General features: G+C 46.7%; 1 protein-coding gene across 8 annotated transcripts; it reads right to left on the bottom strand.

The window, feature by feature from the left end:
* Positions 1-14,744: 14,744 nt before the first annotated feature.
* Positions 14,745-63,568, bottom strand: WT1 (WT1 transcription factor). Of its 8 annotated transcripts, none has more exons than XM_054441619.2 (10): positions 62,508-63,568; positions 56,351-56,473; positions 55,810-55,912; positions 45,400-45,477; positions 44,312-44,362; positions 27,465-27,561; positions 23,780-23,930; positions 20,172-20,261; positions 19,485-19,568; positions 14,745-16,688 (listed from the first exon to the last, which is right to left on the bottom strand). In XM_054441619.2, the coding sequence occupies exons 1-10, from the start codon at positions 62,947-62,949 to the stop codon at positions 16,567-16,569; spliced, it is 1,341 nt and encodes a 446-aa protein (XP_054297594.1). In that variant the 5' UTR covers positions 62,950-63,568; the 3' UTR covers positions 14,745-16,566. The 8 variants fall into 8 exon arrangements, with proteins under 8 accessions (XP_054297594.1, XP_054297593.1, XP_054297598.1 ...); XM_054441618.2 differs by having other exon boundaries at positions 19,476-19,568; positions 62,508-63,448; XM_054441623.2 differs by lacking the exon at positions 62,508-63,568 and adding an exon at positions 58,329-59,247.
* Positions 63,569-71,518: the final 7,950 nt, after the last annotated feature.

Raw genomic sequence — 71,518 nt, 5'->3', positions numbered from 1 at the left:
CCGGATTCAGCAAAAATCCTACGAAGTCCAGTGTGTGTGTGTGTGTGTGTGTGTGTGTGTGTGTGTGTGTGTGTGGGTTAATTTTTTGAGACAGAGTCTCACTATGTTGCCTAGGCTGGTCTTGAACTCCTGGACTCAAGCAATCCTCCCACCTCGGCCTCCTGAGTAGCTGGGATTACAGGTGCACAAAATAAACCTTATATACCCATAGTGGCCAATATTTTTTTTGAGACAGGGTCTCGCTCTGTTGCCCAGGCTGGAGTGCAGTGGCGCGATCTCAGCTCACTGCAACCTCCACCTCCCAGGTTCAAGCCATTCTCCCACCTCAGCCTCCCCAGTAGCTGGGACTGCAGGTGCACGCCACCACACACAGCTAATTTGTGTATTTTTTGGTAGAGGCAGGGGTTTCACCATGTTGGCCAGGCTGGTCTCAAACTCCTGACCTCAGATGATCCGCCCACCTCAGCTTCCCAAAGTGCTGGGATTACAGGCGTGAGCCACCATGCCTGGCCAATTCTTTTCATATGTGTTGTTTTATTCTAAGTCATACAATTTGATATACCATTTTTTAATCTTTTCCCACGTGTGCTTAGTTTAAATTATTTGGTGGTGGGAAGGGCAGGGTAGAGGTAGTACTGTATCCTTGTCAGATTTAAGGATCAAAAACAAATTCAATTTATACAATCATCTCGGTTAACAGGCCATTCCTTTTCCCAATATTTTGAGAGAATTCATGTAATAAAGGGATTATTTATAGTGCCGTGGGAAGAGCATTGACTTGGGAGGAAAACAGAACTGCTCTTGATGTGAGTTGGCCACTCACCAGCCTTATGACCTAGCAAATTATTTCATCTCTCCTTCAGTATCTTCCACATCACTGAGCAAGTGGTTGGAGAGAGGAAAGACACCTGGTGAATCCGGGTGATAAGACTGACAATTGGAAATAAAATTTGCCATGAGATGGGACAAGCATACTCCAGTATGACCGCATCACAATTAATTGCATCTGCAATGACCTTATTCCCAAATAAAGTCACATTCTGAGGTGACGTGAATTTTGGAATGACACTATCCAAACCACACACCTATATTCATTCATATTTGGAAACTCCATTTCCGGTTATGAAACACGTGCCTCACTTGTTGCATGCCCTTTGCAGACAGGGTGATGCAAAATGTGACACAGTGTGACCTGGGTTCCAGTCATTGTCCTGCCTTGTGCTGGATGACCCTGGGCAATCTAATTCTTCTTTCTAGGCCTCATCCGAATAATGAAGTCGGGAGAGGTGGTCTCTAAGAACCCTTGGAATTTAATTATTCACAAGCTTTTGGGACCCAATTAAACTTTTTTTTTTCAGGGGAAATGTAGGAATGAGCCATCAAGAAACGATGCCAGAGGCTGGAGAGCCTGGATACATTGACACAATTGGGGGATGAACGATTTGTTACAATTCAATTACAGGGCAGCCCAGGCTACAGCTCCCCAGGAAGCATCTCCAAAGGTGCTACTTGCTAATCATCACCATACAAAAGGCGGGGGGATTGCTTTCATCTGTGGCTTTTATGGGACCATCCAGCTATTCTTCAGAGCCAGTTTCTCATCAAAAATGGGGTTTATTACTACAGAAGTTAAAGACCTTAGTACACATTTTGGTAAACATAGATTGATATCCCCTAGCAGGAATCAAGAGAACAGATTTCATTTACTGAAAGGTTACCAGGCATTCTGCTAAGGGCTCTACATGGCTTCTTCCATTTAATCCCCCAAACAACTCTATGAAGTCGTGTGCCAGGTAATCAATGTATCCTTCTCAGGTCCAAATTCACCCTTCAGTACCTGCTCTGCCATAATGACGTGTAAAGCTTTTGTCCTTTACATTGAGGGCCATGATAAGCTTTGTCAGTAGAGGGCGCTGGAGAGACATCACGGGAGTTCGCCGTTTCTCTTCCTGGTTCTGGCCTGCTGTTTTGCTCGGTTTGCTCCAGTTGCTTTGTAAAAGCGTCCTCCTGTGCATATGTGAGGACATCCAGTGGCATTCTGCTCCACCCAGCCTCCCAGAGTGCCCAGTCCCTCAGCCACTTTGCAGCCCTGTCGGGGGCCCAGTGACCACCTTGCTGTGGCCTTTCTGATGCAAATGCCAGTGCACCCCAGGGCTCCCCAACACACTCCCTGGCCTACCCTCCAGGTCGGTTTGCCTGCCCCCCGGGGAGGGCTGTTTTCCACCGCCCTACTAACATCAACACCACAAATCCTAGGCCAAGTGTCGCCCTGCCAGGAAGCAGATTCTCAGCATCCTGACTCCATCTGCCCACTCACCTTGGCTCACCTGGACCTGGGAGGGCTGTTTCCTGCTACCAGGAAGCCCACAGACTTCACCATCCAGTGGGTGGCACCATGCCTTCTCCAACCTAGTCCAAACCCCAGCCTCGGGGAAGGCCTCCCCCTTCCAAGTTTGTCCTTTCTTGGGCAATTTCCCTCTGCCCTGGAGGACCCTTAGAGTTCCCTTCACACCTTCATGGATACTCACCTATCATCATTTCATCCTTCTTTAGATTAAAACAACCCCTGTTCAAATTGCTGTGTGGTTTCTGTCTCCTGATTGGATGCAGACAGATACAAGTAGGTACTATTATTTCCATTTTAAAGATGAGGAAATGAGATTTAAAGAGGCCAAATGGCTTAGTGAGAATCAGATGCAAAATGTGGCAGAGCTGGACACAAACCCCAGGATGGTCTGGCTCTGAAACCTTTGATTTGCACCTCTCTATACATAAACCAGGAGTTAGTGGACAGATACTACATAAGAAAGAGGGGTGATTCAGCCTTCTCCCTCCCCTCTTTTCCTATGCTTATGTGTCCTGGGTGTTTCGGATGAAAACAAGGGCAAAAAATGCAAAAATGAGCCGGCGCAGTGGCTCATGCCTGTAATCCCAACACTTTGGGAGGCTGAGGTAGGTGGATCACTTGAGGTCAGGAGTTCAAGACCAGCCTAGCCAACATGGCGAAACCCCATCTCTACTAAAAAATACAAAAATTATCTGGGCGTGGTAGAGGGTACTGGTAACCCCAACTACTCGGGAGGCTGAGGCAGCAGAATCACTTGAACCTGGGAGGCAGAGGTTGCAGTGAGCTGAGATCGCACCACTGCACTCCAGCCTGGGCGACAGAGTGAGACTTTGTCTCCAAAAAAAAAAAAAGAAAAAAAAGAAAAGAAAAAAATGCAAAAATGAGGCCAGCTCCTAGAGGAAGATTTTCAACGATCAAGAATGTCAATAGTCATCTCAAGATAATTGCCAAAATAAACACAGAAAAGAAGGGGAGAAAAAAATGCCCCATATATTTAAAAAACCACTTTTATACACTTTACATATGGTCAATACTCTGCTCCAAATACATTTGTTTTGAGGCTATTCAATTTTTGCCAATTTCCCCAGCTTTGTCTTATCTGCTAAAATGCCTTATCCTGCTATGGAGAGAGGTGAAATCCCAACTTTGGGTCTTGCCTGTATTTGCATCTGGCTCAAAGCAGCCAGATTTCTAGATGATGTATGTCCCAGCTCTAAGGGGCTCAGGTCCCCACTGGGGGTGTGCTCAGAGGCAGCATGTAACAGCTTCCATATTCCTGGAAATGAAGCCCCAACTTCCTTGTAGTTTATCCTTTAGGGAAATCAGCAATGTGAATCCTAATTAGCCTCAAAATAACAAACCCTAGTAATTAATGATCTTCTTTGGGGGTTGTTCTGGACTTTCAGCTTCAGTAGGGAGGGAAAAAAAAGGTCCAATAGGAGAATTCACCATTTCCTGCTGATTAGAGCTGGTGAGCTCTGGACTAAGAGTTAAGATACCTGGATTTGAGTCCTGGTTTTGCCACTAATTACACGGTCCTTTGTCTCTCTGTAAACAAAAAAGATTGGCATCTAAGCTCCTTTCTAGTTCTGTGGTCCTTCAGCCTCACAATCCTTTCAACTCTATTTAGCCATGCCCAGTTAAATAACAGCACCTTCACTGAGTGCTCACAATGTGCCAGGCAAATTGCTAAACACCTTAAATACATTATCTAATTTAAGCCTCACTGCAAACTTATGAGGTGAGCACTATTATTATTATTATTATTTTATATTATTTTTTGAGTTGGAGTCTCACTCTGTCACCAGGCTGGAGTGCAGTGGCGTGATCTCAGCTTACTGCAACCTCTGCCTCCCAGGTTCAAGCGATTCTCCTGCCTCAGCCTCCCGAGTAGCTGAGACTACAGGCACGATCCACCATGCCCAGCTAATTTTTGTATTTTTAGTAGGGACGGGGTTTCACCATGTTGGCCAGGGTGGTCTCGATCTCTTGACCTCATGATCCGCCCGCCTTGGCTTCCCAAAGTGCTGGGATTACAGGTGAGAGCCACCGTGCCCAGCCTATTATTATCCCCATTTTACAGGTTCAGAGAGATTAGAGCATGATGATAAGAAAGCCACACCATGTGTCCTCTCCCCACATGGGTTACTGTCCTTACAAATATGCTCCAAATGGGGTCCAGTAGGAGAAATGCAGGTAGATCCCTGATTGACATTGTTCAAGTCAGCATCACCCTCATTAGCGGTAAATGAGGATAAGCAGTAATAAGTAGTCAGGCAGGTGCTTGGAGCCGAAGGCAGGAGGGAAAAGGACATTAATTAGCAAAGCCAGGAACTTTATGCAGGTGGTCTCATTTAATCCTTAGAGCGAAGCTATACATTGGGATTATTCCCATTATACAGATAAAGAAAATGAGGTTCAGAGAGGTTAAGTGACTTGTCCACTTACACTTCCCACCACCGGTCAGCAGCCAACCTGAGACTGCAGTGCATTTTGTTTGACCCCTTTCATCACACTGCATTGGGACAGTCCATTGTTTGCGGCCAGGGATTTCAGGGCCTGAGCAACCATACATACATTTATTGAGGCCAAGACCATGTCAACTGACAGTGAAATAACTGTTCAATTCAGACAAAGGGAAGGTGGGGAAAGGTCTTTAAAAAGTTAGTCCTTTTCTTTGATATTGGCTGAGCTGAGATCTCCTGGGTCTATGCCCAGCCTCTGCCCCAGCCCCTCCAGGACAAGTGCTGTCCTGCCTCTGAGAGAAGAAACCAAGGACCTGCTAATCATCTCCATGGGAACTGACTCAGGGGTTGGACCCCAAGGAGGCTTCAGAATAGGCCTGTTGGAGGAAGAACAGGAACAGGCTGTGAGGCAGAAACAAGGAACAAACCTAGCCATCCTCAAAGAACAAAAAAAAAGTTACATTTTTTTTCTATTTCTCTTTTGACCCTATCTTTGAAGACTACATGCTTAAGAAGAACCACTCCACTGGACCTTCCAGACACAAGGAATAATTGAGTACAAAGAGACACGTTGCTCAGGTGCTCTTGGGATATAACTTCTCAGCCACCATCCAAAGAGTAGCCTACCATGGTATACAGGTAAACTGGTTCTCTGGAAAACAAAGCAACAAAGGCAGTCCTGCTTTGTAGCACTTGCCAATTCCCATGGTGTAAAGACTTTCAGTTCAAGCTACTAACACTTTAACATTTGGCTTGCAAAATACCTAAATATTTAACAACTGCCTTCAGCTAAACAAGAAGTGACATCTTGGTTAGAAAACATGTCTTATGGGCCAGGCACGGTGGCTCATGCCTGTAATCCCAGCACTTTGGAGGCCGAGGTGGGTGGGAGCCAGTTGTTAAAGAGTTAGCAGCTCAGTTACTACTAGCAAACCAGTGGAAACCAGTTCCATGTACCCTGGGTAGCCAGCTTTGAGGGTACACCATTCTGAGCAAGCAAGAGTCTCTTGTGGACAATGGCCCAGTGTTCTCCTTCCCCACTGTGACTCCGGGTATGCCAAGATATTCCCTGTCCTTTTAATTTCTTCACTTCCTTTTACCTGGAAGCTTCTTCCCTTTCTCTTCCTTCTGAAAAACTCCTATACATCCTTCAACAACCAGGCTGAAAATAACTCTGTTAAACCTTCCTCCTGTTAAAGCTCATTCATTCTTGATCCTTTGCCCATGCCTGTATTACCTGTTTAAGTGTCTGATTCTTCTACTAGACTGTGAGACTCTTGATCATATAGTTTGGATCTGTGTCCCTAACCAAATCTCATGTTGAAATGTAACCCCCAATGCTGGAGGTTGCCTGGATCATGGAGGTGGGAAGTGATTGGATCATGGAGGCAGATTCTCATGAATTAACACCATCCCCTCTTGGTGTTCTTGTCACGATGGTGAGTTCTCATGAGGTCTGGATGTTTAAAAGTGTATGGCATCGCCCCACCACTTCTCCCCATGTGTGAGATGCACTTGCTCCTGCTTTCCCTTCAGCCATGAGTAAAACCTCCGTGAGTCCTCCCCAGAAGCAGAAGCCACTATGCTTCCTGTACAGCCTGTGGAACCGTGAGCCAATTAAACCTCTTTCTTATAAATTACCCAGTCTCAGGTATTTCTTTATAAGAGTGCAAGAAGGGACTAATATACTTGGGGAGAAGGCAGTGCCTGATTTATCTCTGAATGAGGGACCAGACACACAGGAGGCTCACAATCAATGTCTGCTAAATGAATGACGTTATAAACTTATCTCTGATTTTAAGAAATTAAGGACATCATTCCTTCACCTAGTTTAAATGTCCATGTTTCCAGAAAGTCTATAGAAGCATTTCCAATGGTGGTAGTTGGGCAACAGCAGCTAATAGAGTACGTCTCTTCTCCAATTATGGGCAAGAACTGACTACAGCAGTGGACAGGGCTCCTTCTGGCCTATCTCAGCCCTGAAGGGATGCCCTAGGAAGACTCAGACCACTATGGCTGGCGTTAACCTTTTTGGCAATCAAAGTAAGGAATGGGAGATTTCAAGGCCAGAACTTGGTTGTTCTCCTAAGTTCCCCGCAAATCTATAAGCCCTCCAAAGGGATGCACTGCAGCCAGGGAGGGCACCCCCAGATATACCCTCTGGACCTGCCATGAGAATCCAAGCATAAGAGGGAAGGGCCAGACCAACTGCCTCAAACTGAGAATTTCCAACCTGTGAGAGAGACGTGGAGGGAAGGGATGAAAACTGGGAGAAATGATGGAGAACAAGAATGACCAGAGACAGTAGTAATGTTCTTTATGTAAACAGGTGATAATAGCAATGACAAAATTAAGAAAATAAAAACACTGCCATGAAGATTTATAGACTAGCTAACACAGAGCTAAATCGGCAATAACTTGGGCTGATAAAAGGCAACGGGGCATCAGCCACATAAACAGCTCGTCACTTCAATGCTTCCGTGTATATTATGATGACACTGGTTTGTTGATACCACACCGCCCCCATGACCCCAGGCACCAGGAATGGGGCCTGACTCACTGTGGGGAGGTTGTGCAGGGTTGACACTGACGAGTAGCTTTTTCGGAAAGACAAGTTATCCTTGACTGGATGCAGATGGCTCGGTGAAAAATGAAATCTGCCAGCAGACACTGCCTTTATCAGCTGTAGAAGTTCAGCAGGGACGAGACTTCCCCATCCCTGGCCCGCCCGGACAAGCCTCTGGTTTCAGCACCATATCACAGGCTGTCCTAATGAATTCTTCTGCGGGGTTGGAGGCTTCACATATCTGCTTCTAGGAGTGCATCCTGGCGTCTAGAGCATGGTACGGAACTCGCCTGGTGTTTGCATTCCGCCTCATGGAGTTGTCAAGGAATGCTTGCAGCAGGAAAGGGAGTGCCAGCCTTACCAGGGCTAAATGCCCTGCCTCAACTGGGCCATCTTGCCAGTATCCTGGGCCACCCTCATTGACTTCCAGGTGAGGGGTGCCCAGGAAAAACCAAGAGGCTCCCCAGGACATGTCAAGCCAGGCAACCATTGGTGTCTACAGTGTGGAAGACAGTAATAACAAGCACCTCTGTTAATTAGCTTTCTCTTATGTGCTGACCCCCATGCCAGGCACTGTGCCTCATGTAACACACGTCTGTCCCATGAGGTTACGGTTATAGCCTCGCCTCATAGATGGGCAAACTGAGGGCTACATGGACCTGTCCAGAGTCAGGGGGCTGGAAAGTGGCAGATCCAGGGAATAAAATGGAGTTTCGTATATCTACAGAGCCTGTAACCTTCAAAGGACAAATAAGAATGAAAATGGGCAAAATAAGACTAAATATCTGGAGATTTGGCACCCTACAGTCAGATAAATGAGCAGATGCTTCGGTTTCACTCGTGATGCAGTTGCATCATTGAGAAGGCCGCAGTCTGACAGATGAATCTACCATGTGGATGTTTTTTAAACACGCTATAAATTCATTTCGGAACACAGCACCTGAAGGTTTGAATTAGTGCTGCTTGTGGTTATTTGTGTCACTGTTCTGCTCCTTTGAAACCAGAACTTAGGAGGCAAGGTGTCTCCAAGGCCCCAAATCGCCCTGTGAACTGAGCCCGATTCCTTGATACTGTCCCTCCTGCCGACACACTCAGGTGAGAAAGGTGTACTTGTCCCAAGTGCTTTCCATACCTTCTTCTTCTCCTCTTATCTGGGAAATTGAAACTGGCAGGAGGCATTCTGATGGGTTCAGAGAAGACTTTTATACAAACGATGCACGGAACAATTGAGGTGTGGGCCTGACCTCCAATGAGGGTGGGTCCCAGCCAGTCCCCTAACAGCACCTTCCTCTCTGGGGTGAGACAGATGGGCACGTGTCCCTTCCACTTCCTGACTTGAGCAGGTCAAAGGAGGAGAACAGAGACAACTGTGTGATGGGGGAGTTTGGCAGTGACTGACCCCGGTTCCTGCCTGCTCCGCCCAGCGGTGCCCAGCTCTCCTCTCTGCAGTGAGGCAGGGCCAAGGTTCCCTGGCAGGAGTGGTGCAGGGCCAGTGCAGGCCGGGGCCCAGCATCAGGCTCTGCCTCAGTCCTTTCTGAATGGCTGCACTTGCTCCACGCACAGCCAGAGGCCTGACTGCTCTGAGCAGTGCCTGCCAGCAAGACTGAGGGTAGGCGGGCTAAGCACCTGTGGCCTCTCCTTTCAGCTTTAGGACAACCTGGGAGGTGAAGAGTGGTGCTGTCTGAGTTGAAGCTCCAAGGCGCAGAAGGCGTTGCTGGGCTCATGGCGGTGAGTGGCAGAGGGCGTGCTGGTAGCCGCTGCACTTTAGCACTGGGATGTTCCTGTCTCTTTGGGGGTGGGGGCCATGCCACCCCACTGCCTCTTCCCACGATCCTTACCCTTTGCTCTGGTCCCTTTCTAGGCTGTCCTTGGTGAGCAGAGGTGAGCAGAGACTGGCCAGGGGCTGGATCAATAGGCAGAAGTGTTGTGGCATCTTGCCACTAGCGGTTGAATGCTACTAACACTGGTGGGGTTGCGGGGAGGGGTGTCCTTCAAAGTTCTTCTCAGTGGTGTTCCCTGGGGCCTGGGAACCCTTGCCTAGGAACAGTGGTGGTTTGTCTCCATGAGGCAGCATCGGGAACATCTCTCTCATCAGGCAACATCGGGAACATTCACTGGGTGGGCACTTTGTGTTGCCCACCCAGTGAATTCAAAGGCAGCTCTCTCAGGAGGGAGAGGTAAATGCTGTCTCCCCCAGCCTGATTATGGGTGAAGGCAGAAGCTGTCCCACCCAGCTCCTCTCACCTTCTTCCTCCACAACAAGCTCTCCATGAGCTGGAGCAGGGAGCACTCCTTCCCAGGACGCTGCTAGGGGAGAGGTTTGCCGGGGCAGGGCTGGAAGGCGGGCAAAGATAGAGGCCACCGACAGGGATCGTTATACTTTTAGAAGTCAGAAAAATTGGGACAGGCGGTGTCTCTAGGACAGGCTTCCTGGCCTTTTTCATTTGGATGGTAAGGACTCATCTTTTAAAAGCGGAGTCTGCCTGCTGAGAAGTGGGAGAATCCCATCCATGGGGTCACATCCACAAGAGTTCCCCCGCACCCCTCCATCCCTGGAAACAAACAGCTTCCTCCTCAGCCCACTCCCTCTGACGTAGAACTCCTTGGGAAAGCAGGATACTGCTTTTAAAGAGTAATCATTGACCTTGAACTCTTAAGATGTGTTTCTCAATTTTCCCCTTTTATCACTATCCGGCTAACATTATGCCGTGTCATTCCTTGAGTTCCAGTATTTAATACAAAATGTTGAATGAAAACATATTTTGTAAACAGGCTCTACAACTGGGTATGGGGGAAGGGAATATTGTGTCAATCCTGCCCATCCTTTCTCTAGGCACCTGAAAAACATCCCTGGTATCCCAGCAAGCGCGCAAGATATCGCTGTTGCATTCTCTCAACATTCCTGCTTCTCTGGTGCATGAGGCCAACGTGCCTGGGACAAATGTGGTACAGTGTAGGAGTGAAGAATATGGGCTGTGACTCAGTCAGATTAAAATCTCAACTCTGCCACATGCGTGAACTGCATGACCCTGTGGGGGGGTACTTTTGGAGTCTCGGTTTCTTCATCTGTAAAATGGGAATCACTGTCAAAAGGAGGCGAGTGGAGAGACTGCATGTAAATGGAGAATGCATGTAAAATGGCACTGAGCTGCACACAAAGGATCAATACATGGTGTGCATTGATCTGATTCACCGTTCATCACTTGAGCATCTCCTAATTGTGAAAGTCCTGGGGTGTGCGTTCACAGGCTGGTGCAGGTTCATGCTAGGGGCAGGCCCTGTGAGACAGAAGCCCCCTCTTCCTGCAGACCTCCCTGACATCCGCACTCCATTCCTCATCTGTCTCATCTTTCTTCCCAGACTGGTCTTCCTCACTCCACCCCTCCTTCTTTCTTCTGGAGCCCAACTGCCTCCTCCACGGCCCTCCGAGTCCCCACTGCATCAGGCAATCCTTCATGGCCAAGTGTCAGCATCACCAATGCTCCTGGGATGACAGGAGAGGGGAAAGCCACTGGTCTCAACCAACCTCTCCCCTCTGCATTTATCTCAGCCCATCCCCCAGACCATCCTTCAATCCTTCCCTGCTCCATAAAAATATTGCACCAACTCCACAGCTCACATTTGCTCATTTGGTCTGCTTGACTTGCTTACCGCTGCGGTCTCCCTGTCTGAGGCCTCTACTCGAATTGGGATGATTTTGTCTGTGCTTAAAAGCACTGACCTTCCAGATCCCCGGACTTCAGGAATTTGTCCTCATCCCCTCATCAGCCTCTGAAGCACAACCTTATTCAGGGGTCTGGTCTTGATCGTCCTAACTGTGCAGGGCTGGCCGGTGGGTTTCCAGACCTCTGAGATACTATACCCTTCCTATGCTGTCTGGCTCTCTCTTTCCTTCTCAAGGCCAGCCTGAGAGCTAACAGAATCAGGATTTTGCTTGAAAAATGGAGGAAAGCCCAGAGCCCTCCATGGAATCAGCTACTTTCTCAGCATAACATCAACCGACAATAGAAATCAGACCAGGTGTGATCATCATCATGAATATTTATATTTATTTATCGGTTTTGCAAGATCCTATCAAATAAATAATTTCACATATTTCAACCACTTGATAATTAAAATAGTCACTAGAAGCAAAGACCTGAATGAAGAGCCCAGACCTTTATATTTTCATAGGGATTTGTTTCCCTTTTTGTGGTTCTCATGCATTTACCTATGAGAAATTCCTACAAGCCACTCTGCTTAAGACTTTGAAGAACAATGCCTCCTGCGAGTCAGTTAATTCAGAATGATGGGTTCAAGACAGCCCAGACAGCAATTCTTAGGCCAACCAAGATGCACCCCATCACCCCTCTCATCTGGTAACAGTCCATCTACGGCAAGTGACTTCCCTCTTCTATGCCAGGGTCTCTCAACCGGGAGACTATTGACATTTGGGGCCAGATCATTCTTTGGGAAGGGGGAGGAAAGGGCTGTCCTGTGCACTGTAGGTTGTTTAGCAGCATCTCTGGCCTGTATCCCGCAGATACCAGGAGCACCCCACCCCTGCCCTGGTCATGATGATCCAAAATGTCTCCAGAATTGCCAAATATCCCCTGGGGGAGCAAAATCAACCCCCCCACCACCCACACACACACACACCCAAACTTCTTCCTGGCACATCCGTTAGTCCAAGATCAGTGTCGCAAACACCCTTCAGGGAGGACAGGGCTCCAAGGATCGTCACCTTTGCTCTTTGTTACCCAATAGAGCCAAGAAAGTAGTTCCTAGTAGCAGCAAGACATGGGAAAACCCTGCCTGGCAGTGAGGCTTGGGGCTCACAAGGAATACATCCTCACCAAGGCCATAAGACTTCAATTTGTGGATGCTGGAAAACAGGGCATCAGGGAGGCAGGGGTCCACTGCTGAGACGAGTGACTGAGTGAGGTGCAAGGACTGGAGAGGCAGGTATGGCCCCTCACCACACTTGATCTTACCTGTGGAAGTCTCCCCAACTTGTGGAAGTCACCAACATAGGATCTGCCAACTATATTTGAAAACAACCCACTCATGGATGGATTCCCCTGGGCTAGTGCACGCAGTTCCTCTGACTGCATTCAGCATGCGTGTCTTGACCCACAGTGGACCTTCACAGCAGGGCCCTGGGCCCTCTTCACTGGCTCCTCTCAAGGACTAGAAGGGCCCAGCACCATCCCAGGATAGTCAAGTGCAAATCTCATCAGTCACCCTTAAAGTATTTAACAAGCCCACCCTGTAGATCCTTGCTACACACAGTGTCATCCACAGGCCGGCACAGTGGGAATCCCCTGGGAACTTGTTAGAAAAGTAGACTCTCAAGGCCCCGCCCCAGAAGTTCTGAATCTAAGCCTGAACTTTAGCAAATTCCCCTGCTGCTGTCCATGGACATGAAAGTTGAGAAGCCCTAATGGAAGTAATGCAGGAAAGGGAGAAGAGGATCTCCTTCCCTCTAGAAGCTCACACTCTGGCAGAGAAGATAGGATATATAAAAATGAAGATCAGTACGGTGGCTCATGCCTGTAATCCCAGCACTTTGGGAGGCCAAGGTGGGCGGATCACAAGGTCAGGAGTTCGAGACCAGCCTGACCAACATGGTGAAACCCCCATCTCTACTAAAAATACAAAAATTAGCCGGGCATAGTGGTGCACGCCAGTAATCCCAGCTACTCGGGAGGCTGAGGCAGGAAAATCGCTTGAACCCAGGAGTTGGAGTTTGCAGTGATCCAAGATCGTGCCACTGCACTCCAGCCTGGGCAACAGAGCGAGACTCCATCTCAAAAAAAAAAAAAATACACACACACACACACACACACACAAATTAGCTGGGCATGATGCCATGAGCCTGTAATCCCAGCTACTCGGGAGGCTGAGGCAGGAGAATCGCTTGAACCCAGCAGGCAGAGGTTGCAGTGAGCCAAGGTCACACCACTACACTCCAGCCAAAAAGAAAAAAAGGATATATAAAAATGAGGCAAGGGAGCAGAGCACAAGTCTACACCACCAAGCATGTTTTGGGAAGACACCTAGATGCTGAAGACCAAGACTAAGTGCTGCCTTAGCCACTTACTTCTACTGAGCCTCAATTTCGTCATCTGTAAAGTGGGACTAACACTTGCCCTGTCTACCTTACAGGATTGTCCTAAAGATCAAAAAGGATGGGAAAACACTATTCTGATCTAAAGTACTATTTAATGTTAAATGTACTCTAAATGCTACAGAGGTTCAGAGAGGAGAGGGCTCCTGGTGACTGGAAGAGTCTGGGAAGATCCAGCAGAGGGAGCTGGGGAGCTGGGAGTACTGAGTCATATGCTAAACCAGGTGCGGCAGTAAATAAAGCAAGATGGAAAAGTGCACATGCTGACCACTGCACCCAACACCGCCTCAAGCCTGGGCCACAGGGAGCTCCCACTGACCTACTTTCAACCACTAACTCCTCACAGTCTATGGAAGAGTAACACAGTGGGTCTCAGAAACACATACAGTGTTCACAAGTGCTTTATAGAAGACACAGAGCAAGCAGAGATGGTCTCTGTGGCAAGGCTGGCAAGAAGCTCAATTGCTGCAAAAGTTATTAACTCTGGGTTGGGGTAGAGGGCAATGGACTTTTTACCATTTTTTAGAGCTGACCTGTGAGGATGGCTAGACACTGCAAGAGGATGCCTGGAGGAGGGAGAGGTAAAAGAAATGAGCCAGTAAGTTCTTGGGTAATAGTTTTCCTAGATAATGTTTATAAGCCTTTGCTGTGTACTTGATGTTTTCATACTTAAAAAAAATTAAACCTCACTACGATCCTATCAGGCAGGGACTTTTGTCCCCACTTCACAGATAAGGAAACTGGAGATTTAGAATTTGAAGCCAGGTTGGTCTGCTTTCCATAGCCCATGATCTTAACTGCAAGCTAAACTTACAGGGTCGTCTGAGAATCTCTGTTCTTCCCTGTGCAGTTGAAACAATCAATGTGGCTGTACTTTTGTTGTAAGACCTGGCTCTTTCCGACTCAGTGACGTTTGCCATGCTTGTCCTGAGCTTCTCCAGAGAAATGCTGTCTTCTGGCAGGAAAAGATAAAAACGGCTGATATAAATGAGTCACCACACTCGCTATAATTAACAGTGATGCAAGAGCCAGATGCAAAATAAGAGGGGCCTCCGGACCTGACTTTTAGGCTGCCCAAACTTTGAGCTGCACTTCAATGTAAAACAGTCTCCATAGCTAGGCTTCCATCTGTTTGAGAAGCATTCTAAATGAAGAAATAAAACCCGGAATGCATGCAAGCCCCAAGATAAGGGAGCTGAGAGGGGCTGCACCAAATTAATCTCCTTACTTACAATTCAAAAACCACACACCAGAACAGAAAGAGAGTTTATAGTTTATAGATAATATAGATCTTTGCTTTCACACTCAGTTGCCCTGGAAAGGCTAAGCAGTTTTCAATCTGCTGAGCTGATTTATAGCAAGTACAGTTGTAAATTCAATTGTACTAGGTGTTTAGCCTATGCCCTCCCAGTGATGTATCTGTGAACTTTTCAAAAGGGCTAGTTATCATTAACATCTCTCTATTTTCTTTTGCTGATCTGGAATGATGGGATGCAATGATAATCTGCTTAAAATAAACCTTAAAACCTTAAAACATAGTCACCACATCATCCACAAACCCCATCCAACCATAGCACGAGCACAATCACTCTGTAACGCAAGGTGAAGATACTCTCTGTTGCTTCTAGGACATATAAGTCCCTCCTGAAGTTTGACAGCGAGAAATAAATTGTGGTCAGGACCTGGATAGGCTCACTAGTAGCCATTGATGTCGGTGGCGTCTTCTCTTACCTGTTTAAAAGAGGCTCAGTGGCCTTGAGATTTGAACACAATACAGCTGATGGAATCTTGCCACTTTCCTTTTGAATAGACTTTAATTGAGAGCAAAGTGAAAAATGCAGGTTACAATTTTAAGTGTTATCATCAATATCTTGTAAGATCAACACCCAGTGATGCATCTAGTACTTATACAGTCCTAATTTTAGTTGTCAAAGAGCAAATCATTATCAGACATATATTTACACAGTAATTTCAAGCAACAGTAAATAATAAATTCCCTCCCTTAAAAAACAAAACACAACACAGCACACACACACACATGCACACACACACACACACAACCACCTTTAAACAATGGATTTCGTCACCCAGTAAGTCTTATTTTTTTCACATATACTTGTAGACCCAAAGTTACTTAAGTAACTTAAAAACAGTCTTATCAGTGGAGATCCTGGACCATCCCCTATTTTCTTTTAAAGTCACTTTCATTTTTACAACTTGAAGCCACATAACCAGCATGGTTTTTATACACTAAGGACACCCCCAATGATGAAAATGAATTCCCCTCCATTTGTGCGAGGAGGTATGTACATCTATAAAGACACATATGATTACCACTCAAAAGAGTCAAAAACATACACAAAAAAATCTCAGATCTTCATAGTTTCTTAAGAGCAGTGAGCCAATGTTCACATTGAATTAACTGAAAGGTAAAATTCTTTTAGATTTCTATACAGAGGTACTGGTTAGTTCTGATTCTTTCTTCAGCTGCTTGAAATGCATGCGCTTTAAAAGTTGCCTGGCAGAACTACATCCTGCTTTCCAGGTTAGCAGCCTGGCTGACCTCAGGAATGTTAGACAAGACTCACCCCCGATGCCTTGCTCTCTGATTTATTTCTTGCTGTTGCTGTTAGTAAATGGAAACCATGACAAAGTTTACATTAGCAGACACATACACATGCCCTGGCCTATAAATATTCCATGATAGAAAATGGTACAATAATTCCATCCCCAGCGAAAACGAGCATAAAAAAAGAAGGGAAGGGTCAGGGGGACATGATCAGCTATGGCTCTTCTTACAGTAGAAAATCCAGACCAAATGGCAAGGGGCTTTTAACTAACCAGACATTGTTAGCCGCTTCTCCAGGGCCTGTGAGTCAACTAAAAGTAGGCAGGGCAGAGACCAACTCTTCCAGGCACACCTGGTGGTTTCCAGAAGCACCGGTATCTTGTCTTGGAAGTTGGATGAAGAAGATCAACTGAAGTTTCCTTCTTAGTGAGGAGGAGTGGAGAGTCAGACTTGAAAGCAGTTCACACACTGTGCTGCCTGGGACACTGAACGGTCCCCGAGGGAGACCCCTCAAAGCGCCAGCTGGAGTTTGGTCATGTTTCTCTGATGCATGTTGTGATGGCGGACTAATTCATCTGACCGGGCAAACTTTTTCTGACAACTTGGCCACCGACAGCTGAAGGGCTTTTCACCTGTTGACACAATTGCCAGTCAGAGATACTTGCAATGAAGAGACGGGCGCAAGTTCAACTATCAAGGCCCAAGTGAAGTCATCACAAGGCACCCATTCTGAATTTCCCATCATTCCATCCCTGAGCTAACCAACTGAGCTCATTTCCCAGGCAGCCTTGAAACAGCAGCATCTCTGGGGGCTTTAAGGATCGAAATATTGTAAAAAGTTCTATTCTTCGGTCAGAAAACTTGGAAAGTGGGAGATGAAGAATGAGTCAAGTTGGGGGAAATGTCTGAGCAATTCATAATTAAGGGGAAAAACATTTGTTTCAGTCTCTGCTGATAGAATGTTTTGTGAACTGTGTAAATTTCTCCCCCTTGTTGAGTAAGTTGGGAACTGAGATGAACTGGGCTGCAGAAGCCTCTGGGTCATCTACCCTGGGTATTACTGAGTGATCACTGTCCAGAGATCTCAGCTGTGACTGAAGCTTTTAATACTTCTATCTGTGTAGATACCCTGGATGGGCTGGATACTTTAAAATAAATCACTGATACCAGTTTACATGTTATGTGTGTGTGTGTTTTTTTTTTCTCTTAAAGTGTTACTGAGAGCATAATCCTGTTATATGGAAGATTCTAGTTGGGGCGTGGTTCTTAGATTTTTAATAAGCTTGCCAAAAGATTGAGGCTTCTCCAGCCAAAGAGCCCTCAGACATTCTTTCCAAGCCTCATTCTCATTAGGGAGAATAACTACCATTTATTTGATGCTTAACACATGCCAAGCCTTGTGCTGGGCTTCACACACACACACCCTCATGTATTCCTTACAACAGCCCGTAGGGGAAGCGTTATTATCCCCACTCTAAAGATGAGGTAGGACATCTATTGAGGGCGGATCCAGGCAGAACTCATATCTCCAGGTCTGTCGAATTCCAGAACCTGTGCTTTTTCCTGTATCACACCTCCCAGGCCTAGCCATGATGGAAAAGCAGCTGCGGCTCCATCTTAAGGAAGAATGCACAGAAGCCAAACCCTGTACCACCTGACGGATCTTCTCAGATACTGCTGGTCCCACTTGGCCTTCTCTGAGAACTAGTGGTTTGGACAAGCACTGAGAAATGTCCCAGGAGGGCTGGTGTCCCAGGGTCAGACTGGAGGCCAATCAAATGTGGTATTAAACAGTCTGCTGGCAAAACAGGTCATGTCACACTTACTTGGGGAGTGTGACAGCAGTGTACAAGGGACTATAACACTTTGCCACCAAATTATGAGCTCAGGACTAAGTTAAAGAAGCATCAAAGGCACCTGAGGAAGGGAAGCAAGATCCCATCCCGCCAACGATGGGCCACAGGTGCCTTGGCTCTGTTTTTAAATGCAGCCAGTTTGGGCGAAGAATCTGGGGCTGCTCAGGGGTTTGTGATGTCGTGTTTTCCTTCACTCGCTGTTCCTCTGCTCTTCCTGGCCTGGCTTCCACTCTCCAACCCCACCTCCAGCAGTGCTGTTAGGGGCTGGCTCCTAATGGACTAATCCCAACCCTGTCTCTCGTCATCTTCATTCCTCTCAGTCTCTCAGTGATGTTCAGCTTTGCTGACTTTGACTCTCTACTTGACTCTCCATGCTCCCTGGACTGCAGAGTAAATACCTGCCCCTTCTCCAATAAAGAAGCAAGTGGGACAAGGTGGGCTGGAAGCAGACAGAACTGGATTTGCTACTTACTAGCTTTGTGACTTTAGATAAGCCATTGAATTACTATTGCCTCAGTCTCCTCATCTGTAAGATGGGAATAACACATGCCTACCTCACTTTTTTTGTTTGTTTTGTTTTGTTTTGAGACAGGGTCTTGCTCTGTTGCTTGGGCTAGAGTACAGTGGTGGGATCACAGCTCACTGCAGCCTCAGCCTCCCAAGCAAGGTCTAGTGAGCATCCTACCTCAGCCTCCCCCAAATAGCTGGGACTACAGGTCCACACCACCATGCCCAGCTAGTTTTTGTATTTTTTGTAGAGACAGGGTTTTGCCATGTTGCCCAGCCTGGTCTTGAAATCCTGGGCTCAAGCGATCCACCCACCTCAACCTCCCAAAGAGCTGGGATTACAGGCATGAGCCACCACAGCCGGTCCTACCTTACTCTACTTACAAGCATGTTGTGAAGATAGACTTAGATAAGCTAAATATTAACCCTCTTTCCAAAGGTAGAAAACATGCAACAAAGGTGGTGCTATTTTTATTATGAATCACACCAGCCTTGCAGAAAGCAAAAACCTTCAGCAGCCAGTAAATAAATGCCCTATTCTCTTCTCTGTACTAGTACGAAGGAAATAATATCCACACACTGATACTGGTCCAGCAGAAACCAAGACCGCTCCTGGGGCATTAACTTTCAGCAGAGCAAGGACTCAGTTCTCTGAAAATAGTGCCATGAAACATGTGCTCTCAGAAGAATAAATGTTTGGCTTGCTAAAATTTCTGCTGCTTTTCTGTAAAGTTGATTATCGTATCAAAGAGAGTGACAAAATGTGTGACGCAACAAACTGGAAACAGTAGGGACCTGGCTTATCTCTTCATTTTCATTCTGCACACTCCAGCCATTCTTTTCCCATCTTTCTCCTTCTCTGTATTTCCACCCTCCCCTTCTTTAAAAAATGTTATTATTTATTATTTAAAGATAGCCACGCACTATTCCTTCTCTCAACTGAGTCTAAACCTTAGAACTTTTACACTAGTCTTTTCCAATCCCTCTCATCATAATTTCATTCCACAATAGTTTAAAAAAATAATGAAAAATAAATGTGAAGAAAAGTTTACGCACTTGTTTTACCTGTATGAGTCCTGGTGTGGGTCTTCAGGTGGTCGGACCGGGAGAACTTTCGCTGACAAGTTTTACACTGGAATGGTTTCACACCTAAATGGACAGAGAAGGTCTAGCCTCGGCCCTAACAATGTGGGGCACTGTGAGGCCCACAAGGCTGACTTCCGGCAGCTGGAGGAGCCCAGCATTTCCTGCCATGCCTGCAATGTCTGCATCTGCCTCACCCTTAGATTTCCCCAGTCCCCCAGGCCCAACGAGAATCACTGATTCTGCACAGTAATCTTCAAGGACCTGCTTCTGTCTTGGGAACAACCATTCCTTAACCACAGAGGTCCAGCTTCTCACCAGCTGGAAGATCTCAGCTGTGTCAGAGACAGGAAAAGTGAATCACATGCTACAAATTGGATTCCGCTCTCCATCACCCTCATTCTTTGCTGATGCTCAGTGTATCATCGGCCCACTGCTATTGGGATCTCACTGTTCTGTGGTTTGCAGGGGAAATGTGGGGTGTTTCCTTTTCTTTCTTTTTCTTTATTTAAGAGGAGGAACATCTCCAGAGATTATGGGGGAGAAAATACTGGAAAAACTAAACACATGGCTGACTCTCTCATTCATATTCAGCAACAAAGAGAATCATGAAATCAACCCTAGCCCAAGGGAACACAGCTGCCAGCAATGAGAAGTGAACCTACAAACCTGTATGTCTCCTTTGGTGTCTTTTGAGCTGGTCTGAACGAGAAAACCTTCGCTCACAGTCCTTGAAGTCACACTGGTATGGTTTCTCACCTTGGGGAAGACACATATCCTATTTGAAAATGATACTGGAAAAGAGGATCTCATTAAAGGCAACCTCTCCTACTAGGACTGAACAGATCCCAAAATGCTTAGGGCACTTCACTGGAGCTTGTTAGGGTAGGATGATCCCCATCTTGCAAGTTACAAATGAATGGGAGCTCAGGGGCCAGAGGATTCTGCCCCAAGTCTCACATCTAGCTCTGCCATTAAAAAAAAAAAAAAAAAAAAAAGCCCTGGGTGAGGTGTGGTTTCTTTATTGTAAAATGGGTCCAATAATCCAACAACTTCAAAGGATTTATGACCTTCACATAAAGGGCTCAGCCCAGAGCCTAGCATAGAAGGCGTGCTCAAAAAATATTAGCAAATAAAAAACAAAATATTTAACTTCCAGGCAGAATCTGAGGCAGAATTCTGGGATGCATGCGCCTTGAGGTCAACCTCATGAAATAAGAGTTTTATGTTTTACGGCCCAAAGACCTGGTGTTCTTTGCTACTGACTCCTTGTTCTTGAGTCAAGCAAATATGACTCCATGGTTGCGAGACACTCAAGACACACCAAAATCACTGAGAAAGTTTTTGGTGTGCTTTATCCAAGAGAAGTCAGTAGTGGGATTACCCAACCTCCTGTCTCAGAATGGAGAAGCCTCACCCCTGTCCTCGCTAGAGAAAGTTCAGCCAAATACTGGGACCTGAGCCCCAAGAGAAGTGAGCAACCTCAGGCCTTCCCACCTTCTTAGGAGAATCCTGAGTCACAGGCATCTGGGATGGAAACAAGCCATTCTAGAATCAGTCAGGTCTTTCTGTTGCAAGGCAGCCCCCTGTTACCTTTCCAACCTCAAAGCCTCTGCTATTTCCCTCATGAATCTCTATTCCCCACTATGCCAGAGCTCACATCCTGAAGTCCTCCTTGCACTCTGCTCACACTAAATGTCCCCCATCCCTATCTCCACATCGAAAGTCTCCTGGGTGTCTCCTTCTTCTGCAATGCCTGCTTGGAAACTGCATGAGCCAATTTCCCTTCCTTCCCTCATTACGACATTTATTCCAGGCTGTCTAATGTGGTGAGCTGTGTCTGGGTCTGTAATTCTACAATTCTTCAATGGGCTGGAAAATCCTGAGGGCTAGAGCCTTTTTACTTTTATTTTTTCTCAGAGACAGAGTCTCTCTCTGTTGCCCAAACTGAAGTACAGTGGTGTGAGCCTAGCTCACTGCAGCCTCTAAACCGTGGGCACAAGCGATCCTCCCACCTCAGCCTCCTGAGTAGCTGGGACTACAGGCATACACCAGCACACTTGGCTAAATTTTTAAAAATATTTTTTGTAGAGACAGGGTCTCACTATATTGCCCAGGCTGGTCTTGAACCCCTTAAGCAATCCTCCCGCCTATGCCTCCCAACATACTGGGATTACAGGTGTGAGCCACTGCGCCTGGCCCCTCTCTTTGTATTTGTATCCAGGTTGGTGCCTTGTGTTTCACCTCTGTGAGCTGGAGAAGATGATACCCCTATTGAGTCTGATTTCCTTCCCCTGCCTTTGAGCTTCTGCTCATCTATCACTTTCTCTGCCCAAACTACCAGCCTCCACTGGCTAACACAAGCCGTTCTTCCTCTGAGAAACTTTCTCGGATGACCTTAGTTCAAACTGATACCCTCCGAACTCCTCGGTACCTCCTGTCTCTGATTTAGTACATGATCATGTACTCTTTCAGTCACTTTTCATTTGTTTATATCCTAGCTCCCAAACAAACCATGAACTCTTTGAGAAGGAGGATTACAACCTTCAGTTAAAAAGCAAGAGTTTGAGTCCTCTTGCTGCTATATCCTATCCTCTTCATAAATGTTTTGTGAGTGAGGATTAAATGAAATATACATGTAGAGAGCCTGACACCCAAAAAGTACTTAATATAACAGTCTGTACTGTTGTTATAAATAAATAAGAAAATATTGCTGTCTTTCAAGGGGGACTGTAGGATTGTTAAATACCAACCTGCCCTCATCTTCTGCAAGGAAGAGTTTCTTAAAGGCTCCAGTGGGTCTGGGGTTTTGGCTGTCTTGTTCACTGCCTTCCCTTCACACAGTTGTCTAACCCTCACTGCATTCTAAGTGCTTCTCTCCCATTAAAAGTTTCTACAACCATACTGCCTTCATTTATTCCCTTGCATTTTTCAGGCAGGACTTTACTTTTTCGTTTTCTTTATAACCTTGACAGTCACTTTTCAAATGATCCCATTTGGGGAAATGTGTAAAAATATAACATGCCACTGGTCCCCTCCTTTTTAGCCTCAAAGCCTGTGGCCCACTGAGTGCAAACTCAGATTGACACCAGAATTGCATCCTCTGGACACAGTGAATTAGCAAAATCCAATGGTCCAAGGAAATCTGAATGCAGCTCACTTTTTTCTCCAGCTTCCCAAGAGCAAAATCAGCAGTAATAATACAGTTGTAACAGTGATCCTATAATAATGCTGTTCTTCGATTGTGGAAAAGGCAGCAGTAGCTCCTCTGTAGGAAAACCTGGGTTTCACCACACTCCCACACTCCCACCTAGTGCCCACAAGGCCCAGAGCAAACGTTCTGTGATATGGCTGTCCATATTCAAGGTGGCCAACACCAAACAATGCCAGTTCTCTGTTTCCCAGAAGCAGCCTCCTTGACCTGGGGGAAAATCCAGTTTCATTGGCGTATCTTCAAAAATAAAAAATCATCATCTCTCTCTCTTTTTTTTTTTTTTTTGGCAGAGTCTTGCTCTGTCGCCCAGGCTGGAGTACAGTGGTAAGATCTCAGCTCATTGCAACCTCTGCCTCCTAGGTTCAAGCAATTCTCCTGACCCAGCCTCCCGAGTAGCTGGGATTACAGGTGCGTGCCACCACACCCGGCTCATTTTTGTATTTTTAGTAGAGATGGGGTTTCACCTTGTTGGCCAGGCTGGTCTCCAACTCCTAACCTTGGGTGATACACCCCACTTCGGCCTCCCAAAGTGCTGGGATTACAGGCGTGAGCCCCCACGCCTGACCTTTTTTTTTTTAAAGTGATCACAAAAAAATCAAACTAACAATCAATTTTCCCCTTCCTGTCTAGTTGATTATTACTGACCCAAGAAGGTAAGTTTTTCTTTGGACCATCTCTTCTAAAATTTCACAATGATCTTGCCCATCGACCTCCTAAAACCATGTGATGACTATATTCCCAGGCCAGTTCCTCTCCCCTTAGAAATGCTAATAGTATTCTAACACCAACACGATTCCCACACAGGTCTCTTTAACTCTGTGGCACTTTCTCTCTACCACTCTGCTCTGCCTTTCTGGAAGACAGTTTACTGATCTCTGTAATAAAGGATAGATAATCAGAATGCAAAATGGCCCCACAGCCTCTTTACATCACCTGGATCAGACCTTTCAAAGCAGTGCTTACTTTCCATCCTGGAAATGACCTGGGTCCTTAGCAGTGTGAGAGCCTGGAAAAAGAGCTCTTGAACCATGTTTGCCCAAGGCTGGACAGCGGGCACACTTACCAGTGTGCTTCCTGCTGTGCATCTGTAAGTGAGACAGCTTAAAATATCTCTTATTGCAGCCTGGGTAAGCACACATGAAGGGGCGTTTCTCACTGGTCTCAGATGCCGACCGCACAAGAGTCGGGGCTACTCCAGGCACACGCCGCACATCCTGCGGGCAGAGAGTAAGAGGAAGGGAGGCTTTAAGCCACATGTGAACATTCACGTAGGTCTTGAGGGAGAGTGAGCACTGGAATATATCCAAAGAAGGGGTGGCAGGTGCAGACCTAAAACCACTCCCATTCACACTCCAGATCCCCATGGCAGACATCAGTAATGGATGCTAGATCAGGACATTCTACAATGCATTGCTCTAAGATCATCACTACTGAGCAACCAGAAGTGGCTCTTGAGATGAAACCTACATGAAATGGCTGTCCCAGAGCCTCTGCAAAAGAAATGCTGGTACCTGGAAGAGCTCCCAATCCATTCTATCTCTCAGCTTCTCCTCTTGAGGTAGTGATGTCTGCAAGTCCAAAGTCCCAAAGTCTAACTACTCCCTCCCACTTGGAGACATGACCACATGACCTAGAGCCAATCTGCAATGGGTGGGGACATCCTTATTAGAAAAAAGTGGGATAATGAATGAGCCCCAAACTGACCAGATCGTCCAAGTATAAGTAAATAGCAAGGAAGAAGGAGCCCCTGGATTTGGGGATCCCATCTGTGAAAGGAAGCAAAACCCACCAGAAGGCCATGGTGAAGCCAGCACAACGTTTAATAGTGCAGCCAGAAAGCACTGGAATCCATCTGCCTTCTGTGCACTGCACACGTCCTTTGCAGGGCATCTGTTGCTCCCCTTTATCTTGTGGAAGTGCAGTGTGTGTGTTGTCAGTCTTCCAAGAATAAGAACTGGAGGAAAACAAAGAGGCAAGCTCCCCTTCCTCTTCTTGGGGTCAGGGAGTCATAAATGGGAGCTGAGCAAGTGCCTGAGTGGCCACTAAATTCTCCTCATTCCTTCACAGATGAGTAAATCAACCCCAAAGGGGGTGAGATGCTGACACAAGAGTGCATCCATGTTTTGGTTTTGTTTGTTCTTAAGACAGGATCTTATTCTGTTGCCCAGGCTGGAGTGCAGTGGCACGATTGGGGCTCCTGCAGCCTCAACCTCACCAGCTTAAGTAATCCTCCCACTTCAGCCTCCTGAACAGCTGGGACAACAGGTGAGAGTCATCATGCCCAGCTAATTTTTTTTTTTTTTGATAGAGATAGGGTCTCCCTATGTTGCTCAGGCTTGTCTCAAACTCTCGAGCTGAAGGGATCCTTCCACCTTGGCCTCCTAGAGTGCTGGGATTACAGGCATGAGCCACCATGCCTGGCCTAAAGTGCATCCATGTTTTGTGCTAAGACCTGAAACCACTTCTGAATATAACCAACTCCTTGCCCTGTGCATTTTCCACTCTACCCCATGCTTATGTTCTAGTCCCTATTTCGCATTGCCCTGCACTGAAAGGTCAGTTTCTTTTTTGGAAGAAAAAATGCTGTAGTGACATACAACACAACATTGATGTTAATAGGCCATAGTGTCTCAGGGATAATGGAGGCATAAAATTAAATGGTGAGCCAGCTGTTGGATTGGAATACTCAATACCTGTCCGGTCTGGAGTTTTTTAGAGGCCATGGCAAGTGAGCCTGACAAACTGGGCTTGATGGGAAAGAAAGCAAAGGAAGCATTTTCCATTTCCCTTAATTCATCCTAGAAGCAGTGCACATGGGAACAGGAGCTGTTAATCTCAGTAAGGGTCCTGGTGAAGGATTCTGATTGTATTCGTCAGGGGAGAGGCTTGATGTCTCCCCAAACTGTCGTCAGATTTCCGTATTTCTGCAACCCTTGCCTTTATTTCTCTCCATTGAAAGGCTTGGGAGTAGGGAGCACACTGTTCTTTCTTCGTGACACTTCTGGAAACATTAATCAGAACATCTCAGAGCTACTTGCCCACGTATCATGTGGGGTCTGGCCCAGATACAACTTATTTCTAGAGTACTGACCATTCTGGTGAAAGTATCACTGCTGTTACTCACGTTGCAGCCATGGATTGATGTTTATAAGTCATAAATGAAACCCTTAGTAACTGTATGTGCTTCTGACCACCCAAAATAGAGACTCTGCAGGGAAGGCAGACTGAAGGTCTATGGAGGTGGCAGATCAAAAGTGTCTATTGAATTCTCCGAAACTTTTACCTTTATAGTTTACTTTCTTCGTGCTCCTTGGAGACTTCTCCCTCCCACAAACTGTTCACCATCCTCTGCCTCCCTAAGAAGCAGTATCGTGAAGTAGGTATAAACAGGGGGTCTGAAGTCGGGCAAGACCTGTGTTATTAGTCTCGGCTCCAATATTTACTAGCGATGTGATTCTGGACACATTATTCATCACCTCTGGGCTTCAGTTTCCCCACCCATGAAATGGAGAGAATAACAGTACCTACCTCATAAGGGTGTATTGCAGATGAAATGAAGGGGGAAAGGCCACAAATAGAGAAGGAGAAACCTTACATGCATATTGCTAAGAGAAAGAAGTCAGCCTGAAAATGCTACATCTAGTATGATTCCAACTATATGACATTCTGAAAAAAGACCGAGCCGGGTGCAGTGGCTCACGCCTGTAATCCCAGCACTTTGGGAGGCCGAGGCGAGCGGATCACGAGGTCAGGAGATCGAGACCATCCTGGCTAACACTGTGAAATCCCGTCTCTACTAAAAATACAAAAAATTAGCCAGGCGTGGTGGCGGGCGCCTGTAGTCCCAGCTACTCGGGAGGCTGAGGCAGGAGAACGGCGTGAACCCTGGAGGCGGAGCTTGCAGTGAGCCGAGATAGCGCCACTGCACTCCAGCCTAGGTGACAGAGCGAGACTCCCATCTCAAAAAAAAGAAAAAAAGAAAAAAAAAGACCGGTGATTATTGGGAAGAGAAGAAGAGGGAAGGAAGAACAGGTGGAGTGTAGGGAATTTTAAGGGCAGTGAAACTATTCTGTATGATACTAGAATAATAGGTACATGGCATAATGCATTTTTCAAAACCCATAAAACTGTACAACACAAAAAGTGAACCCTAATGTAAACTATGGGCTTTAGTTAACAATAATTTATCAATATCGGCTCATCAATTATAACAAATGTACCAGATCAATACAAAATGGTACTGATAGGGTAAAGTCCATTTTTTTTAAGTCCACGTATAAAGCTTAGCACAATGCCTAGTATACAGAAAACGTCCAGCCATAGGCGCTACAGTTAGTATGATTATCATCAACACTTGGCAAGATGTGAGTCTACCTGTGGGGACTTTACGATGTAGACCGAATCTTAGAAGTCAAAGGTCCAAGCGGTTAATTCAAGCCCAATTAGCTTAAATACAAAAGCCGCACAGCCCGCCCTGGAGAAGTCAAATGGAGCAGTAAAGGCAGAAAGCAGAGGATTCTGTAGCACGCATCTTGGGCAGCGCCAGGCAGCGGGGCAGCCTCTCTAGGAGAGGACACAGCCGCCTTATCAGACCCAGGGGATGAGCAGGGGTCCCTGATGTTAAAGGAGCCTGCAATGAAGAAGAGGCTTGCCAGGGCCAAAGAGTCCATCAGTAAGGAACTAAAGGGCCGGTAAGCAGGAAGAGGCAGTGCGGCCCTCTTCCTGCTGGGGCCTCTCTGTGTGCTCACCTGAATGCCTCTGAAGACACCGTGCGTGTGTATTCTGTACTGGGCACCGCAGAGGATGGGCGTTGTGTGGTTATCGCTCTCGTACCCTGTGCCGTGGCTGCAAACACAAAGAAAGGAAAAAGGCTCAGGGTGGCTCACAGTCGCCATTTGGAAATGCTTATCTGCAGTCAGGAGAGAATGATGGTTTTTAAAGCTCACAGAACAAAAATCGTTGGTTTTTGCCTCCCTCCACGGGGCCACTTTAGATGCAGGGTTCTGCGAAGGGCGAGGCCGCTGGATCCTGGGGCCGCCACCTCGCAGCCCCTCCCTCATCCTCCGATTCTCGTAGGCGTGCACCGTCGCGGTCCAGGTCTCGCTCAGACAAGCCGAGGAAAACCACAGTGGCAGGGTTTCATCCTCGGCAAGTTGTTTACCATCTAGACGGCAGGGCTGACAGCTGCAAGTATCTCAGGAATGAACAGAATGCCTCAAGCTTCACGTTTAAGTGCACTGAATTTTTGTTGGCACCTCATGACTCAGTTTTTACCAGATAGCACCAAAAAAGTGATGACGCAAGAAGAGATGTCGTGTCCTCAGAAGTGGGGATTACGTATCTGTGGCCCCATTCTGCTTAAATGACAGGTCAGTTTTCCAGATCAGCTTAACTCTTGGTAGCCAGCCTGTGCTGTAGGTGGGCACTGGAGAATCTTCCTCCAGCATTGGACTGACTAGTCCCCTAACGTGCTCAAGTTAAGCTTCGACTACATAGGAAGAGCTGAAAGATGTGCAATGCTGCAAAGGACAACTTGGAAGGGATGAATGTTCTGCTCTAAAATTATTCTCTCCTTCAGATACAATGCCTCTATCTGTTCTACAGTTAGTTTACTTCCAGATGAGATGAGGCAGACTGAGGTTTTTCACCCACACCAGCAGCACATTAGAATCACACCTAGAAGCACCGAGGAGAGCTCTTGTGAAATAGCTCTGTGAAATGATGCAGCTGCTTTGCAAAATATCTGGCAGTTCCTCAAAAGGTTAGACATAAAGTTAACATATGACCCAGACATCCCACTCTTAGGGATATTCCCAAGGGAAATGAAAACAGATGTCCACACAAAAACTTGTATACATTGTGCATTAGCAGCATATTCCTAAGAGCCAAAAAGTAGAATCAACCCAAATGTCCATCAACTGATGAATGGATAAATCGAAGAGAGTATCTTCATACGATGGAATATTACTCAGCAATGAAAAGGAATAAATTACCAATACATGCTACAATATGGATGAACCTTTAAAATATCGTGCTAAGAAGCCATTCACAGAAGACCACATGTAGTATGATTGCATTTCTATAAAATGTCCAGAATAAGCAAATCTGTAGGGACAGAAACTAGATTAGTGGTTGGGTGCCTTGAATTGGGGGAGTTGGGAAGACAAAGAAAATGACTGCTGAAAATGTCCTAAAATTGTGGTAATGGTCATACAACTGTGAATATACTAAAAACCATTGCATTGTACACTCTAAATTGGTGAATCATACAGTCCGTGAAATCTATAAATCTGCTTTTAAAAAATTATTGGTGGGGGGGGGGGTGGTCTGAGAAGGATGCATCAGTATATTTATTTATTTATTTTGAGACGGAGTCTCGCTTTATTACCCAGGCTGGAGTGCAGTGGTGCGATCTTGGCTCACTGCAACCAGCACCTCCCGGGTTCAAGCTATTCTCGTGCCTCAGCCTCCGGAGTAGCTGGGATTATAGGCGCACATCACCACACCCGGCTCATTTTTGTACTTTAAGTAGAGACGGGGTTTCACCATGTTGGCCAGGCCAGTCTCGAACTCCTGGCCTTAAATGATCCACCCGTCTCGGCCTCCCAAAGTGCGAGGATTACAGGTGTGAGCCACCAGGCCCAGCCACATCAGCATTTTTAAAAGCCTCCAGGTGGGATTAAACTGGCTGTCAGCACTGAGAATTCCATTCTCTGCCTCCATTACTCTAACAATTGGTTACAGGGGTCCTGGGCAGGGAGGCAGGTAAGCTGGTGGGTGGATCAGCCCACTCCATCTGATGTGGTGTGGGGAAGCCTGGAGTTGACCCAATACTCACTCACCCAGAGGAGAGAGTGCCTGGAAGGGAAGAGTGTCTGCCAGGACAACTGGAATGTCCACACCCGCTAGGGCCACAGAAGCTGTAGGGTTTCACATTTACTTCTGGCTCTAAGCATTTTAGAAAGAACTGCCTGCCCCTCTAAGCTACCATATCTTGTCTCCACATCCTTCAAGTAATTTTTGACTTATCTAGGGCAGGGGGAATGTCTCAAAGAAGTAGCCCCAGGGTCAAACATGCAAAAATTGGGCAAAAAATGCCAAACCCAAAGAACATATGCCCTTCTGACCCTTAGAATGTGTTTGTCAAGAGAAAGAGGCTATGTCTGCCTTCCTTACAATTACTTGGTACAGACAGTGGGAAAGTGAGAGGTGATGACAATGGCCATTTGGCAGCAGAAAGAGGGCAGGACCAGAATGGTGCCATGGTGCTGCCAGAACATTTTGCCTCAAAGGCTGTGAAGAGAAGCTGCCTTTGCTTGCTTCAGTCATCTGCATGGAGCCACAATGTGACTTACACATTTTCTTTCTTTTTCTTTTTTAGAGCTTGCTCTATTGCCCAGGCTGGAATGTAGTGGTGTGATCACAGCTCACTGCAGCCTTGAATTTCCAGGCTCAAGTGTTCCTCCTGCTTCCATCTCCCAAAGAGCTAGGACTATAGGTGCCCCGCACCATGTCCAGCTGATTTTTATTTTTATCTTTGTAGAAACAAGGTCTTGCTATGTCCTCCATAGGATGGTCTCAAACTCCTGGGCTCAAGTGATTCTCCCACCTTGGCCTCCCAAAGTGCCAGGATCACAGGAGTGAGCCACTGCACCTGGCCTACTTTCCACATTTTCTAGGGCTGAAGGATTTCTAGGGACACAACATTAAAGTTCTGCCATCGAAGGGTAAAAATTAGAAATCTGTCTTGACAGCTAAGCTCTGGGTGTTAGCTGGGTTCCTGGAGGGTGGGGGCATGGGAACAGACTTTCCTGAAGACAACTGTCTCATGAAATGAAGTGGTGTGACACTCAAAGGGAACAGCAATCTGCACAGCCAGATGCAAACCACAAACAAAAGAAGCAACAAGCAACAAGACTATATCTGCCAAATATGCCAGCGGATTCTCCTACAAGGTCCATGAAGAAAAAAATAGCCAGACCCCTGCCTATGGGGACTTGGGTCTCCAAAAGACAAATACACCAATGCAATTCCACACTGTGGAAACCTGCAATTCACCAGAACACCGAGTACAATGTACTGGCATCTGATGTGGTAGCAATTCTCTCTAAATGAGTTTTTAAAAAGCAACTTGGCGGTCTGGGAACCATAGACTAATAGAGATAGAAAGGATCTAGAAGGGCCATCTACACCAACCCCCATTTGGAGCAGAAATCCCTTCCAGCTTATGCCCAACAGTTGATCAACATGACTGGTGACTAGTTTTCAAGATAGCCCATTGCATTTTAGGAGAGCTTTAAAAACAAGCTGAAATCTACCTTCTCATTTCTGACTCCTGGAGAACCACTGAGCGAATATTACTTTTTTTTTTTTTTGAGACAGAGTCTCACTCTGTCACTCAGGCTGGAGTGCAGTGGCACGAAGTCAGCTCACTGCAACCCCCGCCTCCCGGGTTCACGCCATTCTCCTGCCTCAGTCTCCTGAGTAGCTGGGAATGCAGGCACCCGCCACCATGCCCGGCTAATTTTTTTGTAGTTTTAGTAGAGACGGGGTTTCACTGTGTTGCAGGATGGTCTTAATCTCCTGACCTCATGATCCTCAAGCCTCGGCTCCCAACGTGCTGGGATTACAGGCGTGAGCCACTGCACCGGGCCCAGCCGCAAATATTACCATTTTACAGCCATCTGTGTGTATCTCCTCTGCCCCATTGTAAACTTGGCCTTGAATACAAAGACTCTCTGCTCCTCTCTGCATCCTCTAAACTCAGTGACTGAGGCCAGACGTGGTGGCTCAGGCCTGTAATCCCAGCACTTTGGGAGGCCGAGGCAGGAGGATCATGAGGTTAGGAGATTGAGACCAGCCTAGCCACCATGGTGAAACCCATCTCTACAAAAATACAAAAATTAGTTGGGCATGGTGGCACGTGCCTGTAATCCTATCTACTTGGGAGGCTGAGGCAGGAGAATCGCTTGAACCCGGGAGGCGCAGTTGCAGTGAGCCGAGATCGTGCCATTGCACTCCAGCCTGGGGGACAGAGCGAGACTCTGTCTCAAAAAAAAAAAAAGATTTCAAACAGTTTTCATGTTTTTCTGTTTTGTTTCCTTTTGAGACATAAGATAATTGACCCTGCTGAATGACAGGGAGAAGGGATTTATGAGTCCTTGGCCAAGATAGTCAGCAAGATCACAGGAATTGACAGCAAGGTGTCATGAGGCTATGGTTCCAAGTGGGAAAAGAACGGTGAGTCTGGGGCAGGCAGGTAAAGTCACGGGAGAGAAGGTTCAGGATAATATGACTGCTTCTCCTGTCCTGCCACAGGGAACACTCTGTGCTAGAAGGCACTCTCCAACTTAACAAAGATACTTTAGACAACAGTTCCTTTGGTTTTATTGTTCAACCAAACACAAATCATCCATTTAAGCATTTAGCCCATCATCCCCTATCTTGTCCACAAGGACGCCAAAAATATCAAATATCTTTTGCAATGAAGAGCCACTATATTAGTGAACTTCCGCTATTGGACTGGTAATTCTACCCAAAAAGAAACGGACTTGGGCACGTGTCTTGCATACCACTAACCAACCTTGGTAATGATCCCTGTTTTCTCCCCAGCTTGTTCTCAAAGATCTGGCTTAATAACTTTTCCAAGAATTCGTGCTAACTCTGTGGTTTCCAGAATCCACGGGGTTTTTTCCTACTTGAGAACTAAGACATTTATCTGTCTCAACTCTTCGGTCACCTCTCTTATTCTCCATGAATTTCCAGGTTATTGGATAAGGAGGCAGTTATTTTATGTGTTTGCTAAATTGGTCAGAATATGGGTTTGACTCTTTTTAATTTAAAACAGAGCCATGAGCTCAAATATTCCTATAGGGACCAAGTAAGACAAGTAAAATGAAGGCGACCCTAAAGAATGAGACGACATTGAACTCACAGGGACGGCTACCCTGGCCACATGACCCTCTGACCAACAGAGGCAGCCACGACTCAGCTCTCCCAGCCAATAACTGTAAACAATGTGAACCCAGCATTGCTATACTTTTCCATTCTCAAAGAAAAGTAGGAAATCTGGACTTTTTTGAGAGCACCTGAGTTATAAGTTCTTGCAAATAATTGAAATTTTAAAGAATCACTGTCAGGTCAAATAAAACACACATCTGGCCCAAGGGCCGCCAATCTGCAACTTATTGTATGCGTCTCATGAGCCTGGTGATTGAGATCAATAAAATTTATGTCTTTAGGGCATGTGGGTGGCTCACGCCTATAATCCCATCACTTTTGGGAGGCCGAGGCAGGAGGATCACTTGAGCCCCAAGAGTTCAGACCAGCCTGGGCAATATCATGGTAAGACGCTGTCTCTACAAAAAAATTAAAATTAAAATCAAAAAAATGCTGAGTGTGTTGGTGTGCACCTATAGTCCCAGCTAGTTGGGAGGCTAACATGGGAAGATCACTTGTGCCCAGGAGTTCAAGGCTGCAGTGAGCCATGATGGCACCACTGCACTCTAGCCTGGGTGACAAGAGTAAGACTCTGTCTGTAAAAAAAAATATATATATTTTAATATACATATATGTTATATATAATATATTCATAAATGTATAATAAAATATGTTGAATATATAAATATATAGAGAATATATACTTATACATAAATACATATATTTTTCAATCCTTAGAACCCTAGGAGTCATTCATTAAGTTCCATCACCTTACACAAATGACATAACTTCCTCCCTGGCCTCAGCTTCATGTAAAATGAAAATAACAGCACTTCCCCCATCAGACTGATGCAATAGGTCAGGTAAGTAAATCACAGTGCTTGGTATGCACTCAATAAGTGTTAAACTGTTGCTTATATAGTATTATCCCCATTTTACAGCAAAGAATACTGAGGTTTAAGGCGACATTGCATTATTTGCCCACAGTCAGATGGCAAGTGGCAGAGCTAGAGTTTGAGTCCAGGTCAGTGCTGTTCTTCCTTCCAAATGAGCTGGATAATCCTGGTGGTATTAACCCCACCCTACAGGTTCACTTTTATCATCATGAGACTTGAACGACTCCCAGCTCTTTTCTCCAGCAGGATGAATGAAATTAGGCATGCTGAAGGTTTTAAAGGTGAACTGGGGTAGAGGGAAAGGACTAGGGTAGAGGAGAGTTAGGGGAGTAGGGAGGGACAGGTTTGAAACATTCCCTCTTTAGCCTTCTTCAGCTTCTACTTGGAGGCACAACATGTAGTTTTGCATAAAGCAGTGTTCCCCAATGTTTTTGGCACCAGGGACCAGTTTTCTGGAAGATCATTTTTCCACAGACCAGGGGTGGGATGGGGCGGGGGGTGGTTTTGGGATGAAATTGTTCCACCTCAGATCATCAGGCATTAGTTAGATTCTTATAAGGAGAGTGCAACCTAGATCCCTCACATGCGCAGTTCACAATAGGGTTCACGCTGCCATGAGAATCTAATGTCGCCACTGATCTGACAGAAGGTGGAGCTCAGGCAGTAATTCGAGGGATGGTGTGGCTATAAATACAGATGAAGCTTTGCTACCTCGCCTGCCGCTCACCTCCTGCTGCAAGGCCCAATTCCTAACTGGCCACAGACCACTACTGGTCCATGGCCCGGGGGTTGGGGACCTTTGGTATAAAGAAAGCACAAGGCTAACTGATGGAAATGGCTGCTTATGTGCAACAGAGCACGATGTTTACCCTCCACCAAAAAAAAAAAAATCATTTCTATTGAACTGGGAAAATAAGCAGAAGCAGTTATCAGCAGAGCATGCACTTTGGCGCTTCACTTCTGGCAGTGGCCTGGACTGTACATTTTCCTAAACAGCTTTAAGATGCATAAAAATGTATCCTGAGAAAATTTGCTTTTCCTAGACAGCTTTAAAATGCATAAACACGGCCGGGTGTGGTGGCTCATGCTTGTAATCCCAGCACTTTGGGAGGCCGAGGTGGGCGGATCACATGAGGTCAGGAGTTCGAGACCAGCCTGGCCAACATGGTGAAACCCTATCTCTACTAAAAATACAAAAATTAGCCGGGTGGGGTGGTGGGCGCCTGTAATCCCAGCTACTTGGGAGGCTGAGTCGAGAGAATTGCTTGAATCTGGGAGGCAGAGTTTGCAGTGAGCCAAGATCGCATCACTGCACTCCAGCCTCGGCGACAAAGCGAGACTCTGTCTCAAAAACAAAAACAAAAACAAACAAACAAAAAATGCATACACACTTTCCTTAGAAAGTTTGCAAAAAGAGAAAAATGTCCTTCATATAACACCAATTGTGAGCCCTCTTCCCGCTAAAAACATGTACATTGAGATTTAGCCTGGGAAAAAAAAAAAACAAAAAAACAAAAAACAAAAAACAAAACAGTTAACATTGCAAGAGTGGCTTCTTTAGAAATGATTAACTTTGATATTCCACAGGCACATGAAGATTAATAAAAAGGAATTGAGGTTTTACAGATGAGGAAAACCAGAGCCGCCCTGAAATCCCTTATCAACAGAAGAAGTAAAAGAGAGAAAAGAAAAAGAGCCTTTGGAAGGCAATTAGCATCCGTATGAATATTCAAAAAGGGAGAACTTTGGCCTGTCATTTCTCTCTCCCACCTCTAGTTATTGGCCAGGCAGGCATCCCCTCATCTTCACCTCTGTCTTCTCCCCTCTGCAGAGTTAATCAGATTGAAGGGAAGCACCTGGGGACATTCAAACTCTTGTGTCTCTAAAACATGGAATTTACCCATCAACCCCTCTTCTCTCCCCACCCTTGATACTCAGGGTTCATACGTGAGATGCTGAAATGCCTGATTCTTTTCGGTGTTGACAATAAACCCCGCTGCAAGCCTTGAGAACCATTCACCCCCTTCTTTAAGGATCTGTGCTAAGAAACTATGCTTCCTTAAACACAAGAGAAGAGGCTGAACACAGTGCCACTCATCAATTACATTTACCTAAAAAAGAAAGAAAGAAAAAGGAAAAAAGAAAATAAAAAAAGAAACCCAAATCGAATCAAGCCTCTAGGAAATACAGGGGAGGCCAGGCGCGGTGGCTCATGCCTGTAATCCCAGCACTTTGGGAGGCTGAGACAGGTGGATCACTTGAGGTCAGGAGCTTGAGGCCAGCCTGGCTAACATGGTGAAAACCCATCTCTACTAATAATACAAAAATTAGCTGGGCATGGTGGCATTTGCCTGTAATCCCAGCTACTCGGGAGGCTAAGGCAGGAGAATCACTTGAACCAGGGAGTTGGAGGTTGCAGTGAGCCGAGATCACGCCAGCCTGGCGATAGAGTGGGACTACATCTCAGAAAAAAAAAAAAAGGCTGGGCGTAGTGGCTCATGCCTGTAATCCCAGCACTTTGGGAGGCTGAGGCAGGCGGATCCCTTGAGGTCAGAAGATCAAGACCATCCTGGCTAACATGGTGAAACCCCGTCTCTCCTAAAAAATACAAAAAATTAGCCAGGTGTGGTGGTACGCGCCTATAGTCCCAGCTACTTGGGAGGCTGAAGCAGGAGAATTGCTTGAACCCAGGAGGTGGAGGTTGTGGTGAGCCAAGATTGGGCCATTTCACTCCAGCCTGGGTGACAGAAGGAGACTATGTCTCAAAAAAAAAAAAAAAAAGAAAGAAAAAAAGAAAAGAAGGAAGGCAGAGAGGGAGGGAAAGAATGAGAGAGAGAGAGAGGAAGAAAGAGAAAGAACAGAAAAAAGAAATACAGGAGAGAGAGGCCCAAGTTTAAAAGACTGTAAGATAAAGCAATCTGCCAAATCCAGATTGTGGAATATTCTACCAGAAAACTGACCTGCTATTTCCAGTAAACCAATAGCCTGATAAGAAGAGGGAGGAAGGGGCTGTTATAATATAAGCTAGACTTAGGAGAGGACAACTACCAAATAAAACAAAACACATCAAAACAATAAACCTCTGCATAAATATTGTACTCACTGTGTACTCGTATGAACCACAGATTGCTGGACTTGAATTAATCAGCCCTAAGGGAATTAGGGCCAAAAGATCCAGGAGTATTCCCTAGGAATTCTCAGTGGTTATGCCACAATGCTTAGGTTTAACACTTCACTCAATGAATATCCAATTTCCCTGTAGCCACAGTAATTTCAAAAGTCACTTTCATATGCACTTATCAGATCTTATTTGGGGAATGAATAGATACTGGGATTATCCACATTCAGAGCTGGTGGCAACCTGGCACAGATGCCGCTAGATTAACATAAATATTATTTTATTATTTGCTTGAGTGTGACATGCTCCATCTCTTTATTTTAAAAAGTAAAATTTTAAAAATACCAGAAATAATTAAATATTTTAAAACACTTGGGATGGGAAAAATCTATGCATGATCCAAAAGTCAAAAACTTGAAACTGTAAGACAAAAACTTACTATTTTTACCATAAAACAAAAATATCTGACAGAAAAAAGCCATTAGCAGAATTAAAATACAAACCAGAGAAAATATTTTCATTACATATGACAAGCAAAATAACTCTTATAAACAAAGAACTTTTTCTTTATTATTATTATTTTTAGAGAGATGGTCTCTGTTGCCCAGGCTGGAGTGCAGTGGCATCATCATAGCTCATTGCAGCCTCAAACTCCTGGGCCCAAGCAATCCTCCCACCTCAGCCTTCCAAGTAGCTGGAACTATAGGCATGCCACCATGCCCAGCTAATTTTTAAATTTTTTTGTTTTCTATAGAGATGAGATCTTGCTATATTGACCAGGCTGGTCCTGAATTCCTGCCTCAGTTTTCCAAAGTGCTGGGATTACAAGCATGAGCCACCGAGCCTGGCAGAAAGAACTCTTATAAATTAATATTGTTACCAGATGAACTATCCCAGCTTCTAGCTAAAGCCAGCCCCACCAACTTATCTATGGAGCCCCTTCTGTCCCACCTCCTTCAAGGACACTGTTCCAGTGATTCTGTCCCCTCCCATTGACCATTTTTTTCCTCCTCTTTTTTTCCTTTTCTTTTTTTATTTTTGTTTTTTTGAGACACAGTCTTGCTCTGTTGCCCACACTGGAGTGCAGTGGCAAAATCTCAGCTCACTGCAACCTCTGCCTCCTGGGTTCAAGCAATTCTCTGGCCTCAGCCTCCTGAGCAGCTAGGATTACAGGTGTGTGCAACTATGCTCAGCTAATTTTTGCATTTCTGTAGAGACAGGGTTTCGCCATGTTGGCCAGGCTGGTCTCAAACTCCTGACCTCAAGTGATCCACCTGCCTCAGCCTCCCAAAGTGCTGGGATTACAGGTATGAGCCACTATGCCCGCCCCATTTTTTCCTCCTCTTGATCATTCTCATCAGCAAACAAACATACAGATACTTCTATCTAAAGATAAATAACCAAATAAAAGCAGAACAATTTAAAACAAAACCACTCCTTCTCCCGACCTTCTTTCCCCAGCCAGCTAGAACCCCATTTTTTTGCTCCCTTTTGCAGCAGAACTCCATGAAAGCATGGTCTTTACCTCCTCTCCTTATCTCTTAAACCCATCTGTTTCAGGCTTTTGTCTCTTCCCTCTAATATATTTAGAGGTAACTGCAATTAATAGTCTGATAAATGTTTCCAGAATTTTTTTTCTGAAGATATAAATACACCTCAAAATGCTTTTTTTAAACCATTATCTCTGGGTGGTGAGAAGATAGATGAATTTTCTTTTTCTCTTTATAATGTTTTGGTCCTGTCTGAATTTTTTTAAAAACGATAAGCCTGTGTGACTTTTATAATCAAGGAGAAAATAGCTGTTTTCATTTTAGATAAAGTCGCCATCTAGGCATACATAACTACATCTGTTGTTTTAAAAATGAAGAGTTAGAAATACAGCTAGAATAAATAAACTTGTTCACTTTTAATAGAAAAACTCCTACTAAAATATTCAGTAGCTCCTCATTTCGGAGAAACACTTATCTGGATAACTTTTTATTAGTGTAGCTTCCAGATCAATGTTCTTCTACCTAGAGGTTATGATCTTTTCTTGGGCAGATGACAGGCAGAAGGATAAATGGTGAGTAGAGGGTCTCAGAAGAGAGCAGGGATAGGAGAAGTCCAAATACTGCTTTGGATCATTAAGGTATCTTCCACTCATCTGATGTAACCTCTCCCTTTCCAATACACACACACAGACACACACAGACACACACACACACACACACACGCTTTTATCAATCCTCATTAACCTCAATTCACCTCCCTGTGCTACAATCACTGTGTTTCTCATTTCCAACTTGGCCCCTTCTCCATCCCAACCTTCCTTTCCCATCTTTCCTATTCAGCTCCTTTCTTCCCCAGATCTAAACAAACCTAGCATTTTTCCTCACCTCCACAAGATGAAAATAATTCCTTGCTTTAAAATAAAATAGTTAAAATCATGGTATGGAGAAAAGTCTTCAGAGCCCAAAAATATTTTTTAAGAGGCTGAGAATATTTTCAAGAAGTCAAGTCTATCATGACAACTTCACGATGGCCTATAAATATGCATTTGCTGAACTGAATCTCACCTGAAGCCAATCATTTTTATAAGAAAGAAAATGACACAAATGTACATGCATGGACAGGAAAGGGTCTAAAATTGTGTGCAACATCATTATCATCACAGTTTCATCTGGGCTTTTGGGGGGAGTTTTAATTTCCTTCTCTGTGTAGTTGTATTTTCTAACTGTTCTATAATTTATACACATTACTTACATAATAAAAAAATTCAATACATTCATCGAATGCATGTCCAAAAATAAAAGGATAGACAAGACCAGCAGCCAGAGAGGGGAAAGAAGAAGCAGAAAAGTGAGAAGCCAAGGAAAGAAGCTTCCGAATCAGTCCACACTAAGTGAGAGGGACACAGAGCTAAGTCACGAGTCTCCATCTTTATCAAACCCTGGAGTCCCATTCTTCGTTCTGGTTGGCAGGGTTAACAGACCCCAGGCCAAGTCCAATGCAAGGCAATAATAAGGAAAAAAAAACTCTTTAAACGACATTAAAGGAAACTGTTTAAACGGGGGAAAATTAATAACTTGTTGCTGGGGGTGGAGATGAAGGAGTAGGCTCGGGAATGCTGATATTCACAGAACTGAGGCTCCCCACCTTCACTTTGCATCTCAGGCTCCAGGAGCCACTTAAAAGCAAGCTATCTATTTCCAAGAAGTAAATCTCTTGGACGGGTACCTTATGTTCACGAGCCCGTGAGGGAAGGTGCTGGGCTGTGTATTGGAGCTCCCAGCCAGAGAAGACAGCTATCTCTTTTGGCACAGGTTCTCAGGGATGAGACCATGTCTGGTGGGGATTTTCTCCAGATTCGACAGCCTTGGACCTACCAAAACGCACAGCTTTGTTTTCACCATACATCACTCATTGTTGAGTCTTTTTTGTTTTTCCTCTCAAGCATCCACAGGTTGAATACTGTGTGTTCCCAACAGCCTGTGAACTTCTTGGACCAGCAAAGGGACATTCATTTTGCTGAGCACTCCTTTCACATTTCTATTGTGTTCAATTTCCCACTCCCCCTACCCGAGTCCCCAGAGAATAATTTCTTCCTTGTTTTAATAACTTGGATCACAGTCAAGGTTGATGTGTTTCTCCATTTTGCAGGATATTTTCTTCAGAAGAGACAAAACAGAGGCCAACAGGGTAGGAGAGGCTTGTTCGGAAATCAGCAGCCATTGAGAACACACAGAAAATGTTTTCAAAGAAATAGAAAGCAGATAACACAAGGCACCATCAACAGAAGGCTTCAAAATGGTGGACTCATACTCAGAAAGATTCCCCAGCAACGTTTTCTCCCAGGGACCCACTTTAAAAATCTAATTTCATTTGTTTGGGGGTGAGGGAGAAGAAAGTACTTTCCATAAAGTACCTTCTCATTGACTTAAATTGAAATATATTCTCCCATTGGAGGTCATAAAAGTAGCTGTGATCCCAGTGGGTATGCAGAAATTAGAAAATAAGTAAAGAGAGAAGGAGGAGAAAGGAGCGGTTCAGTCACACAAGTATATCCCACCTCTAACACAGCAAGTTTTCATTTCATCTGCCCATGTTCTTTATAAAATCCTATCCCCACCCATTGTAACACTGCTCCCTGACATCTAATGAAAGATGTCTCCGTGGACTTGCTTGGGATACAAGGAAACAAACCTATTCTTTATGAAGCCACTTTTTTAAAAAGAAACATTTTCAAGGAAAGAAGACCCGAACCAGCATTTAGTGGGGTTTAGTCTGAGGTACATGATCTTTTAATAAAAAATTGATAATGCCTCTCTTTTATGAGTGATATGGAAATTACATCTTTCTTCTCTAAAACATGAATCAAATCACCAGTTTTTCCTGTAATAGATCTACCTTGTCACATGATTTTTCTTACCATTGATTTCAAACAGTGTCAAGACACTAGTTATGAATGAACGCAAAAAGTTATGTGTCTGAATTTGTCTTCATGGAATATCTTTTCTCAAATGTATTGTCCATATTAATACTTTTCATACCATGGCAAAAGAAAGTAAATCCAGTATCACAAAGAACAATGACCCCAACCCAGATTGGTCTCCCCTGGGGAAAGGCCAAACTTTCTACTGGAATTACAGATTCAACTAAATCTAGTTCTGGGCTGTTCATGAGTTTGGAGGAGACAGCCAAGGTGTCACCACGTTTGAATGCTAAAAGTGAGGCAAACTGTGGGTCATGACACATCAGTGGGTTGTAAAATCAATCTAGTACATCACAATCAGCATTTTAAAAAGTGAAATAGGATACAGAGAAAATGTCAGCATGCAGAGCATGTCATAAGACTATTGCTCAGTGAAATCTATGTTGTGTGTGTGTGTGTGCACATGTGTGTATATGGGATCTCACTGTAAAGGGTATTTCTAACTGTGGTCACAGTCTAAAAGGTTTCCACCCATTTAAGAAGCTCTAATCTGGGGCCCAGGTCCTGGAGTCAGACAGAACTGATTCCAACATGGCTCTGCCACTCACTCACTCACTATGTGACCTTGGTTAGGTAGCTTAATCTCTCCACCTCCTCAGCTAAAAAAATGGATGTGGCCATAGTGTCCTGGGGGTGTTGTAAGATCAGATCAGAAGAGGAAACATATACAGCCCCTCATACAGCACCCAATACTGTTTATATACATCCTTAGATAAATGTCCAATTCACAAAATGGAAGCAGAAATTCGTGGATTTACAGTATGTTCTACAAGGATAAATTCACAGTGTGAGAGAAGATGGTAGGCAATTAGCTAATTGTAATTTTTGCTCTGCAAAACAGTTGTTCTTTTGTGGAACTATCTGTTGGGCCATCTAGCCCTTTTCATAACAGCTCCCTGAATAAAGTTAATATTCGAGAAATATACATATATATTGTGTTTGTTTGTTTTGTTTTGTTTTGTTTTGTGGAAGAGTCTCACTCTGTCGCGCAGGCTGGAATGCAGTGGCCTGATCTTGGCTCACTGCAACCTCTGCCTCCCAAGCTCAAGCAATCTGCCCACCTCAGCATTGCAAGTAGCTGGGGTTACAGGCATATGCCACCATGTCTGGCTAATTTTTTTGTATTTTTTGTAGAGAAGGAGTTTCACCATATTGTCCAGGCTGATCTCAAACTCCTGAGCTCAAGTGATCCACCCACCTCAGCCTCCCAAAGTGCTGGGATTATAAGCGTGAGCCACCATGCCAGGCCAAGAAATACATTTTTAGGCAGGGCACAGCAGCTATTACCTGCAATCTCAGCACTTTGGGAGGCCAAGTGGGGCAGATCGCCTGAGGTCAGGTGTTCGAGACCAGCCTGGCCAACATGGCGAAAACCTGTCTCTACCAAAAATAACAAAAATTAGCCGGGTATGGTGGCAGATGCCTGCAATCCCAGCTACTCAGGAGGCTGAGGCAGGAGACTCACTTGAGCCCAGGAGGCAGAGGTTCCAGTGAGCCGAGATCGTGCCACTGCACTCCAGCCTGGGTGACAGAGTGGGACTCCATCTCAAAAAAAAAAAGAAATACATTTTTATTTCAGAAATCCTTTCCAAGATGTAAGTAACAGACCAATGAAAACTCTTCTCATTTTTTTCTTATGCAGGATTGAACAGAACAAATTGTTCACATTTTGTGCTTCATCCTTATAATACAGCTTCTGCCTCCTCAGCAAGTGACTAACAGTACGTGTCTAAAGACCTTAAAAAGTATCGAAATTATCTCAACCATGGAAAGATCCAGCTGCAAATACATGCCAAAATTCCTTATCTGTAATTTTTGTAACTGAACAAACAAGCCCCTGTATTACAGCATGAAGAAGTTTTTGAAACTGAAACGTACTGCTCACTGCTCACTTCACAATCATGTTCTGTCTATCCTTGCTATTTAGCTTGGGGAAGGTTATCAAGTTCTGAGGAGAGGAGAAAGGAGAAAAGGAAGGGAGCCAGAAAGAAAGGGTGGGACCAAGAAGCCAAGGAACTTAAGACGAGTTAAGAACAGGTAGAAAGGCCAGGCGCGGTGGCTAACGCCTGTAATCCCAGCACTTCGGGAGAACAAGGTGGGCAGATCACCTGAGGTCGGGAGTTTGACACCAGACTGACCAACATGGAGAAACCCCATCTCTACTAAAAATACAAAATTAGCTGGGCGTGGTGGCACATGCCTGTAATCCCAGCTACTGGGGAGGCTGAGGCAGGAGAATCGCTTGAACCCGGGAGGCGGAGGTTGCGGTGAGTGAGATGGCACCATTGCACTCCAGCCTGGGCGACAAGAGCTAAACTCCATCTCAAAAAGAAAACAGAACAGGTAGAAAGACAGAATGCTAAAACTGTCAGCAGCCCCCCAGATGGAAGACGGGAGAGAAAGAATTTAAAACAACAGAAAGCCTTTTCTTTGAGGTCCAGAGAGAGGAAGAGGAGATCTGGATAAAACTGCTGAAAATTTTGGGGGCGGCGGTGAGGTGAAGAACCTAACAGTAAGTCTTGGAAGATGAAATACAACTCTGTTGATTACTGAAGGATGAACCAAATAACAGGACTGGGCCAACACAATAAAGAAGAAAAGAGGGCGGCTGGTTGTGGAGTTAAAGCAGGGAGAAGAAAAAGAAACAGCTACAGAAATGCCCCAAGGTGCAGGGTATAGAGCTGGGGACGGTGTGAATGTTTGGGAATAAAAACAAACTTTGAAAAACAACAAAAAACAAGTCTTTTCAAAGCCTGGCCTCGGACTTACGGTAAGTTCTCCCTGAGAGATTTAAAGGTAAATAAAGAACAAGCAACTAAGTTAAGACTGAAAGGCTTGACTGATCTAACAGGAACCTGTGGCATGATGGTTGTAATGCCACAAATTTCTTATTTAGTATTTTGTGAAATATTCACAAAGAAATGAACAGGATGCTGCATAATTTTTTACATTGTTTTCCAGGGGCATGTTGATGAGAAATGCTACTCCCTCCATTTTGTCCCCAGCATGTGTATGATGAATAAGAAGAGGTGGGGGCCGGGGAGAGAGATTCTTCCCATCCACCAAATGCTACCCTGATTACCCACGTCAGTCCTAACTCCTGCATTGCCCCAGGTGCCAGTCAACAAGGCCTACACCATTTGCTTTGCCATCTCCGCATTGTCCACTCACTTGCTCTGCCCTTCTGTCCATTTCACTGAGCTGGAGCTCCCAGCAGCAACTCTAGAAGAGAAGAAGAGGTGGGGAGTGGGGAATGGAGCATGCATGGATCTGGCAAGCCCCCCAGATCCCAGAATCCAATGAAAAGCCCCTCAATACACAGAGACATCAAGCTAGCAATCAAGAGTGCTGAACTAAGTCCCCAGTCCCACTGGGGCCAATGGTGGGGTGGAAGGCACCACTGGAGGCTGCATAGAGCTTGGGCTTTAGAATCAGATCTGGACTTGGAATCCCAGCTCTAGCACTTAGTAGGATGTGAACCTGGGAAGTAACTTAACCCTCTGAGCTTGGTTTACTCATCTATAAACCAAGCAGTACTTAGCTCTCATGAGAGTGTTGGGAAGATAAGATGAGGTAACCTGGAAGGGCACCTGACGCTGCAGGCACTTCACGAGTGTTCTATGCTACTGCCCATCTCTTCACACTTGTTAGAAAATGAAAAGTGAGTTCTTTCAATGGTGAAAGCAAGTCCCACCTGCCTTCTTTTTTTTTTTTTTTTTTCATTCTTAGGTGCAAAGAGTAGCTCCTTCTGATGTTTCCTGGCTGTATTCTCCCTATTATGGTTGTATTATCAAGTATGGAAAGAAAAACCCTGTTGGTGCAATCAGGTATGGGCATATCTGACTGTGGATTGCCCAGATCAGCATCACACAAATATGAATTTGGATCCTGGACTTTGCACACCCAAAGCACTTCTTGATAAGATAGTGGAATGGTTAACAACTGTGATATCATAGTAAAACACAATTATTAAATGAGGTTGAATGGCCTTTGAAGAATTATAAAACATTCAACAAGACCATAATAAGTGTCCTCAATATTCCTTGTTCCAGACAGAAACACCCCATATTTATGTTTTTGAAAATTTAATGCTGAACACAACTCACCAACTAGGGGAAGGAGGAAAGCATTCTAATGTCACAGAGAGCTTTGCCCTTTCTTCTAAAACTGTACTCTCTTCATAAGTTCTAAGCACCTTTAAGATGGTTCAAACAGGTATAAGTTACTGTGGAAAGGCAATGGAATAGAGAAAACCTTACCCCTTTAAGGTGGCTCCTAAGTTCATCTGATTCCAGGTCATGCATTCAAGCTGGGAGGTCATTTGGTATAAATTGTCACTGTTAGAAAAACATCCAGAGTTAGAAACACATAACTACATAATACACAATTGTTTCTTCAAAAGCAATGGAGTTTTAACTTTCCTTGGAAGTGCAAGCCTCCACGTTTTCCAGAATGACAGAATATGCAAATCTGAAATTATTTTCATTTCATCCCACTGATCTCTGCACAGTTATACACTTCATACACAGCAGAAGGGATGTGAGAGTAACTCGGAAGCATTTTTTAAAACCTTTGTATAGCAACCATTGAAGTTTCTAAAGAAGTATTAAACCTTTGAGGGGAAAAGGCTAAGGGGAGTGAAACTTTGAAAGGCACACAGGCTGGATAACTCAACATTAAAGTTAAAAGCCTGGAGCTGAAAGTAAAGACAGCAGATTAATTATTCTTGAAAAGGCCATTAAGTTGTTTTAATCAAAAGGATAAGTATCATGTGGATTATGAGGGTCTGAAAAGTCAAAGAGTGATGGGTGATAAATGGTCTAAAAAGCAAGGATGTGACAAGCAGAAGAAAGATGATGATAAACTCTATGCACAGTTGAAGGAATCATTTTCTATATGTTTTATAATCCTGGTACAAGTCAAATGTAAAAAAAAAAAAAAAAAAAAAAAAGATCCCAGTTCTGTAAGATTCTATGAGGGAAATGGCTTATCATTTACATTAAGACTCCAAAGAAGTCTTACACCGCTATGTAAACCAACCAAAAGCTGTTCTGTCCCCTCTGTATTTATCTCATTCCTAGAAAATTAGTACATGAATCAATTGCCAGAAATATCCTAAATTACCAAGCCCCATCAGGAACAAATTTATGCCTGAACTGAAATGGTTAATTATGCAATTTGAAACCCAAGAGACCAAGAGTTTGTCTGGGACCTCTTGGTCTAAACACTTTACAGAAGAAAAATTTCATTCTACCTTCATGGCAGAAATGAAAAAAATATAAGAGGCATTTAATACCTGACGTGTGGTATCAGATTGCGGATCTCGGACCATCTCTGTCTGGTTATGGCATTCTTTTAAGCTGCTGCACTGGGCAGAGGCAACACCAAATTTTAATTCAGAAAGGCTTTTTTCAGGCCAAGCATAACTGGGAACTTGAGGAGGGGAGAGGGAAATTACAGCAACTCAGAATAAATGAATTCTGTGCTCTCTTTCTGTATAGCTTGATAAATCATGGCAGAGTCCATCTGACTCTCATATAAGAACTCTGAAAATTATTTGGAACTCCTTAGTGGTGGGTACACAGGATAAGGAGGAAATCAGATTCCAGGAGGGAATTTTGCATATGAAAAGTGAAGTGACTTCAAACTCAAAGTATGTGCCGTTTCATTAGTCAGTGTGTATCTGGACGCCGTCACTCATCCCCGTGTCTGACTGGCTATTATGCTACTACAATATCCTACATATCAATGAAAAAAAATGATGAGTTTCTCCTGCAGCTTCCCCATTTGTAGCAGCAGCCCGTACTGGTCTGTGCCACAACATTTTGCAATTCCACAAATTCTTGCTGTAAGGCTGGAGTAATTAATTCCTGAAGGACCCCAACTTTTATTAGAAGTGCCAGCCTGCTGCATTTACCACAGGAGCATTTCTTGAACTTTCTTTGGGCTGACAGTTCATTAATAAGTGGCCTCCTCCACAATCTCTCTACTGGTTTTTGTTCTCCTGCGCCTTTTCATCAAGCAATCCATTTATTAATCTTACCATTAATCTCAGCCAACGGGCATTGTATTCCCCAGGCAGCTCTATATTTTTGTCACTAATTTTTAAAAAATTGTTCACCAACTAAAATCACTCAGCCCCAGTTGACAATTTTCCTAGGCCCTTTGGGGATATGGGATCTTTCTGAAATTATTTCATCCTTTCACAACTCAGAGAATCATAATTTTCAAGAGAGCTGGGAAAGAAAGATGAGTGACAGACGCTGATGCAGAAGGGTGAATGAATCCCAAATATCTAACTTTATGAGTTGGAAATTTTCTCACAGACTTAAAGAATAGTCTGGTTGATTCCTAAGGTCTCTATAAGGAAGTACCCCAAAGAGAAAATAAACATTTTTTTTTCGTTAGATGGAGTCTCACTCTGTCGCCCAGGCTAGAGTGCAGTGGCGCTATTTCAGTTCACTGCAACCTCAGTCTCCCTTGGGCAAGCGGTTCTCCTGCCTCAGCCTCCCAAGTAGCTGGGATTACAGGCATCTGCCACCATGCCTGGCTAATTTTTGTATTTTTAGTAGAGACAGGGTCTCACCATGGTCAGGCTGGTCTCAAACTCCTAACCTCAGATGATCCACCCGCCTCAGCCTCCCAAAGTGCTGAGATTACAGGCATGAGCCACCGTGCCCGGCCAATATTTTTAATGGCATTTTCTTGGCCCTCAGAAGGCAAACCTTCTCAAATACAGGGTCTATGTCTTACATATATGACTTTTTCTAGTGTGTACTGTACTGTCTAATATGGTATACACTGGCCACATGTGACTCATGCCACACATTAAAATGGTAAGATGTTTTGCTTTATTGAGTCAAATATGCTATTTGAAAAATTAATTTCACAGCTTCTTATTTTTTGAATATGGTTGCTAGCAAATTTCAAATTACATGTATGGCTTGTGTTATGTTTCTATTGGACAGTGATGTTCTATAAGTTTTGGGACATTGAGCAAATCAGTTCAGCTCCCTGCCCCTCAGTTTTCTCATCTGTTCAATGGGAATATTAATCTCCATCAGTCTAACTGTACAGGAATGTTGTGAGGCCCATAAAAGGTAATGCCCTCAATGGCCCTTTGAAGATGATACAGATAATATACTTTAATTACTTTAATTTGTTCTAACCTACCAAATTTTGCACAGCACTTTCACACATTCTCAATACCGCTCACAGCTTTGCGAGGCAGATGTAATTCTGAGTCCCCATTTATTAGATGAGGGTTAAGGCACACAGAGATGCCCAGTGCTGGCATGCCTGATGCCCCCACCCTCACTCTGCCCTGCCCCTATGAAGGCATTCTGAGCCTCATCCTCTCATTACCATTTATATAATAATAATAATAATAATAATAATAATAATAATACAGACAAGAGTCTGGAGGTGAAAGAGAATATCTCAAGGGAGCATCATGACCTAGTCAGTCTCTAGAAAATGACGATGCTGCAAGATGCCCCGTGCGTCTTCTTCAGCTCACTAAGGACAGTGTGCCAAGATCCCAATAGAAGCCCCCTTTGCCATTCTAGTTGTCCTGATAGCTTAGCCTACAAACTCTCAGAAGAGGGGAGAAGGTGGGGAGGATGTATGGGAGAGAAGGACTTTCAGAAAATCCCCAAGCTACTAATAGGTTTCCTGAGGCCAGAGATAGGATCAGAGCACAGTTTTAACCACATCCTGCCTTTTGCTGGCTGGGGCTCCTCAGCTGCTCAGTCAGTGGGCCTGGCTGGCACAGCCTTTCAAATGGAAGTCAATGACAGCAATGACAATAACGGCTGCTGGGGAGGGGACAAAAATGTGAACTGGAGCTAAAAATACTGGGCCCAAGCATGCTCAGGCTCTGATCTCTTTGGGCAATCGCTCAACACCCAGCTCTCATCATGGAAGCCCATGGAAACAGGCAGCTTCATTCAAGGAATATAGAGCCTCTGGCAAATGAAGCATCTAATTACTCAATAACCACTGTAGGTGCCACCACCTCATTCCCAGAGGAGATCAGATAAGCAGGTGGTTTGGCTTACAGCGACCACTGTGGTCACGTAGGCATTTCAGCTCCAACCGTCTAACTCTGCCTGTTCGGAAGTGAACTTTCAAATTGCAGGCTGCCAAAATGTATTCCAAAAGTCATGGTGTCCTTTATATTTTTTAAGCAGATTTTTTTTAAAGCCACTTGTTTCCTATGTAAGAATGTTTGAAGTTGGAGGCAAGGGAAAGAGGAAAGAAACTTCTATAACTGGGATTAATGCAAGTTGGAGTAAAATAAAAGGAAGTCGGTCCTAGCAAAAAGGGGGAGCTTAAAAGGAAATCAGTAGTAGATCATATAGAGTTTGTTTTGGCCTGAACTGCAGTATTATTAAGTTCTCGACCTCTGCACAAAAAGAAAGGAAGAAAAAAAGCCTCAGCTGTTATCTAGACGAGAACTCCTCCACTCTTCAAATGCATGTGTGATTCAAGCACATTTTCATCTTTAAGTCTGTTTATTCTATTCAGCAGAATAATTTGTGTCATCAAGGGAATAGAACCATCTAACCTGGCTGAGATTAGGGTCACCTCTGCCACGTAGTTGCTGGCTGGCCAGGTAATATCTTGGAAGAAGTAAAGAGCTGCCCCCAGAGGATAAAAAATAAAAAGGCTCAAAGTAGACATAACGGCATCTGTGATTAGAATTCATGTTTCCAGCTTTTTTGGTAATAGCTGTGCCCCACACCAACAGAAAGGCCTCTGTGGGTGTACCTCTACCTAATAACTTAACAGAGGGTGCAGCCAGACTTCCACACACCCTTTTCCTGTGCTCCTCCCTCTGAGGTGCCTTGCAACCTGCCTGCCTAGAAATTTCTGCCCAGCAGGCCATGATGAATAATTATTTCACAGTCACTCTCTTGGTATTGTAATTTCTCTCAAGCTCACCAGCTAACCAAAGAAAAACCCACTGGGGATTCCATTTCTATTAATAAACACTTGGTCAGCACAAAAGTTACAAGAATATTTGGAACTAGATTTTTCCTCCTCCCTGGAGACGAGTTTAATTCAAGCCTGTGGCTTTGATAACATTGCCCATCACCCTAGAAGCCATTTCAGACCTTCCACCTTCTGCCTATCATTGCAGGAAACAAATACTGATTTTGTACTAAAGGAAAAGACAGTGTACCATGTACATAGGTACACAAGTGAAAAGAGGCATTATTAATTACAATTTTATTTTCTTGGGCATGGGCTGTCATCCGATTTATGTCTATGTTGAAGGCCAACCCAAGTGGTGGATCGGCACTTCCCACTGAGTTGTGGAACCCAAGATTTCCCAGAAACTCTATGGCTGCTGAGGAAGTTTCTCTCATATGAAAAATAATCTACTTGTAACAGGCTCTACTGTCAATGTCACCATTTGTGAATCATCAACATTCAGTTCAAAACAGACTAACATTAAGTGATTGCTTCCAGAGTCTGAGTGGTTTTACCTGGTAACAGGCAAAAGTACAGCAAAAGGAAATATCCTCATTTAAATTTGTAGCACAGTTGCTAAAGAAGAATATGCAAACCTAATAAAAGAGCATAAGGAAAGGGAAAGGGCTAGAATGCCTAAAAGAAACAATCAGTGTGCATGGGAATATTTTTGAAACACAGTGCGCAGAACTTTTCAAAATAGCCATGAGGATCATATGTGAAGTCGGTATCGTCAAGGACTGGGGTCTCCAAGCAAGTCAGCAAACAGATGAGGCAAAGGGACTCTGGGAAGGAAAAACAGCAGAAAAGGCCCAGCTAGCTGCCTTTTCTAGGTAGAAATTAGGGAGGAAATTGTGCCTAGTAAGGTTGGACCCCACTACTCCCTACACTGACAGAAGAACTTTTCCCTGGGACCTTCCCTCTGGGCAAGCCCAAACCAGGGTGGTCCTGGAAGCAGTCATTCTTTCTGGGTCTGGATGGACAGGGAGAAAGGTCTCTGCCCTGCAATTCTTTAGGTGCCTGGGCTGAACTTCACCCCAACAGTTCACACCCAGTGGTAAAGACAAAACTGGAGGAGTCTGGAGTTCGAAAGACAGCTGCTCTGTGTGTTAGAACTTCAGGAGAATGCTCAAGTCTGCTTCTGATAATGGCCTTCAGGGAAAACGCTGTCCCAAACCACTAAGAACTTTCTACTGAAAGCTACAGGTAAAACTAATGGACAACCGACTTCTTTCACAACTGTGGGAAATAGGAGACCATCCTTGAGTGAGACTGAGGACAGATGCCACCTTCACAAAGAGAATGGCACTTATCCATCTAGAGAGAAAGCAAGTGCAGAGGGTAGGAGGATGGATTCTGGAGCTGTATTGCCTGAATTTGAACATCACTTCCGTCCCTTAACTGTGTCACACTAGGGAAATTTACTTCTCAGGGCCTGAGTTTCCTCCTCTGTAAAATGGGAGTGATAACCTGTTGTGTCCTTCAGAGAGTCACTAGGTAGATTAAATAAGTCAATACTTGTAAAGTGCTTACAGTGGTACCTGGTGCACGTTAAGTCTACATAAGCATGTGCTCTTATGATTTATGAGCAAAAGTGATACATTGGCCCGGCGTGGTGGCTCACGCCTGTAATTCCAGCACTTTGGGAGGCCAAGGCGGGTGGATCACAAGGTCAGGAGTTCGAGACCATCCTGGCTAACACGGTGAAACCCCCTCTCTACTAAAAATACAAAAAATTAGCCAGGCGTGGTGGCACATGCCTGTAGTCCCAGCTGCTTGGGAGGCTGAGGCAGGAGAATCTCTTGAACCCGGCAGGCAGAGGTTGCAGTGAGCCGAGATTGCACCATTGCACTCCAGCCTTGCAACAGAGCGAGACACCATCTCAAAAAAAACAAAAAACAAAAAACAAAAAACCAGTGATACATTGACTATACAAGGGGAGTAATCAGATAGGGAATCCTGCGTGGTCTGGTGTCACTCAGTGATTCAGAGCACATCTGGGCTGTGAAGTCAGAGAGACTAAGGATCAAATCCTGATTCTGATTCTCACTTGCTGTGTGACCTTGAGCAAGTTACTTTGAGACTGTGAACTTATTTCCTCATCAGTAAACTAGAAATTATAGTGCCTGCCTCAAAGAATAGTCAAAAGGGTTAAATGGGTAAACTGAGTGAACCATTTAACATCATGCACAGCAACATATAGTCAGCATGCAATAAATTCCAGTTATTACATTATAAGGACTCATGCTTTCATCCAACAATGATCACTGGGTTCCGTAAGTGCAGACACCTGGTTTCAGAAACCCTAGTGACCTTTACACAAAACTCCAACCACCTTCTATATGAGAGGAGAGGGTAAAGAGGATGGAGAAAACCACCTCCTGTCACTTCCCATAAGTTGCTGATTGAGTGCATTTTCTATTCACTGTTGTTCATAGCCACAACAAATATATATGCAGCTGCAACTCCTCAGAACTGTCACCTGAGAGAAAGGAGGGAATTGTGCAGGGGACAAGGAAAGAACTGGGATTTTGAGAACGTCCTCAAAGCACACTCCACACTGTATTCTTCTTATTTAATGTCAGATCTGTACCATTACCTTTCTTTAGGCTGGCAAGGGAAAGTACATCCAAAGACTGGGAAGAGACCCAGCACAGTGGCTCACACCTGTAATTCCAGCACTTTTCGAGGCCAAGGTGGGCAGATTACCTGAGATTAGGAGTTTGAGACCAGCCTGGCCAATATGTTGAAACCCTGTCTCTACTAAAAATACAAAAGTTAGCTGGGCATGGTGGCCGGCACCTATAATCCCAGCTACTTGGGAGGCTGAGGCACGAGAATCACTTGAACCTGGGAGATGGAGTTGCAGTGAGCCAAGATTGTGCCACTGCACTCCAGCCTGGGCAACAGAGGGAGACTGTCTCACAAAGAAAAAAAAAAAGACGGGAGGAAAAAGTTTGGTGGGGGGGGGAGAAAAAGCTGGGCAGTCAGCCTCAGGGGGTCAAATGCAGCAAGGCAAACAAAATACAAGCAAGCTTTCCCCAGAAAGTCCCAAACTTCAGAGAGAAAAATGAATGAAACCAGGGACCAGTAGAAGCACCACTGAATACCTAAAATCCAAAAGTTAGGGTGTTAAGCAATTAAAGTTTAGTCCTATTTTTATGCTTCTTCAAACACTGCATTCACAAAAGCATTTAAATACCCTTTCAAGCTTGTTTAGGAGTAGGAAAGAGGGAAACCACGTAACTGTAGTAATGTTGGTGCACAGACCCAGGTTTAAAACATTCCTACACCTGCCCATTCATCTTTAGACTGCAAGGGAGGCACATGATCTTTGAAAACTGATTGGAAATGTTAGTTTAGAGTGAATGGAGCTTTCAAGATCCAGACAGCACAAATTTCAAGAGAACAAACTCTTCCTACAGGGGTCACAAATTCTTTTTTGAGATGTTACTACTGGGGAAATTTTCTGTGAGAGGGAAAAATAGTATTTTTATTGGATTCGTGTAAAAATAACAGGACCAAAGAAAGTTCCTGAATTATAAAGAAAGAAGATAGAAACAAATACTTCTGAAAGGTGAATTTGACGAAGTGCTTAATACAGTGGCCAATCAGAAGCTGGATTAGAAAACGTGAAAATTTATGTGCTGTTTCCTACTTCCCTAGCAACCACAAAATCACACCTAAGTCAAAATCTACCATAGGCCCCCTGGAGAATTGCTATTAAACCAGTGGTAATGATCGCTTTTTCCTGGACTCCTCTTTCAAGGCTGCCAGGTCCTCTGATGGACCCCTTCCTAGGGTCCCACAGGGTGAGTCTCGGCTTCGGAGAGGGGAGTAACAGATGTGTGTGTAGCTTCGAGTCACTGATGCACCGAACTGCAATGTCTTCCAGTCCCCAACCCCCAAGAACACCTCTCATACCGACAGTGCCCACTCCCGCATCAAGGTCTTCTCTCAGCCTAGTGTGACACACCAACTGAGCCCACAGGGAGCTAAGGAGGAAGGGGTGGACCAAGGTCATTACGTGGGAACCATTCCAACAGCCCGCCTGATGGCTACTAGAATAACAGCAATGACACCCTGGCAATGGGCGGGAGCAGCTACTCAAGAAGAATGGCAATGGCCCCGCTGCCAGTTTTGCTAGGGAAGGAGATTCACCTCAGAGAATAGGTGCGAATCCTGCCCCCATTCCAAAGACTTTACCCACCCAAGGGAGGCGCTGAGGTGGCAGGCTTGGGGCAGCATGCCGCGCCTGTGGTGCAGAACAGGAATGATTTCTAGCTAGGGACGCAGAAAAAGAAGGATGGGGAGGTGCGAACATTGGTGTTCTTGCCCACCGCCTGCCTCCACCTGCCCAAAAAAAAGTGTGATGAGGAATCCAAGTTTCGAATAGATAAACCGGATGTTCTGGGGAAAAAAAAGAAAAAAAAAAAAGGTTTCCCCAGTCCGCGCGCCTCAGGCGTTAGAAATAGAAGGGGCGCGTCCCTGCACCTCTCTAGAAACTCCCGGGAAGGAGAACCTTACATGCGAGAGCCAGGCCAGCCCTGGGCTCACTCTCGTAAGGGCAGCAAGGGCCTGGGGCTGCGCCTCGCTCCGGATCCAGGACTCCCGCCCCTCCTCCACCTGCGGGACTGGACAGTCCCCCAGGCGCGGCCACTCCCCCACCCAATCTCCCAGGGCAGGCGCTTTTCCTTCCTTCATGACCTCACTACCTCCTTCCCTTGACGTCAGCCCCGGGTCCCCGCGCGGAGGGGCGGGAGGATGGGGATGGGTTTGGGGGCAGCCGGTGTCAGGATCCCCGAGCACCCGGGAGGAGGGGGCTATGAGGTCATGTGCGCCCAATCCCGGGCCGCACAGGCCGCGCGCTGCTGCTCCCCGGCCCCCGCTCCAACTTCCAGCCCAGTGCGGGCTGGTGTGCGCCGCAGTTGCTAGGCAACCCTATCGCAGACGCGGGCGGCCGGCCAAGTTCACCCAAAGTTGAAGAAGAAATTTGGGGGAGAGAAGGTGGAGCGAGAGGCGAGAAGAGGAAGCACGGAGCGGGGAAAAGCTTGGAAGGGAATGAAGCTGGCCTTGGGCCTCCCGCGCACAGGAAGAAGGTCCCACGCGGGCCAGAGCAGCCTCCCCGCAGGGCCCTGTTGCGACCCGACCTCCGTCCCGCATCCAGGCCGGGGGCCCACCCCAGAGCATAGCAGGGGCGCTGGGAACCACGTCCACAAAGCGCTGCCACGGGCCGAAACCCTGGAGGGTTGAGGTGGGGAGAAGGCTGTGGCCAAGGCTGTGGCCGAGGGTACGCGCCTTCGAGGTAGTCTTGCTGGTGTGGCCATTGGATGGGTTTGAGGTCTCAGAACCGAGTGGGAGTGGACTCCGTATTTAATATTTAGTCCCGATGAAGGTAAATTCCTCCCAGTAAAGACCTTCTAAAAATAATAACTTCTCGAGCGCCGCTCCTTCTTCAGCTGGAAACAGTAATTGTCCTCATTTTTATACAACATAAGAACAACTCAGAGACCAGGGAGATCAGCTTTAATTTCCTCTAAGTAGTAGAGTGGAGTCGAGGCGTCTCGTGCCTCAAAGACCCTGCATGACCGCAGTCAGGGCAGCCCGGCTGGGGCGCTCCCAAGTCCGCCGGCTCGTGCGTCCCCTCCGGGGTCCCAGGGACCCAGACGCAGAGCCCAGCGCCTTCCTACCTGCTGTAGGGCGTCCTCAGCAGCAAAGCCTGGCTGCCGGTGCAGCTGTCGGTGGGGGTGTGGCAGCCATAGACCGGGGGCGGCACCGAGTACTGCTGCTCACCTGCAGAGAGAACCGAAGACAGCTGAGCTAGTGCGCCCCAAGGGCTCGGGGTGCGAGGCTGCGGGCAGGGGTTGGGGGAGATGCGAGATCCTGAGCCTGGGGCACTGGGGCCTGGATGAGCGGCGTGCAGAGCGAGGCCGTCCAGAATGCAAGAAGCTAAGCTTCTCACTTTGCATTCCCCTATCAGTCGCTGCGCGGTGAACACAAAAGGCCCTCCGGACGTTCATAGACTTAGTTGGATGGCCATGTCCCTAACGTACCTGGGATGGAGGGAGACCCAGTCTTGTCCTTTAAATACAGTGCCATTGGGGTAATGATTTCTAAGGTCCTTTTAGATGTCCTCCTTTGCCTAACTTGCTGTGGGTTGGGAATTCCTGGGGGAGAGGAGGATAGCACGGAAGAAGGGGAGAAGGACTCCACTTGGTTCGGCTCGCTTACCCAGCGAGCTCTGCTGGCCCATGGGATCCTCATGCTTGAAGGAGTGGTTGGGGAATTGCGCCGCATGGTGCGAGGGCGTGTGACCGTAGCTGGGAGTTCCGTCGAAGGTGACCGTGCTGTAACCTGCAGGAGCGGCAGAGAGAAGCACAGTGTCAGCGGGGATCTCGCAAGACGGGGCAGTGGGTCTGAACCAGCCAAGGGCGTGGGGTGTGCGCTGAACCCCGCATTCGGACCCCCAGCGGAGGAGAATCCAGCCCCACCAGCCTCCAGGACTTTCGGCAGGAAGACGGCCCAAGTCCCTGGATGTGACCTGGGGACAGGCTTCTCCATCCTTTTCTGACTAAAACCCCGACTTCGCTTTTTCCCAATTTATTTATGCCTCAGTCTTCTACGGTCTCTGCCGCTTCTGCAGCGAACTCCTGGCAAATTAAGTATAAAACTCGTTGCCTGACCGACAGAGAAAGTTGTTCACCCCCAAAAAACAAACTCTGCAGCTCTCCCGCAGGAGCAGCGCGGGCAAGCGAAATGGATCTGCTGGGCTAACCCCGCGCTGACTCCGAGCTGTAAATCAGGGGCCCGCGCACCAACTTTCATTAATTACTCGGAGCCAGTTAAATGGCCTGGTCTTAAAAATGGGAAGAGTAATTACCGAGTAATGTTATCTGTCTGGGGCTACCCGACCCGACACCATGACACCCAAGGGAAAGCTGGTGAGGGGGAAAACAAGGGCCCCTTCCAGTCGGGCCTTCAGATAGCGACCCTGCGCTCTCCTCCTCCTCCCCCCTATGGGACCCACCTTGCGCCCAGGGGTCCGACCCTGACCACTGCTGTAGGAGCCAACTTCCTCGCTCCCCAGGCTGGACAACCAGTTTCCTTTAGAGTGTGCCTGACACTGTATCTCCCTTTCCCTCCACGGTAGTGCTGCGGTCCTTTGCCTCAGTTTCCCCTAGGGAAATCCTGGCATTTACCCCTGCCCCCAAAGTGAGAAAAAGAGCGTGGAGCCTCAGTTGGAAAACATAGTCTTTTATAATTTTTGTTATTAAATTGCTTTAAACATATACCCCAGAAGCTTCTGGAAAGCTGTTGCTGCCTCTGGGGAAAAGGATCCTTCGGCTAAAGATCCGTCATCGGCCCCGGAACCCAAGGGTGGGGTCCCATTCCTCTACAAGTTCCGGAGTCTGTAGCCTGAAGTCCAGACACAATGGCTAAGGAGAGCTGCTCCTATGGGATCCTGGCAGGGCCACCCCACCAGCCTCAGATCCTCCTGGCCCAGCGACTGCCCTGGGTCTCCAAACTTCACAAAATTCTCAGGGGTAAGTTGGGTCAAACAGCACCCATTCTCCCACTCTTGCACGATTTGATCAAAGTGCCTCCAAAGACTTAAGCAGGACTCAGCCGATGAGCAGGACCCAGGGCATCGTTACCTCCATTTTCGAAACACACACGCACACTCATGCACACACACCACCACCCCCTGCCCAGAAAAAAAAAAAAAAAAAAAAGCTTCTCTGGGGCAACAGAGGCATGAGCCTGGAGGGTGGTGTGGCAGAGTGCAAGGGAGGGAAGGAGGGGGCAAATCCTAACTCCCGAATAGTACAGGTCCAGGCTTAAGTCTCACACACCGCTCAGCACCACACATTGGGGATTTGAGAAGCCACTAGCTTTTATCATATGACCCCGAGGGCCTCCATTTCTCGCCTGCTAAGTGGGCAAAGATAACCCCCGGCCCCGTTAGCTCTCCAGCGTGGGTAAGCACGTTTGGGCTTCCACAGACTTCCTTTTGAAACCTGAGGCCTGGCCTTCTTTGAGGCCTATAGATGAGCTTACAAACGAAATTTGGCTCCGGGCACCCACTATTGCCCGGAGGGAAGGCCGAATTTCTGAAAGGACACTAAAAAGAGAGAGAGAGAAAGAGAGACAGATAGAGAGAGAGAGAGAGACGAAATAGAAGCTACGAAGAAGTTTTCTCTAGACGAACCCTTCTCCATTCCTGAGCCGAGGAGTAGGCAGGGACCCAGGGCACTGCACAATCCTCAGAGCCCTGCTCGGCAACTGTCTGTGCCAGGCGAGGGCCGTGGGTCCCGAGTTGCGGCACCCACTCTCGAGACGTCCGTCCGCACCCCAGAACTCGGGCCCAAGGGTGCCCGTGGCCCGCGAGGCCTCCTAGGCCCCCTCCCAGACCGGACACGCAGACCTCGGCGGGCAGAGACCGGCCTCGAACCCTCTCCTTCAGGTCCCCCCGGGAGGGGCAGTGGTGAAAGCGCCTGCGGAGCGGAGGGAGGTCTCTTTTAATTAGAAGCTTATCGGACGCGGGTTTGATTAGAGCGCGCTGTCCCTGGGCCCAGCGCTGGGCCTGGCGCGGAGAGTGCGGGGGCAGGGGCCAGGGGAGGTAAAGGTGCCGGCTGGAAGGAGCAGCGTGTTCAAAGGCTCCTTGTACAGGCCTTGGAGGGAGAGAATCGAGTGGCCAAGGTAGCGCCTTTCCCACGGTTAGTCCCGGCCCGGGAGGGGAGCGCAACCTTGACCATGCGCTAAGAGGCGAGACGCGCTCTGTGCCCTCCTCCCCCGCCGGCGGCTGCAGAGAAGCCGGGAACCGCCTAGCCCGGCCCGGCCGGGAGAGCTGAGGGGTGAAATGGACAGCAGGCTCAGCCAGGAAGGTGCTCAGAAGGCTGAAAACGATGACTGCAGCTGCACCGTGATTGGGGAAAACCTGTCCCCCAACAAAATACCCTCTCCTATGTGACCGGAAGAGGGAGCCTTTGGCCCTCGGGCTTCGCAGGCCTCCGCACCTGACCCTAGGGTGGCCTGATGATCCCAGGCCTAATCATGCGTTAGGGTTCTGCGAGCCTGCGGGGCTGCGGGATCAGTGGACTAGCAAGCAACCTCTTTTTTTTTTTTTTTTTTTTCCGAGACGGAGTTTCGCTCTGTCGCCCAGGCTGCAGTGCAGTGGCGCGATCTCGGCTCACTTCAACCTCAGCCTCCCGGGTTCAAACGATTCTCGTGCCTCAGCCTCCTGAGTAGCTGGGATTATAGGCTCCCGTCACCAAGCCCGGCCAATTTTTTTTTTTTTTTTTTTTTTGTATATTTAGTAGAGACAGGGTTTCGCCGTGTTGGCCAGGCTGGTCTCAAACTCCTGACCTCAGGTGATCCAAACGCCTCGAGCCACCGCGTCCGGCCCAAGCAAGCTTTTTTCTCCTCCTCCTTAAAGCCTTGCATCTAGTCTGGGGCTACTCGAGTCCTCACCCCACATCTGCCCTCACAAACCCGTCAACCCCCACACACGGACTAAGAGTTTGGTGCCCCTCCCGCAGGCCAGAAGAAATCCATCTCAAAGGTGGGGCCAAGATCCCTGGAAAAGGAGTCGAAACACCCTAGAATGGTCTGGGTTCAAATCCCACCTCTGCCACCTAATCTCATAGAACCTGGATTTCCTCATCCAGAACAAGGGGCTTCTCCAGGATTAGCTGGTGAGCTTCTTGCAAAGACTCTCGAGGCCATTGTCTTAATTAATATTCAGAACCCAGTGCCTGACCAAGTAGGCGATTGATGTTTGCTAAATTAATGTTTACAAGATTAGGATGCCAGATATAATATTTAAGAATTTAAAATATGAACATGCTTGTGAAGTTTTGGGCGGTTGTGAGTGGGTACCAGCAATTGCCCCTGCCTGTGCGCCATGGCTAGGCTGCCCTAGGGATCCAGAGACGACCTTGATTCCTCTCCTCTGGGGTTTGGCCTTGGCACTCTGATGGCCATTTCCACATTTTTGAGAGAGTTGATGCCCTTGCCTCTCACAGCCCAAGTCTTGGGCCAGGCCCTGCATTCCTGGGGAAGCAGCAGGAAGCCTGGAAATCAAAAGACTAAACCCAGAATCTCGAGGGCCACCCTTGTTGCCCACTCCAGGATAGCAGCCGGAGCGCTTCTCACATCCAAGCTGCCCAGTGAGCCTGAAGGGCTGGGTAAGCTGGACCCATCTGTTTTCATTGCAAGACAAAACTTAAACCTGGAGATAGTGCTTCCACGCTATATGACTTGAACCTAGGGCCCTCTCTCCATTGGGCTTTTTCTCCAGGGTGGAGAAGGAGGATACATTCACCTGCTAGTCCTGGTCCCCTTTTAACTTTTTCTCCATGGCAGCCACGCCTGTATATTACAGAGGAATCCAGATATTTTCCAGAAGTGTAATGCCTGCTGGCTGCAAAACCCACAGTCCCACCCCCCACTATGTGTGATAAGATCCCACGCACCAGACCTGCCCTGAAAAGGGCTGGACAAGAGACCCAAACGAAGCGACAGAACCCAGGTTTCAAAAATCCCTTAGAAGTACTAAAAAGATAATGGCATAGTAGTATTTTGTGCCCCACGGGCATGGATTCGATGGTTTCTCAACCGCCTCCAAATAGCACACATGCAGACAGAGATTCATGGTTTCTCAGTCACAGATGTTTAGATGGGTTGCCGAGTTCCATATTTAAAGCCCCAAGAGGGTGGTGGGTCGCACTTCTGCATCTATGGAGTATAACTTCAAGCCGGACCCAATCTCCAGGTTGCCCATCTCAGCTGTCCTCTTATAGACGGGACACTGAGACCTAGAAACTCCCCAAAAGTAACACCAGCCTGCTAAACAAAGGTGGCGCGATCTGATCAAAGAACACAGGCCTCAGCGACCAGTAAGTTGTCCCAACGCCCCTTGAGTACAAAATACTAATTTCACTAACTAAAGGCATAGAGTGGAGGCAACCCTTGGGACTGCTTGCGGTTCCTCCACAGGACAGTGATCCCAGATTCTCCGGAAGAAAAGGGCAGTTTCGATTTCTCCAAGGCTTCGCGGGGGCCCGGCGCTCCTGGTTAGGCTAAGGTAGGAGCGGCCTGAAGACGCGCGTTTAGAAGGCGCGGGTGAAGGCGGGCAACAAGGGCAGAGCCCTTCTCCCGAGCCTTGGGCGAAGGTACCTCCTGCAAAAGATACACTCTGCTTCCCACGCATTCCAAAAACGTCCCAGTCCCTAGGCCCTCGAGTAATTTTGCTCCAGGAAAAGCATCCGCCATTGTATTAGTAAAGCGTTTACTAAATTATCGAATCAAACCGAACTGGCTTAGGTTCTCAATAGCGCAGAAATCCACTGAAAACAAACGAAGAGGGCAAACTACAGGGGCTCCGCAGGTTCGGGTCCGCGCCGCCCAGGCGAAAGAGAGGTGGGCGGGCATCCGCGCGGGATGAGAAGCCAACCTGATACTTATCGTGTGCCGAGTTCCCTCCTTGTATCCTGACTAAGCACAGCGAATAACCCTGTCCTTGTTCTAACCCCAGGTCTTGAAGAAATACTGTTCCAGCTGAGCCCCGCGTTTACAAGATGAAGAGGAACCCCAGATGCGCTGAAAGAAAGGCCAAATCTCGTGCCTCCTTCCACTGCCTGCGGTAGAACCTGGTCCCGCATAGCTTGGAATCGGATAAGTCAAGTTCTCTTCCATCCCCAGAACCTGCGTGGCCGCCGCCTGAGCGAAGCCCAGTGAAGATCCACTTCTGTATTACCATACGCGGTAGCTATCCACGGATACGACGCTGTTCCAGAAAGCCATTTAGTTACTGGCGGTGCATGTGCTCATTCTAGTTCTCTACGATACTTAATGTGCACCTAAGTGTGTGCTAACAGCGTATTATAAGGGCTGGAGGTGCTCCTGGACATTTTAGCGCTGCGGAGGCAGCACAGCACAGGCGCTCACCCCGCGCTGGTCCCACTCCGAATCCAGAGTCCAGACGTCTGAAAAGCCCAACGCTTGGTGACAATTTGGCGTTGCCTTAATTAACAAAACTCTCCCCGAGGCGAGCCAGACACTGCGCCGGTCTCCTGGTTCCACTCCCGTGGGGACTAGCAGTCCTGGAATCTCTCGGACTCTAAGGGGCCCCAGACGCCCTCCCGGCTCTTGCGAACAGTCAGGCTCCTAGCTCTGCCTGGCTTTGGAGGATGTTGGGGGCCAGTGCCTGCGTGCACTCCCACTCCCCGGCCTCCTCCCCAGCCGCCGCTTCCGCTATCCTCACGGCCCTTGGGAAGCAGCTGGGTAAGAGCTGCGGTCAAAAGGGGTAGGAGAGGGGGGTGTCCTAGAGCGGCGAGCCCCTGGCGCCACTGCCCCGCGCGTAGGGGGCGCTCCCCGGCCTACTTACCCTGATTGCGAATAGCGGGCTGGCTCTCGAGGCAGCTGGGCAGGTAGGGCGCGTTAGGAAACATCCTGGCCTGGCCGGATGACGCCTGGCTGGGCGGAGGAGGACCGAAGGGCCCGTAACGACAGGCTCCGGCTGTGCCAGTGAACTGGCCAGAAAAGTGGACAGTGAAGGCGCTCAGGCACTGCTCCTCGTGCGGCTCCGCGCCGCCCCAGCTCGGCTCCTGTTTGATGAAGGAGTGAGGCGGCGGCGGCGGGGGTGGCGGCGGAGCCGGTGGCGGCGCGGGGCCGCCCAACGACCCGTAAGCCGAAGCGCCCGGGGGCGCAAAGTCCAGCACCGGCGCCCACTGCGCCGCGCCGCTCACAGGCAGGGCACAACCGCCGCCGCCACCCAGCGAGGGGACGGCGGGCAGCAGCGCGTTCAGGTCCCGCACGTCGGAGCCCATTTGCTGAGGCTCAGACCCGGATGCCCCGCTGCTCCTCCGGCCCTGGAAACGTTCAGCGCTGGCCTCGGCGGCGCCTAACTTGGCCCAGATGCCGCCCGAGTCCCGGACTCCCTGCTGCTCTGGCTGCTGTAGGCACCCAGGCCCGGAGCGGAGCGTGTGCTGAGACGCCGGCTCCGGGACACACGTGGAAGCCGGGTCCTGCAGCAAGAGGAAGTCCAGGATCGCGGCGAGGAGACGGCGGGGCCCGGGCGCCTGGGCTGCCGTCCCGGCTCTGGGTGGGTGGGTGGGTGAATGAGTAGGTGGGAGGGAGGGCGGGAAGTGGGGGAGCGGACAGGCGGTCGGGTTGCGGAGAGCCCCCGGGTGTGGGCGCTGCCTTGAACTCCTTACCCCAGCTGCCTGGCTGCCCTCAGCTTCCCAAAGCTCAAATAAGAGGGGCCGGCGGCGCGGGGAGGAGGAGGAGCCAGGAGGCTCGGCAGCTCCATTCACTCAGCAGCCCAAGCCCGGCCAGGCAGCGCGCGCTGCTCCTTGGGGGCGCCCTCGCAGACGGGGTGGGGGCGGGTCCGAGGGAGCGTCCCTCTCGGAGACACCCTCCTCTTCAACCCAACACGCACTCTCAGCTGGCCGGTGTGGCACAACCCTCCCCCCACCTCCCTTTCTTGGCCTTCGCCAGTGTGGGAGCCTCGTCTCACTGGAGAGTCCGTTCAGGTAAGCAGTGAGTCCGGGCAGGGTCGAATGCGGTGGGAGTAGAGATGGGGTTGTTAATCTAAGAGAGTGGTTTGGAGGGAGGGGCAGGCAGGTTCCAAGAGGGCGGGAACTTCAGGAAAGCGCAGAAAGAACTCAGTCAAGCTTCAAAGAAGCCTATACCCTTGCTTTGCACCCTTGAGTCTGGCTCTTGCTTCTAGAACTGTCGGATAGGGGAGTGGCCATGATCTTGGGGTCACTGGGGAAAGAGGTGGCCCTTTGTGGGTTCCAGAGGTCGGGACTGAAGGCGAACGTCCCTCAGTTGGGTGGCCCGGAGTTGGACCAGTTATAAGCCGGGCGTGTTTCGATCGGCTAGTAGTTGTTTACTTGGTGAGGTTTGAGCCACGCGGAAGGCGGTTGCCGCCTACCTAAAATTGGAGTCAGCAGCACTTAGTTTCCCTTTCCAGTGAGGAATATCTAATTCTTCTACGGTTAAGCCGGGAAAACAGCGGCTAGTTTGGGAGGGAAGAAAACCCTTGGGCAAACGCCCAAAGCCTGCGTATATTCCGGCCGGAGCATCCTGGCGCCCAGTTTGGGGAGGAGGGGTGAAGGGGAGGGTTTGGATACGAAGCCCGGCAGAGAGAGGGTAACTCCTAGAGCCACTCCGCCGAGCACTGCCTTCGGCCCTGGTCGAGGATACCGTTCTGGTTGCTCAGTGATTGACCACGAGGCGGAAACCAGTTAAAGGGACCAAGGAGTGGAGTAGGGAGAACCTTCATCGGCCCACGGGCGCGAGTTAGTGTTCGAATCTTTGGGAGCTCGAAGAGCTTCGCTAAATCTGACTCCCTTCATCTAGTCTCTGTTTGGCAGCCCCCGCGCCCCAGAGCAGGTGTTTGTGGGGGGGTAGGGGAGGGTTGTTTTGGTTTGGTTTTTGGATCTTCTAAAGGAGTCAGTATCTATTGGGAAACAATCCTAGGCAAGGAGAAGAACCGGGAGCCCGGAGCGGAGCGTGTTTCAGAGGTGCGTATAAAATCCCAGGGGCGTCAGGAGGCAGCAGCGACGGCGCAGCGTGGGACAGCCAGGCGCGACGGGAGGGAAGCAACCGGTTGCAGTCCGGCCTCCTGTACCTGGCTGGCCCGGGTTGGGGCTGCAAGCTTTCCAGTCAAACTTACGTGAAGTAAAGTAGTTGCAGTTTGACAAAGAATGGCGTTTCAATAAATGACATAGTAATTTTTTACGCTTTGGTTTTTAGCTTGCATTGCATAAACGTTGTCGCCATTAAATTCTGGCTGCGGACCCGAAGTGTGTGCGGGCCCAGGACTTACTCGAAGGGCGCACTTCTTGGGGATGCGCATCCCGTAGGCGCAGGAGACCCTGAGGGTAAAGATACAGAATTTGAGCCCTCCGCTTGCCTCCCAGGCCACCTTTGCTGCTTGACTTTGCTTCGTCTCCACTCAGAAGCTTTTAAAATTATTATTAAGAAAAGGATTCTACAAGACGCTGCCCCCTACGCTCTCTGCTCAGTCCTCTCCCACACGCTCTATCCCTAAACCTTTCGCGGGGCTCGCGCGTTTGGTTTTTGAGTGGAGAAAGGACTCTCGAGACAAAATTCACTGCCAGTTGCCCTAAGAACCCCCCAGATCCCTGTATCTCCCTTCCTTCTCCCCGCCTGTTATTTCTACTTGGAAGTCGTTTTTCTTAACTAGGACTCAACTATGAGGTGCGAGGAGCCGTTTATGAAAAGCCGGGGACTTTCATTTCCAAACGAAAAGATTGAGATTGTTTCTTCTTTTACCATCCTTGGCACTTTTAGCGGGGGAAGAGAAGGTTATCTGAAGGGAGGCTGGCTTGAATGTGAGTCTTTGTGTTTGTGAAACCCAGGTAAGGCAAAGACACGTAAATCTCTGCCAACATTTTTAAAAAATAAGTTTTTGCCACGGGGTGAGGGATGTAGGGGTGGATAGGAGGAAAGGGGAGCCAAGCAAATGTAGAACTCCTCTCTCCTCTGCCATTTATTTTCTCAGAATCCTTGTGGGGGCGGGGAGGGGAAGAGCACCGGTGCGAACCCCGGGGTGCCCCCTCGACCGACTTGGACTTCTCCGACTGAAGAGGTGGGAGGAGTTCCCTGCAGCCTGCGGGGCCAAGAAGAAAGTGCTAAGCTCAGGAGCCGCAGTCGGAGGACCCCAGGGACCCTACAGGAAGTCTCCGTACGACCCCCACGGATCCACATGCCCGGAAGCCCAGGCGACACTAAGCCAGCGCTGGGGAACTGACGTACTCCTGCAGTCGCAGGGCGCTCTATGCCTCTCTCTCCTCTTCTTTCTTGTGGGTAACGTTCTCTGCGGGAGACCTGAAGTTATCCAAGGGGGATCGCGCCAGCTACACTGGCCTTGGCGCCCTGAGCTAAGCACTAGGACTCACAGCCTAGCACGAAGGCAGGTAGCACCTTCACCCGCCGCGGACGATAGGCACTCTCCTGTACCTCCTTTAGCTCCCGAGGCCCGCCCTTCAGGAGGTCCCAGGGAAAAGCAGGCTGTGGAAAACCTGGCGCTCCCTTCTTTCACCCACCTTCTTACCCCAGTCAGCGCCGAGATCTGTGGCAGAGGTTCCTGGTCTGAACCACCGATTGGCAAAGAAAGCTGCAGATTAAACTTCTCGTTTTACAGAGAAGGAAACTGAGGCCCAGACAGCCGAAGGAGAGGCAGTCTATGGAGGGCAGCGGTAAAGAGCAAGGTGTTGGTGGCCCCAGAATGGAACCTCAGCTCTGCCAGGTAACCAACAGCTGTGTGACCCTAGACGAGTTCCGCAGTCTCTCTGAGCCTCAGTTTCCTTACTAGTCAAACGGGATAATGGGATACTAGCGCCCACCTCATAGAGTTGTTCTGAGGATTAGATAGGAGAGTAGTGTGGGCCTTTGACTCAATCAACTTTACAGTTTTTGTTACTACTACTGTTTAAGGACAGGAAAACAAGTTAGTGGCAACGCCGAGCTGAAACCCGGGTCTCTCAACGTCCAGTTGGAGGTTTTACCCACCACCCCTCTACCTCTTTAGAGCTAATGGGATGCAGAGGCGAGGACAGCCCCTGGAAAACCATGTGGCGTTGATACACTGGCAAAGCGCAGGCATCCCGGCCTCGAAGGTGCATAATTATTGCAATATGAAAAAATCGAGGCTGGGTGGGAGCAGGGCAGTGAGGATTTCTCAACCCCTACTTTCACCCCGGCGCTGTCCACTGCATCTGACCGAGCTCGGAGCTGGGCTGCTACAGCCGCAACCCCAGGGACCAGTGCGCACGCCTGGGCCGCCCTCCGGGAGTCACCCAGCGGCCGCGGACAACTGAATAAACACCCCAAAGCGCTGCGATCGGTCAAGGGCGGGGACAGCCACACTGCATGCGGGGCCCGCAGGCCGTAATAAAGAGTGGCTCGACCTCGCTGCCGCCTGTCGCGGGAGAGGAACAGGCTTTCGACTAGCGCCTCTCCCCGGGGCCCGCGCCCCGAGCCCCACGCGCAAGACAGCCCGACAGGTCTTCCTCCCCTCCCCGCTGACTCTAACTCTTCGGAATCTGCCCACTCGGGGCTGCAGGGCAAGTGTTTAGGATGGTTCCCAGCCCCGCGCTGGCGGTAAAAATTTCAACGTCATTTCTTTAATTAAAAAAAAAGGGGGGGGGGCAAAGGAGGGGCTTTGTGATAACTACTCCCAGCTTCTTCTGATCATTTCAAAATTAACTCGATTTTTTTTTAACCAGTCCCCACTTACGGTCCTAACTCTCCTCGGTGACCCTATCTGGGGGCCCGGAACCATTAGGTACTGCCGAGTGCGGTGCAAAATTTCCCCCTCTCCACCAGTTCGCAGTGCCTGGAGCCGCTGGGGTTACTCGTCTGTTATTATGCCACCGCGAGATGGTCCCCGAGCTCCCCGAGAGTCCTCAATGAAAGGATTCCGCGGCACTGCCTCTATTATTATACCGTAAATCTTTTTAAATTCTGGAACTAATTATATAGAGGATATGTCTCAATTTGTTCTGCATTAATGCCACAGTGGGGATGGAGGCCAGGCCGTGGCCAGAGCAGATACGTAGGCCCATGAAATTGATGAACTGAGAGTTGCTTCCAGTCCTGAGCGCACCATCTGGAATTCCAGTCTGAGGTTACAATTAGAACTCCTGACCCCAGATTCAACTTTGCAAACAACAGGGGGAAAAAAATGGGGAAAAGAAAAACCATGAGAGAGGGAAAAAAAATTATTCTGCACCTGTAAAAAAAAAAAGAAAAAAAAAAAAGTCACACAATCTTAAAATCTTTCCGTCTTAGACAATTCTTTCCAAGTATTTCTTTTGTGTTTTTTAACCTATAAAAGATAATGGAATGTTTTATAGACTGGATTTTATCTCATCCCCTTTCCCTCTCCCAACTGCCCTCAGTTTAATAGTTGTCAGTTTTACCTCAGTGTTGAATTTAATTATATAGGAACAAAATATTCCTCAGTAAATTAGCTTGCTAAATATTCTGTCACATTTACTTCCCCTTTGAGAAAATGGCTTAATTATAGAAATCTACCTGCATCTAGGAACTTTTTTCCCTTTTCTTTTTTGACTGCCATGCCAGCTTAATCGTAAGCAGAGATTTTATTTGTGCAGTAATTTTATTTGTGTTCTAAATTAGTTTAGCCAATTTCTTCCTTCTTTCATTAGTAACACCCTGCTTTATTTTCCTCTCATTTTGACCCCCTGAAGAAAACGAAGGACCAGGCAGTACTGGAGAATCTGTTAAATTTATTAGCATAAATGCTTAGACAAAACGAGATATAAATCATTCAGATGTATTAAGCCATAAAGTATCCCAATGAAGTCAGTCCCTTGCCGGGGTCCTGGTGTATAAATGTTCATATAAAACAAGGTATCAGTATTATCTTTCAAACTGAATATATGCTGTAAAAATATCCAAGGCTGAGTTAGGAATATGGGGGGAGGGTGAAGCAGGGCAGGAAGGGGATATTCTTTAGAGCAGTTTGTTAACATAGTGGTGACTCAGAAAGTATGGTGGAAAGGAAAAATTTCAACCGTTTACATTTGGAGTCTTCTTAGATAATATGTTTTTAAAGAAAGGTATGCAGGATATATTTGAGAGCAAAGGAATAAGAGAAAAAAAAAAAGATGACTAGAGGGAGAAAGGCATTGCTTTCTGCAGAATGCATTTTCCCCCCAAAGGTCAGTTTAGCTTCACAAAAATCCACCCAGAGGAGGCACTGGCTCTTCACACAGATAACGGATTAGCCAGTAGAGAAGAACTACCTGGGCCTTCGTCTGGGAACTGGGATATGCAGCCGCTGGTCAGCAGAAGGATGTGTATTCATTAGTGGTGGAAGAAGAGGAAAGCGCCCGGGAGTGAGGAAGAGGAATGGACAGAATTCCTGGCAGAGGCTTACCAAGACAAAAATCAGACACAATGTTTAAGCAGCAATTGCTCGTGAAGTTCATAACCATGGCTCTCTGTAAATCTTGGCAAATTGAGATATTCTTTGCTTTTTGGAAATGATTGTTTTCAAGACTTTTTTTTTTAAAAAATCAAGTTGTCCACCAGAAAAATGGAATAGCTCATCTTCGCTACTTTTTGTTTAAAGCAGGGATATCCCCATCCTTTCCCTGCCATTCATTCATTCATTCATTCATTCATTCATTCACTCACTATGCAACAAAGATTGTTGGGCATTGTAGCAGCAAGTAGGAGCACAAGGTAATGACAGGCTCACCCTGCTCTCGCAGTTTATATTCCAGTAGGTATGACAAATACATTACAAGGAAACAAATGAGATATTTTCATATAGTAGTAATTGCTATAAAAAAACAAGGAGATCTGTAAGACTAGAGAATGACTAAAGGTGAGATGGGAATGAGGAGCAACAGATAGCCCTCACTTCCTTTTGCCTTCTGCCCACACTACCACATTTTAGTGTGTTTAGGAAGTATTCCACCTTACTGTCCAGATGCAGGAAGGGTTTGAAGGATTTGGAATGGTTGGTCTGGATAAATCTCTGCCTACAAAACTGGACTTTATGGAATCGGCAGGGCAGCTGTTTATATAGATGGCTTAAAATCATCACCGCTAGCTGAGTGACTCTGAAAGCTATTTAACCCCTGAGAAATTCAGTTTTCTTCTCTTCAAGATAAAAAATAACAGCAAGTTATGAGGACTACATAAGGTAAGGCATGTAAATTTCTTAGCCTCTAGGAAGCACTCAATACATGTTGGCTATTATCTATATAGACATAAATTCTATGCTTTGCTTCCAATTAATTGATAAGTTATAGGCTTAGTATTGATATTGGTGTGAATTCAGAAAAGGTGGCAGTCTTTGTTCTTGTTGGATCAGGGGGAAGAGCAGGAAGAGAAACCTTTGCTGAATCTGACCTTAAACGAGGTTGTTGCCATCTAGAAAGAAATTTAAATCATTTTGCCCTACACCGGGACCCTAAAACAGGAAATATGTGGCTTTTGCCTCAAAATCAAGCTTAGATTCCTTCTTTTAGTACAGAAGTCTATAGACTAACAACCTGAAAATCTGAGAATTGCATTGAAAATCTTAGAATTGCATTGTTCCTTAGAGCCACATTTCAGGTTTGCAGCCTTGTCCAGGATAAAGAATTCTGAGGTAGGTATAAAAACACCTGAACTCAAATCCTATCTGTGCTAGTTACTGTGATCTTAGGGAAATAGCTTCAGCTCTCAGTTTTTCAGTAGCTTTATGTGTAAAATGGAGATTATATAAAATGAAATAAAGCATCCATAGGTGATTTGAAAACTCTGAAGTGTCAGACGGTGCAGAAGACCATCATAACATTGTTACATGTGAACATGTGGAAAGGAATATGTCTATTCAGAACACTGGGGCACATTGCTTGCTCTCATGGTTCTCCATTTTTAAGTGAGTATAGTACCTTTCATGCAGGGCTGTTGTGATAAGTAAGTGAGATCATATATACAAACTTTCAAAACAATGCATAACATAGAATGTGTGCAATGTAAGCATCACTGCTATGGTTATTGTTACTGTTCTCTGGCCATCTTGTTGGGCCAAGTGTTGAACCTTATAATTTTCACATAGAGAGCTTCTTACTGTAGAAGTTTACAATAGTATAGAGAGCAGGGCTTTGGGATCAGATGACTGGGGTTTAAAGCCTCCTCGCTAGTTATTTTCTGTATGGCTTTGGGTGGCTTCCTTATTTTCTCTGAGCTTTAATTTTCATAACTGTAAAACAGGGCTAATGATACCATCACCTCACAGGGTTGTTTTGAGAACAAATTAAAACACCATATGTAAATTTCTTTCATGGTGCCTGGCATGTAGTAAGAAATCAATAACTGGTAGTTATTAAACCTACAATTTTTCTAATCAGACAATATTAGCTATGACTTAAAACAGATGAGCCTGCAAGAGCTTGAATTACAGCATGATTCTGAACAAACACAGAAAGTAATTTCTATCTTCTTTTAAACTCACCTATACTACACTGAAATCTCACTCTTTCACATATGAAAGACTTTGCAACCAAGGCACTGACAAGGATTTCCTTTTTGACTATGAACGCTTTAGGTTAAAATTCTGAATCTCATTTATTTTTAATGGGTTTCTTTGCAAAATACCCAGCGTATGTCAAGGAAATTGGTAATCCCATGTTTTTCAAAATAAGCAGGAAATTGATTTCAGCCAATGGGGAGAAAAAGTAGTTTGATCCTCTTCCTGGAGTTACCACATAGCATTTATTAATAGCTCTGTAAACGGTCTGGAACACAGTATCAGCTTGCTGTTCAAAATATGACAAAAGTTTATGTGAAGTTGCTTAGGAAAAACAAGATCTAGTCATTAGAAATCTGACACTGGTCAAT

This window comes from Pongo pygmaeus, chromosome 9 (assembly GCF_028885625.2).
Source record: "Pongo pygmaeus isolate AG05252 chromosome 9, NHGRI_mPonPyg2-v2.0_pri, whole genome shotgun sequence".
Taxonomy (NCBI): domain Eukaryota; kingdom Metazoa; phylum Chordata; class Mammalia; order Primates; family Hominidae; genus Pongo; species Pongo pygmaeus.
This window is presented reverse-complemented; position numbering and strand designations above follow the sequence as displayed.

Coding starts and splice junctions, on each gene's coding strand:
- WT1 (XM_054441618.2), bottom strand. CDS start 62,949: ATGGGCTCCGACGTGCGGGACCTGAACGCGCTGCTGCCCGCCGTCCCC. Junction 23,931..27,464: donor GTGTCTTCAGAGGCATTCAG/GTGAGCACACAG, acceptor CTCTGCCCGCAG/GATGTGCGGCGTGTGCCTGG. Junction 16,689..19,475: donor GACTCATACAGGTAAAACAA/GTGCGTAAACTT, acceptor TTGTGTCAACAG/GTGAAAAGCCCTTCAGCTGT.